Source organism: Fringilla coelebs (assembly GCF_963513975.1).
Source record: "Fringilla coelebs genome assembly, chromosome: 15".
Lineage (NCBI taxonomy): Eukaryota > Metazoa > Chordata > Aves > Passeriformes > Fringillidae > Fringilla > Fringilla coelebs.
The window spans coordinates 14,699,099-14,771,187 of NC_140041.1; the positions used below are offsets into that span (position 1 = coordinate 14,699,099).

At 40.8% G+C, this 72,089-nt stretch overlaps 1 protein-coding gene across 1 annotated transcript; it reads right to left on the bottom strand.

Moving 5' to 3' along the window:
- Window positions 1–1,554: 1,554 nt before the first annotated feature.
- On the bottom strand, window positions 1,555–48,256 carry CLINT1 (clathrin interactor 1). Its single transcript, XM_084215523.1, has 12 exons — window positions 48,110–48,256; window positions 22,760–22,864; window positions 21,997–22,093; window positions 20,424–20,532; window positions 19,403–19,567; window positions 16,705–16,879; window positions 11,573–11,816; window positions 10,999–11,080; window positions 7,619–7,696; window positions 4,715–5,010; window positions 3,919–4,123; window positions 1,555–3,240 (listed from the first exon to the last, which is right to left on the bottom strand). Exons 1-12 carry the CDS (start codon window positions 48,148–48,150, stop codon window positions 2,900–2,902), a joined length of 1,938 nt encoding a protein of 645 aa, XP_084071649.1. The 5' UTR covers window positions 48,151–48,256; the 3' UTR covers window positions 1,555–2,899.
- Between the last annotated feature and the right edge of the window lie 23,833 nt (window positions 48,257–72,089).

The window sequence follows — 72,089 nt, forward strand, 5'->3', positions numbered from 1 at the left end:
CAGCCACCCAAACTCTTCTGGAGAGATCACAGGTACAGCTGGACCTGGCTTCAAAAATGAAAAAAGCAGTTGTACTAACACAGCAGCATGATTTCAAATTCTATAATGCAGCAGTTGATAACTGGTAGATCTGTCCCCATTCACACATTCGTATTTTCACCCAGAAACGTAATTTCTAGCTTAAAGATATTATTTTGTTCATACCTGAAATATCAGAGATGGAAACATTTTATAGTATTTATCTTAAACAAGTTCAATATTGTTTTAAGCAAAAAACCCATTTTATATTCAGTCTTTAAATAAAGATGTAAACCACATTCTGCTAAGCACTGCTACCTGTGATCCATGTGCTTGAGCTGGGGGGAAAACTTGCAGGCTCTCATTACTGCAGAAAAGATGCACAGGGATGCACCTGGCCCACGTTCTCAAGGAATCTTTCCAGGGTTTCTTTTCTGATGTTTGTTTTGCTTTGAAGGACTTTTTTCCCACCCACCTGCAGAGGACCTGGCTGGCTGACAAAGCTGCTTCTCACACTCCACACACTCCCTGCTTCTTAAGGAGAACATTGACCCATGGGATGAACAGAGATCAGGTCACCCCTATGGCTGTTCCCTGAGCCAGGGCACCCTTGACTGAGGTGGAATTGGCATAACCACCAAGACCCACCCAAAGGGACCATGTTTTCCACTGGAGTTACTCCAACCCCTGACAAATCTGCTTCATTATCACCAATGTTAATTAGAAGCAAAACCAAGGGTCTGAAGAGATGTGACCCACCTGAACAGGGACATGGTCCTTCAACTCAGAGCTGACTATTTCACTGGCCAAACCCACCTCAGAAGGACAGCACGAGGAGCAGACTCATCCTATTCTTGCCAAAACCTTCCAAGGAGGATTGAGAAGCACTACACCCTCCAGCACGACAGGATAACAGCACTGACTCCAGGTTAGCTTTCCCCAGTCCCATCTCCCAGCCCTGGAAGGAGCTTCCTTCCCACCACAATTCTGCATACATTGAACCAGTCTGAGCCTTCCCATCTGTTCCAACGAGAGGGTTTGAAGATGATTATTCCAAATAAGTGTAAAGGTTTCAGAACAGGAACTAGAGCCATCTCTCCTACTCAGCTGCTGAAGGCTGCCTTGATTACTTTGATGTAACAACACTTGAAAGCTCCTATTCTTTGAAACTAATTTAAACACATTGAATTGTTGAAAGATTAAAAACCGCAGTCAGCTAATTACACTCACTCTCATCTCTTATTCAGCAAATGAATCACTTTTCATTACCACTTAGCTGAAGTACATGAATTTCTGCCTAATTAGAAATGTTGTAGATGGAGCATTAGCAAGGCTGGAGCGGGTCAGGATATCTTGCCTGCTTCATTTTTAATTCCTAACGGTAGAGCCAGATAGGAAAGGCTTCAGATAAGAAGTCATTAAACAATTTTAAATTATTTATAAAAATTACTTTGCCCAAATTATAATTATTTTTTTTTCCCAAATGCTCTCATAAACGTCAAATGGAATGAAAGGAAAAGCAGCCCAACATTGATTTTAATGAACATTTTAATGTTATGTATAACAGAACATTATGAATACAATGGAAACAAAGTTTTATCAATTTAATAATAAAAAAGAAATCCAACATAAGAAAAGGGAGGCAATAAATTTCATACCTATAGTATAGTGCTTATTCTTAACAATATTCCCAGCTTGTGAATATAACAATGTCTTTGTGTTCCAGATTCTAAAATCTTGATTCATGTGAACTTAAATGCAGAATTACAGAAGGAAAAACAAAACCCCCCAAAACCTTAATTCACTCTTTTGCTTTCAGTATATCAGTAAAATCTTTGACTGCTACAGGTCTCCTTTATTAATATATATATTTTTTTACTCCTCTATTGGATTCCACAGCTGCTAATGCCATATTTACACAAAAGAATCACCAAGTGTTGTATAAAAGTCAGGATACAATGCCATCGGATTAAGTTAGGTTCTAGATTTACATCACTGAAGTGTGATTCACCTGCTGCTGATGCCCTAAACCAGTGGCTCCTTAGGGACGTTGGTGCTACAAAGGATGCCAAGTGCCACTGCAAAAGAACTCCAAGAAAGTGCATTTTCTGGAGTTTTCTGAAAGGAAACCTTCCAGCAGTCTTGGATAAAGCTTCTCCCAGACTTGCATGGGATATCAGTTGTAACATTAGAAGCACGTTAAGACCCCAAAAATCTGTTGATCACCAAATTACTGAGAGAGGATTTTTACAATAAAAATTTGGGTAATACAGCAGTGTGGCTGGAACATTAGCAAAAGTATATATACATTCCAGGTCCCTTTGAATTAGCCATAGTCACATATGTAAGCCATTTTTGGACAAAAATATATATTCTTATAAAAAACTGATCATAGTACTTGAGTGACTTCACAATTGTGGACTCAGTGGTAGTAAAAGGAATGATCCAATTATGACAAAGCGATCAGGGAGAGGGGGAAAAGAAAGTCAAAGCTCTTCAAGAAAAAGAAAAGTATAAAATTAGATTCAAACATTTTTACCCAGTCCCCAATCCAGTCTTCCATCAAGTCTCAAAGTTAAAATTGGTTCTTCTACGTAGGAAAGGTTTTTTGATGGTCTTAATACAAATTATTTTGCAAAATCATTCAACACATTCCTTAGAAGAATCTCTCACCTCTCCAGAATTTGAACACTAGTTATTTCAACACTTAGAAAATAGCTTTTGGTTCTTTATGTAGACACTTTAACTGATAAAGAAAAAAAAAATTGATCAGTGTTTCCCATCCCTTCCCCAGCTATATTTGTGCAGCTAAAAATCCTTCATTCAGTCTGCCCATTTATTTTATTTTAATCTCATTTTATATTTATTTATTTTACAATCTTTATTTGCTAAAATTGGCAAAATTTGCAAAGGCATCTTGCTTGGGTTGTACAGTCCCAGGAGTCAGAGAGGTCATAGCCATGTTGGGTACCCCCATTCCTATTGTGCCCATTCCCGTGGCCGGCACTCCCATGTTCATGCCCATCATTCCCTGGTTGATCATGGGCGCGGGGCCCATGGAGGCCATGCCCATGGTACCCGACATCACCCCGGGCACTGCCAGCCCCACGGGCCCTCCCAGCAGCGCGCCGCTCTGCGCCCGCACCGGCATCATGCTGGGCTGGGGGCTGAGGTTCACGGCCGCAAAGTTCTGCGTTATCACATTCATCGGTTGTTGCATATCTGCAGCGAAGAGAAAGAGCACAAAAATCACTGAGTGCAACCTGCTCATACTGAAGGAGCTCTTGTGTTTTAAGGAACTCGTGTGATCACTGCTGTGAACATGGATACGATGGCCAGGCATGCAGATATCGCCTGATTTGGACATCAGGGGAATTTCTTTACTGAAATGGCCGTCAGGCATGGGAAAGGGCTGCCCAGGGATGTCTGGAGTCCCCATCCCTGGAGGTGTCCAAGGAAGGACTGGATGTGGCACTCAGGGCTTTGGGCTGGGTCACAGGTTGGACTCAGCAATCCCTGAGGTCTTTTCCATCCTTAATGATTCTATGATTCTGTTGCACTTGTTTTCCTATTTTCCTCCATGAAGACTCAAAAAACTTCTACAGAAGGTATGAATATCATTGTATACCAATAAATATTCTAGAGAAGTTCTAAAGATTAGGAAGCCCTAAGTCAAGATACAGCCACAGCGCAAGATTTACAGCAGAACCTGCACAGACACAGCCTCCTGACACACCAATCTCCATTTAAAGAACACTTGTGTCACAATGTCACTGTGGTTTATGAAACAAGTGTGACTAAAGGAAGGAAAACAGTAATGGACAGAAGACTTGGATCTCAGGGACAGCCTATGGAACACAGACAGGGCTCAGTGCGCATAACAGCGCAATGATCACTTACTCTGTTGCTGCATCATGGTATTAAGCGATGGCTGTTGGGGTTTGGAAGGCTGCATCCCAGGTACTAAATTGTCCAAACTGATATTTACACTGGGATCTGACCAAGTTGAGGGTAGAGTTTTGCTTGCATTTTTCTGGACCATCTCTGTCCTTGCATTATAAAGTGAGTTAGGCTTCGGCATCATCGGGTTCACGCTTTGCAGGGGCTAAAAAAGAAAAGTTTGTTGGGATTCACTTGAAACAATTTATTGGTAGGAAATAGGACTGAACAACAAGTATTTAGTTTTCCACAGAAGATAATAAAACCCCCGAAGCCATGAACTTTAACTCTTCCAAAGCAGGGCTGCTAGGTGCTGTTCCACAGTTAGATTAGAAGAGTATTTGTAAGGAGACGTCAAGTCCCACATCAATGTGGAGTGACAGTGCCCAGCAGCAGCCAAGTTTTGAACTCAAACATGCTGATTCTTTCTTCCTAATACCAAGTTGATCCATTACAGTTTCCAAACCACTCTCCACTGCAGCAGGCACTTCTGTATTTCGGAGAACAGACCAGTCCTCATCTGCACCTACCTGAGGCTGGAAACCTATAACATTCTATGGAGAATGGCCGTACACTACCAAACTCAACTTCAAGAAGAGAATTCTCTGTTTAGGATGCAACTGAAACATTTTTGACAAAATGCTGATCCCATCTGAGTGACCAGGTCTAATGCATGCCAGGAGAGGAATGCATTCCTTTTCAAAGCTGTGATTAAGGAGGAGAAGGTCATTAGCAAACTGTAGCAATAGCAGCATACCTGTGACCTGGACATGGGTAAACTGACACCCATGGAACTGGAACTCATCATGGAGAAATTCATGCTTTGTGAGGAGGTCATGGTTGTCTGAGAGGGTCCCATCAAATCAAACAGATCCATAGAATTGGAAGCAGCTGAAGGCTGGCCTGGAGCTGGCTGTGAGCCACTGAAGAGCTCTAGAGCTGGCTGCTGTGCTGTGCTGCTGAAGAGCTCTCCAGATGAAGCACTGGCACAAGGAGAAGCTTGGTTGAAGGCACTCCAGTCACCAAAGTCTCCATTTCCACTTGTTGCTGTACCTGAAAAAAAGGCAACAGTGTGGGAGGAAGGAAGACAGAGAAGAAAGACAAGACTTAGAGAAAGGCACTGAGCAAATGCCATATTCCATGAACTGAAACAAATGAGAGCTGATCTGTGTCCGTCCAGATTAACATCTGCAGGTAGAACCTCCATCTGGACATCACTCCCTCTCATGAATATTCCAACAATTTTAACAAGGTACCAAAGGAAACATGAAACACCCGTACACAGAGTAGAAGATGTTTGATAAGATGTCACCTGTGGATGCCACAAAAGCAGGGACAGGTTTGCTTCAGTTGAAGTACAACTGGAAGATAACTTGGGGTAGACTGGAAACTACAGCCAGAACAACACTGAAAACTTGGATAATACTGCTCAACCTTTTATCTTGGCATTCTGCTATTTGCAGAGAGAGCAGTTGTCAGGAACAAGCTACTGGATAAAGCAAATTCCATCATAATAAAGACAACTACGTCCAAATTTGGTTGTATACAACTGTAGCTTTTTGTATAAAACCACATTGAGGGGAATAAAACCCAGAACTTTGAGACCAGGTTGCCAGGAAAAGCTTATTTGAGGTGATAAGGAATAAGCACTTCCCATCCATGGAGTGTTCATATAAAACACATTAGATTTTAAAAATTTGATTCCTGAACTAAATGCCTTGATTTGAAGCAGAAATTCAATTTGGATCAATAATTTCTCTCAGCAGCAGCTTTGCTGAACTGTTGTTGTTCATCACTTGAACACTTCTATTTCAATAGTTGGGATTTTGGAGACAAGTGTTTAAATCAGAACACAGAACTCAGAGCTCTCTCTCTGTATTTCTCTGTGAAGGCAGAGCCAACAGCACGAGCTGTTTGTAGACACCTGCAAGGGCACCTCTTCAGCATCACAGATGTTGTGACACAAGCCAGTGAACTGAGAGCGTGTCAAACTTTGGAGTCAAACAGGAGGAGATGTTCCCTCCTCAAAACACGTGTTTCCCCATTAACAGGGAAACTGTTGATTCACAGCACTGATGGGGGAAGAAAAGCTTAAAACAGCATTTGCAGAAGATGCTGAATATAAAGCAACACCATTTAAACAGCTCACAGGCTACACAGTGAATCACACTCTGAGCATGGGCCACTGGCCAGCTCAGCTTTTCGGTTCTCCCACTGATTCACTTTTGGTACTTCAGCTACATCACAACCAACAGCGCTACCACAGGAAATGAACTTTGAGTGCTGGTGAACATTTAAATAATCTCTTGGATTTCTTTAGCTGACTGAACAAAGACTCAAACACATAGAGCTGGGGCAAATGAATCCAGTGCCAGTTTCTATTTCTTGCCCTATGCAACGGCTGCCTCCATAATGTATTCCACCCACTCGTGGGTAACTGCAGCAGTCTTTACACTTTGTGTAAATATTTATCAACATACACCTTCAACCTTTAGTCATGTTTCTTTACCAACACATTACAATTTAAAGAAAAGTAGAGGAGTAAATTTGTTCACAAAATCCAAGTATTGCCAACAACTTCAGTGCAAGAAGTGGGCTAATATTCATTAGCTCAGGGCCTTACTAGAACATTTGCTTTGATCTTCCTCACAAAGAGGCACTATATTAGAATGTTTCAATTAGTATTACATATTAAAAATTAAAAACTACTTTAAATATTCCTGATAGATAAGTAAATGCTGAGTGTGCTCCTTCTGTGTTCAGACCTGTGCATTGAGCACCAATAATGGAAGAGGGGGTAAAAGGGAAGAGGTTTTGCCCCTTCAGTAGGACTTCAAAGATGATTAATCAAGAAGGAAAAGATTTCTAGAGGGGCTTACACTGTTCAGGAATGATTAATAATTTCACAGGACTCCTTGTCCCTTGCATAATGGTGATTGGAATAGATTAATCATGTTAATGCAGATAAAGGATTATATCAATTTAGACTGTATTAACACAGGAGTTATTTGCATAGTGGGCAGCTTTATGTTTGCAAAACAACTTGAGTTTGACTGTGAAAGCTCGTAAAAAACCAGAGCAGTTCTTTCCTACCAAGTACACTGAAGGTCTATTAACTAACCCAGGCCCAGCAGAGCCTTCCCAACACAACAAAATAAGGGAGATGGAAACATGCTGACTAAAAGCTCTCTCCAGGTAGATTTGCTGCTCAGCCTCTTTGCTCTTCTTTTCTCATTTTGTACCTGATCCTGCACCCTGGCTGAGAAACCCCTGATCACAAACATCACTCCAGCTCAAACTAACTTCCCAAAGGACAGCCAGCCAGCTCTCCCCATTCCAGGGTTCTCTGCATCTCTGTAGATCCCACCAAAGGAAAATGGATCACTTTAGGAGGTTTCCAAGCATATTTTATTGATTTCCAGTCCAATTTTAAGGGAAACCTTTTCAGATGGTGGCCATGTCTCCTGATAAGCTTGTCTGTCTGCAGGTAAAATGTCTGCACATGAACTGAGCCAGGCTGCATCTTCCTTCCAGAGCACTTGTGGTCCAGTTACACACACACTTTACCCTGGAAAGGGAAGGGACTTTCAATAATGCCACATGGCATCTCTTGCCCTCCTTCCACCCTTCAGCAGCACTGCAATCCCTAAATCAATCCTACCTTGTGATGATGGGAAACTCGCTGAAGCAGCAGGTGAACTAAAATCAGCAAATCCTCCAAATGGGTCACTTGATCCACCTAGGAACAGAGAGAAGCCAAAAGCTGTTACAGGACTGTGCAGAGATCCATTGCAACAACTGCATGTGGGATTTATGAAGAAAAGCTGTTCTGCACTTGACACGATGCATTTATTGATTCTGCTCCCTAACTCAGCTCTGTTTTCCTGTTCATCCCCATACTATATTTATACAAGCCTGAGCAACAATAAACTGGATTATTTCCAACTGCCTTGCAGATCTTGCAGTTTTGTTTTCCATGGGAAGAACTAAAACATGCAAGTTTTTGTCACCTCTAAAAATAAATTCAGAGATATTAAAAAGATTAACAAGTTTTTAACTGGAGAGTGATTGCACCAGCTTGGCACTTTGTAAAATTAAAAATCTGGAAGCATAATATAAAAAGGCCAACCATTTCTATTGTATAAAAGTTCATTTATTATGCTTCCTTATGAAAAATTACATGTCACCTTATATTTAGTTTTTGTGTTACTTAAAGCATGAATGATTCTGCAATGATCTTGAATTAGGATTTCAGGGACATGTGTGTTCATTTTTTTATAAGTTTGCTTCCTTTCTGCAGCAAGAACATTAAGTTTTCCAACTAGACATTTGTATACAGCATATAAATTATTGACTTCTGAATGCAGCATACTAACAAATTTTCACTAAAAAGATACGGCCAAGGTATAAAAGCCAAAGAACCATATTGTAAAGCTGATTTTTAAAATAAACTCAGAAAAGTTATAAAAATCACTAGTTTTGGTTGGTACTGTTTTCAAGCAGGTATTCCATGACCAGAGGAAGCCAAGAAGTTGACCTTATTTGCTTGTCCTTAAAGATTTCACCTCCAAGCAGTCCCACCCTCAGAAGAAGCTGCAGCAGTTCAATTATTTTGCTTTTAATGTTCTGCGTACATTATATAGGTTACATCACAGCTGCTTAGCCTGCAGTGCTTAGGAGGCAGCCAGGTGGGACTGGAACATCTGTGCTGCACTCAAACACCACCAGGGACAGCTTCCAACATCTGGTGCCATTTCGGAATTGTCTTATCGCTGCAAGACATTCTGCCCCATCTGCTACTCTCAACTGGGTTAATTAAACCAGAACCATCTCCTTTTTAATAAATGGCCAGCAGTAATAAAAGGAACCATTCACTTCCTAATACATGTGTACTTGTATTTCTTTTTAATGTTATTTCACTGTAGACATTGCCAGGAAGGCGACTGTTCTTCCAAGGGGAAATGTCTTCTTGCTGATCGCGTAGTGCAGGATATAAAACATGAGCAGAGAATGCAAGGATGGTCTCTGAATTTTCAGACACAGCATTACAGAAATGCTTTCAACACCTTTTCAAGAAGGAAACAACTTCACAGAAAGTTAAGGAATTTCTTCAACACAAATTCTGAAGTGACCTAATAAACATCTCCTGTGTGTTTATACATGCTTTATTCTGACACCCGAGAATGAAAAAGGAACAGTGAAATATTAAATAAAAACCTGATCTGATCCTATTTATCCTGTCTACTGCAATGAACATTTTCAAGTGTTTTTTTCCCCATATATGTGCCTACAGAGTTCAGAACAGGTTAATGGTTTGAGAGTTTATATGCTGAATGAGAAACACAGATGACACACTCCTGACCACTTGCTTGAAGGAAAAAATAAAAACCAATGCTCCCTGCTACACCCATTATCCTTGGGCTGCCTGACAGTGCCTAGGGATTAATTTAATTTTAAAAACAGAATTAGGTTCAAACTCAAAATAACCCCTTAACATCTTCGGTCAAGTTTAACTATTCCTCCCCATCTCTTGCCTGTTTTCAAGTGAAACTGAGTTTCAGAGGGAGGTGACAGAGATTAAGCTGCATGCCGTAATTCTCTAAAGAAAGGTTAAAGAACCTCAGCTCAGTAACACCAAAAAAATCCTCCCAGCAGGTCTAACCAGGGATTTTACATCTTCTCTTTTATGGCAAACAAGCACCCCCTCACACACAAACTGTGTTGCTCCAGTAAAGAGTAACACTGAGCCCAATCAACCCTTTCACATCTCTGCACCTGAAAATACACAGATAAGCAAACCCTAAGTTCCCTGAACTGACATCACTTCCCTGCCAGTTCCTTCACAGGACACATCAAAGGCTGCATTTGACCCTTTCCCTCTGCCTTGCCTGACACTGGGAATGTTCCCACAGCCTGTGCTGCAAGGAGCAGTGGTCAGAACAAGCGACCTGCATGTGAAGGACAGTGCTAATCCTCTCAACATGAGCAAGCCTCAAAGATTCCCATACGAGATCTGTCACTACAAATGAACCCTTTCCATCTGCCTGCTCAGGTCAGCAGAGGTTATTTAGCAGGACAGCTGGTAATGTGTCTCTTCTCAGCACTATTTCTAAATGCTGCTTTGGAAAAAGGAGAAAAAAGATTAAAAAAAAAGAAAAAAGGCGACTACAGCAATGAGGCAAACTGATGAAAGATTTAAATGCACTGTAATACAGAAGCTGCCATAGTTCTGTTTGAAATATGGGCAGGTTCATTTTGAAGTGGAAACATCTATTCTCAACGAGATCTTATTTTTATAAAAATAAAAACATACACACTGTATATAAAACAAAAAAGGTTCCAAACCTTTCTGCCCTAAGAATTAGGTAGAAAAAAATTCAGTATTGACTTGGGATAGTGTTTCTGATCCAGGATCTTGACTTTCATGGAACTGTGGTAACTCTGGTGTAAAAAATCCTTTGTACTCTTACCAATCCCATAGGAATGCACTGAAATTTAACACACTCCTAAAAAGAATCTGCATTTTGGGAGCAAAAGGCTAAGTCCATGTGAAGACTAACAGATTTGCTACACATTTAGAGAGTGAATGATGTGTTTTAAATGAGTAATTTCATTTTTAGATAGCAATTTCTTTTTGGTCTAGGGTTTGGATCAACCAAGTGCCAAAAGAAAGTAAGACAAAGAAACAAGTTTGCCATATACGTCAGATGAAAGCTTCCATGAAGATTATCTCTACCTGCCCAGCCTTTGAACTGCACTATGAGAAATGCTTGAATATGTATGGGTTGCACTTGCTTTTAGAGTTAATTATAAAAAACTGCATTACATACACAGTTTCTGACAGACTGATCTAGCACTTAATCTTTGTCTTCTTAACATTTATTAGTCCCATGCAATAGCACACACAGTACCTTGCTACAAAGGGTTCTTTCCAGGCAGTTTTACATTTTTTCAAGTAATTATTTCTCAATTCATGTACTTTAACTTTATTCCAGCAACAAACAAACTTCTCCTCAGAACTGGAACAGACCCCAAACCTACCTGTGGAAGCTGGCTGGCTGGCTCCATCAAACAACAGGTCCACCAGGTCGTTAGAGGACTTGCTGCCAGAGGGCACAGCAGCCTGGAAAAGAAACGACACCAGATCTCAACTCATGATGTCATTAATCAATCAAATGACATTAAGAAGTTTTCTGGGGTTTTGAAAGATTTTGTTTGCTTTTGCTTTGAAGATTTGGCTTTAAAGCCAACAACCATGTGGCTAAAATGTGAAATCAAATACTGAAAAACCAAAGCTCATCTTTTTTTATAACTGAAGAATTTGGTAAGTTTTCAGTAATTCTGCAGCTTCATAGAATCTTTAACACTTCGTGCCAAAATTCTCTTTGCTGTCCTAAAGAGAGCAAAACATGCTAATGACTATATTTAAAAAATTCTACACCTTAAGCAATGACAATTAATTACAATTATACTGTTCCACAGACTGATAAACTGAACAGTTTTGATAAAACAGCTCCCTTGAAGGCTGCATCACAAAACCTACCCTAAATCAGAAACTGTCTTAGAAGATAGAAGAAAACAGCTTCCAAAATGATGTGCTGTCCTGCTGTCTCACCTTTGTCGAAGGCTGTGCAGGATGAGCAGCAGAGTTCTGCTCTGGACTTGCTTTGTCTCCTGTGTAATGAGCTGCTGCTCCCAAGTCAATGGTTTTTGAAGGATTTGCTGAGCGTTTCTGTCTGATGGTGGTAATTTCTGTAGCTTGTGCAATATGAATGTGTTTTGTTGTCACCGTCTCCTCTTCATCTTTAAATTCAGCTTTGGGAGATTTGCCTCTTCTAGATTTTTCCTCATCACTGTCACTAGAAAAACAAAAGTGATAGCACAGCATTTGTGATGGACTTCTCAGTTCCTTGAGAGGACGTTTGGCTTAAGCTACAAGAGTTTTGGTTACTGCAGTTTCTTATAGCAACAGTTCATGATAAAAATGCTGCTTTTTCCTACATTTGAGAGAGGAACCGTTCCACCCTTACATAACACATCACACCACACAGCATTGCACCCGTTGTACAGAAGCAGTGGAAAAAAGCAGGTTATTTTGTTAAGCATCAACTGCAAGTCCACAACAGAGGATAATAGGAAATCAGTGTTTAAACCCAGTACATTGAATCACCTTCTGACAGGAACTCCCCCACACATTATGTAACACTTCAGCAACAGAAAGTTAAGTTGGCAGGTGTGCTCAGTACTTACACCAAGAGACAGAAAGCAATGAACCACATTCTGTACTGTCTTTCAGGTTTGCACAACTCCATTTGTATTTTAGCTCATTTCCTTTTCCAGGGAAACAGGCTTTCATAGTCTTAGAGATGTTTGTGGGAAGAGACTGCTTACAGAATTATGCAATGCAATGTCACCATTATCAGAGCATGCACGGTTGTTCTCAAAATGTAAAAGAATAAAAATATCACCCTTTCAGGCAAAAACTTCTTAGATGCTGTTGCACACTATTTGACTCATTTATTATATTTTCTACTTTTGTATTTTAAGTCTTTCACAAAGAAAGTAATTGGCCCCCACCACCAGTCATGTTGCCTGTTACCATCAGAATTTGTACATAAGTGAGAATTGCTGTAGAGAACGCTTAAATACATTGGAATGTATTTTGAAATTGTAATTCCCTTAGCAACAGAGTTGAAAGTGGAAGGGTTTTATATTTTAATAATGCATTAGAATACTAAAACTGAAAAATTTAAGAAAGGCTGTCCCTTTGTCAGAGGGAATGTGACAGTAACTGCAATATACTCTGGGGGGGAGCCTTTGTTCTCTGCTAACAATGGTGGCTTTTTGGGAACACGCTGCATGTACCATTTCCTCTGTGCATGTTACCTGCTCACCATTGGGGATAGCTCAGTTCAGTAACATCACTCAACACAAATGCTCAACTCTCTTTTGCAATTCTTTTACTATTAAAAAGATACATTTCACAGCTGCTGACCAACCAGCAGCTCCTGGCACTGGCTTGAGCCAGCCTTTCACAGATAAGGGAGCTCAAATGGCATCATTTAACTTGATTTTTCCAAAGCACTCCAACCCTTCAGTGTGAGCCCACCTGTGTGCACAGAGGGGACCCCAGAGGTAACCAGAGCCACACCTCCATTTGTGACATCAGGATTTTAACAGGAGCCCCCAGAGCAGAGAGATCTGCACATTCTCATGGCGTACACAGGGCATCCATCCCAAGAGCCCTGGAGGAGGGTGGAGGATGCTGCTGGAAACATCCAAGACCAGACAACACCACTAAGGCTCAGTCTGTTCATGTATTGTATTTAATACCTGCAATTTCTTGTCCACACTACAGAGTCCAACAATGTTCTGTGGGCTGAGGAAACAAGTGACAAGCAAAGTCTGATTGATAAAGAACTGCTACAGATCAATCTCACTAATGCAAGAATGAAAAAAGTCAGTCTTTGGTGATATACAGCAAAATAAATGACTGAAGGCTCTGAGGAAAGAAATTAAACATATATGCTGGAAAGGAGAATAAATATTACAAGATTCAATTTTCTATGACAACCTGTATTTCTTCCAAACCCTCTCAGGAGATCCACTTTTTATTTTTCTTTAATGGTCACATTAACAAAAGAAAAAAAATTACAGATTAATGTTTGCTCTAAGTATGTTTACTGTGCTCAGTAAAATTGCAGTGCTTCATCTGAGAATTGCACAGAGAGCTTAAAATTACAGCAATGTACCAAATAATTAAAAAACTTCTGCAAAGAAAGTATATAATTACAACTTTGAGAAATCAAAGTATGGACACATTCTCTTCCTTTGCCTTAAGTTTTTTATAGTGAGGGTTTCTTTAACAACCTCTAAGAAAACAAAAATAGTTTACTGAGACTTTAAGTTTATCTAAATTACACTCCAATATAAAAGTCATTCTCTAGATACTTTTAGTATCATAAAAATGACTAAAAGTAGACTTTGAGCCATTCTTTAAAGTTGCCTTTAAACATGGCTGTTGCCTCCTTTCAGAGGAGTACTGGAAGCTTTGCTTCCTTTCTATTCTGTTACCTACATCAACCTTTCTGAGTACTGGTGAAACAAGGATTAACAGAGTTTTAAGAATTCTTAGGGAAAAAAAATTGCAGTGTTTCAGAAGCACCTCTGTGTGTCTGCAGATAATTCAGAAACAAGAATTTCAGTGTGCAGTGCTGGAGTCAGGATAGCAGCTGGTTTATTCACCTAAGAACTAACAAGCACTAAGAAAGAAAACCAGAGGCTTTCCCACCCCGTGGGGTATTATTTGAGGTTTTCACTACTTGCACAGGGATATATTACTGGAAAAAAGAATCTATTTCCCCCATAACACTGTCAGAATTTTTCAGCCAAATTAAAATTAAAAAAAAGGCAACAGACTTGGCTTCTCCAAATCTCACTGTGTAAAGCAGTTGCACTGAAATCTACTGTACACTCATTATTTTGTATCATTTAGCTTTCTGGTAAAGTTCTTATTTCCTTCAAGCATTTTTTTCCATCTATGCAAACCACTGGCTTTGCAAGTAAAGTCAGAAATCCACAAGTTTGGCCAAGTTTTTCTGGTGTGTAAAGACCACGGCTTCCAAGTTTTATTGGCCACAGGTAGATGTGTAAGACACATTTATTCTTTGTGCTTCAAGGCTTTTATTGGCTTTACAGTACTCAAGCAATAATGGCTTATAAAGTTATTAAGACTGCAACAATAGAACATACTCACTCAGCTGGCAAACGTGCTGTTATCACCATTTAGTCACTTTTCCAAGTGAAATGGCAACTTAATTGTTATTATATGGCAGCAGGCTACAAATTAGTCAGTACATTTTTGGCACTTTTTTCTACAAAAAAATTGCTGAAGTGTGAAAACACAAATGCAGAGATTTCACGAGGCATTTACAAAAGAATGTTATTTTGAGCCTAAGTTATATGATAATTAAAATTTTATGCCACCTTCAGATTTAATATTTAAATATAGTATTTTGCTAATAGAGCATGCACTAAGCATGTATTTACAGTATCCTTAAGGATAAATACAGACATTCCGTAACCATCTGTTCAATCTCCTTAGGTGCTCTGATGGCTTCTGTAGAAACAAACCTCTTCACTCAAACCCTTGGTTAAAATCCCTTCCATGGTATTTGATCCCCATGCCAAGAGAAGAGAAAAAATTCCAGGCTGAAATGCTGCAGCCTGAATTCCTTCTTACAGCAGAATAACCTGCAAGCACCAAACTGCCTTTGCTCCTGTATGTCCCCAAATTCCTCCTTTTACTCCGAGTCCCAAGTTTATCACTTTTATAAAATTTGAGACAAACAGAACCTGACACAGACCAAAAAAATAGGAGAAAAATCAAACAGAAGAGACATGGATTACAAGAGCAAAGCAAAAATATAAAATGTAATATTAGCCAGAGAAAATAAGTAGCGTTACTTGGGCCAGAGATGTACAGTGGAGAAGCCATCAAAATACACTGCTTTTGCTAAAGATTAGACTCCAGAAAAGACTGTCTAAACCACTGAAAAATACAAGACTTTATCCAGCACATGTAAGAGACAGTTTTTATTCAGAAATAAAACAAAGGAAGTAAGACTAAAAAAAAAATGTGTACTGTACATCCCCTATGTGAAACATGGCTGGTGAAGTCTGCAGACATCATGGGACAAGCTGCTTTTGAAAGATAAGTACAGAAATGCACACAAATGTACCATTGTTACATGAGAAATTGTTTACTTTTCTTCTGATCCCTTCTCTTTGTAGTCCATTGATATTAGGTTCTAAGAGGGAACCCTGATGTGTGCAAAGAATACCAGTTTTATGATTTATTAATGCCCCAGCAAGAAGACCACACAGGCTTTCCCCCACAAATGCTGCCATTATTATTACTTTTTGTTTCCGTGCAAAATTGCTTTAGTTTTGCATCACACAGATGTGTGCAAGTTTATTTTTATGTTCATATACATGTGTGACTATTTAAAGATATTCTTGCAAAAAATATTAACCAAATCTCGGCGCAAATTTGATTTTTCAGTTGTTTCCCAAAAGGGAATTATTTCAATATACCTGAGTACTTTCTCTACAGCAATTTCAGATTTTAAGTACAAACTTGATCTCCAGATAATTAAATTCAATGCACCTGTTGAAGTGTGACAGATGTTAAGCTCTTTCCATAGCCAAAGCAGGGTAGACTTTCTCCCTTGCTGAAGAAATTTAATGACCAGATGTAAAATACAAGAATTTTCCTGAAAAGCCTCAATTGAAATTGACTTTTTTTTTTAAAGAAATCACCTGCAGGCTGTTCTTCCTGAGATCAGCATAGGGAAGCAGCACTGTGTCAAAGCAATTTCAATTTTCTTCCTTGGCACTCCAGCATTCAGAGTGTGTGCAGCATTAAGTGGCAGCCTTCAGTACACTGGCACATGAGTGCTGAATTGCTGAGACAAGGAAAAGCTTTGGCTATTTCAGCCAAATTCCCTGCTTTGCCAGCAGCTGGGGCAGTAATGGAAGGCAGCCAAGAGCAGTTAACTACTGCCAGAGCCACACTGTTCCCCAAGGCCACGGGAGCTGCAGAAGCCCAGGAAACAGGTACTGAACCCAAATATGCTTCTCCTACAGACACAAAGAATGGCAGAGGATTGTAGCTTATATCCTAATGTCAAGCTGCTTCCTAAGAGCAATCTCACAGATCAATTCAGGGTAAAACAACTCCAGTACCTGCACCTTTCTGGAGAGTCTTCTCTATCTTTCCTTCGGAACTTGCTGATGGTGTCATCGATGGTGCTGCCGATCTTGTCACTGAGCTCCCCTAACTTGTCACTGAAAGGAAAAGTTGACTTTTTATCCCATTCTTCATCCCATTTGGACTTGGGCTCAGGATCATATCTTTCACCTGGCAAGACAAAGATAAGAACTATTAAAGGTACCAAAAAAGGCCTGTGGCCTTTCTGGAATCCCTCTCAAGCCCCCCCTGCCCCACATACCTGAGCTGCACAAGTCCACAGAGCAATCAAAGCTCCCCCAGCTGAATCAACTCAGCAAGGCACAGCATGGAATGCCCATCATGAAGTGGCAGGAATGAAGGCTTAAAGACTTTTGTTTATGGCAATGACACAAGCTCAATGCCCAGCAATCAGGACGCTGTTGGGCTCTGCTGGAGAAGCACCAAAGGCACTAGCAGCCCTGGCTGCAGGAGCAGCTGAGCAGGAAGGGCAATGGCACTTCTGGAACAGCCCCTTAGCGCAGGATATTCCACTCCTGGCTGAGCTGAGTGATCACTGGGGGTTTTCTGCACTGACATTAATACATAAAAACAAGGTACCAAAATACTGAAAGAATGTGCATGAAACTTTTCATTTTCCACGCTCAGCAATTAAAAAAAGTTTTAAACATTTTTAAGAGAGATGAAAAAAGAAAAGGCAGTAAACTCACCTCTTCAGGGGCCACTGGATACCCTGAACATCTTTCCTGAAAACTATTATCAGGAAATCAAAAATTTTCTACTAATTTAGTATTCCAGACCTCCATACTGGTATTTTAGGTTACAAACAGCTGCCAGTTTTACTTGAAATTAGCACATTTGTCGTACAATCCCATCAAAGAAGTCTAAAACACTGAAGTCTTCTTTGTAAACACACAGCCAACTTGAGTTTAATTCAAATAAAAAACCCCAATATTTTCACAAAGACTTGACTATCAGAAGCACTGCACACTTCAAGTTGTATTGTGATCTTGTATCAGATCTTCTGCACAAAATATAGGTGTATAAAGCAAACCAAACCAGCTCAGTTTCTAGACAACATTTGTAGGCAAACACTTATATTCTCAACTATAATGCACGTGAAACAAGCCATTTTTTGTGCATCTTTTAAAAATGTGAAACAATAGTGATTTTTATTTTTTTTTTTACTTAGGCTGAGTAAAAGTGAATAGCAGAAAGGAAGGACAGTGAAATAATCCCTACTTCAAGTTACGTACAAATGATATTGCAGCTCTTGTGATGTTCAAGGTGTATTCAATTAAGCCATTTTAAGAAAAAGAAAATGATGATGCCAGCACTACAAGGTGCATAATTTAAATTATACCTGTCTGATAACTTCATATCATATAGGGTGTATTTTCTTAGTAAGGACATAGGTGCAAGTCTCCAATGACATTTGTTTAGATCCATAAAACTTTTCCAGTAGAGAACCTGCTACAAATCCATGAGATACTCAGTGAGATCTTTATCATTGGAAAAGGAGACACTACTCAGAAATGTACTGCTGTTAAATTTTGCAGGAGAATAAAATGGCCTTATTTCAATTTATGTCAGGCTCTCAAGCATTTTAATGCAGATTCCTTTAGAGGGGTTTTCCTGTGCAATACAAATTTTTAAATTAAAATAGACACTAACTAGAAGCTCAGTATTTTCAGGACAAAATAAACTAAAGAAAAATTTTAATACAAGCATCTTGTGTTTAAATAACTAGAACCTTTCTGATTAGAAATCTCACCTGGGTAAGGGTGTGCTTTGTGCTGCTAGAAAGACTTTTTAAAAACCTTTACTCAACAAATGAAGGAACAATTCAAAACCCTTTACCACAAAAATTAAATACAAGACAGAAACTAGTCCCTTAAATTAAAAAACCTGAATGATACCTAAAGAGCACATGGAGAAATGATCCTAGCCAGCCTACAAGGATAGATCACGACTCTGCACAAAGAAGTCAAAAGATAAGCTCTGTGAAAGAACAAAGGGACATGTACAAAAAGTACAAATACAGTGACTCATAAGTATTTCCTAAAAAGAGAATCACCACAATTCCAGGCAAGTAGCAAAAGCCTAAAGGACTGTAATAAAACAAGAAATATCCTGCCTTGGAAATTTTTAACTACTCTGCATATGAGGAAAAGGGAGAATGGAAAAGCAACCTGTCAAAAACAGGAGGGATCAAATCTAAGTGGAAGGCTCACAGAGAAGAAAAGTAAAAAAACCAGAAAGCATCAGGCAAACAGCTGAAGTTTAAGCCCTGCACAGCTACTACTGAGCTCCTACAGCAAACCCTTCTCTCAAAGAAATTCACCCATTCTAGCAAACCAGAGCCTTGTGCCATTAGGACTTTGGTACTCATCCCTTACTAAAAGCAACCAAGGATTTACTCAGGCCAAAGAAAACACAGACTGGCAGCTGGATCATGGATGGCATGCTGGGATACATCAGATGGAAGCCCCAGCAAAAGCTCAGACCCCTGCTACACGCTATTGCAGGGACTGGGAGCAAGGAGCAACGTACTTGGTGCCTGCATTTAAAGTCAGCTCTGACAGACTCCAGGAAACTCACACAAAACGCACAGACGTATTTCAAGGCTCCAAACACTACTATTTGGGAAAGCAAAAGTGGATTGCAATCCTTGCCAAGGCAGCCAATACTCACTGTATCTGAACCCTCCAACACTGTCCGAGGACACCCCAATGTATTTGTCTTTGTTCTTCTTTGCTTTCTTCCTCTCCTCCCGAAGCCGATCGTCGTCCTGAGCAAACTCAACCATTTCTTTCACCTTCTGGCGGATGTTTATCCCTTGGTCCTTGCCATTCTCATCTGTCAGGTAATGCAGGACAGAGATGATGCATTCAAGATGGGAGGGAAAAAGAAAACAGTAAGTAAGAGGCAGCAATACTAAACAGCAAATTGATAAAAAAATTTGAATCACAAACACCGGTCAAAGAGTTTGTGACTACTGCATGAGGTCCACTGCATCTCTTTAAAAGGGACTAATTCACATAAAATTTAGATAAATGAGTTTGCACTGAAGAGTGTACTTAAAACATAGGAGAGATCAACAAAGACTGAGACAAAACTTGTATTCTCCACTTGAACAATTTTAACCCCTCAAAACATCATCCTTTTTCCTCAGTCTTTTTAGCACAGTTTTTGCAAGTTTCATTGCAAGAACTCACTCTCAGGGCAAAACTGATTTTTTGAAAAATTGCTTTCAGTTGGGAAGTACTATAAGCTAAATGTGCTCCTTTCCAGCCTTTTTCACATTCAAAACACACACTGGCCTTGCTGCCTTTGCACTGTAAATATTATTTGGTGGGAGGAAAAAACCCCAGCTTCAAACAGATGTGTGTGTTTTGGAGCTCTAACCTTTTCTTCCCATATGATTAAAGCTATTCCTTTACGGACACCACAGGGGACCAGTCTCTAGTGCATATTTTAATATAAACCCCAACACTCATGTTGTGTTGGTTCTGTTGTTATTAGCCAGTCTTTTCTGCAAGTTCTTGTCTTCACTAATTAATACTCTAGGGCCCCACGTCTTGGATTCTGCACTCTTCACACAACTGGCAACAGTCACATTTTAATTAGACTGGGGAAGCTTCTAAGCTGGTTCAGGTGACTGACAACTCCAACTACTGTTTTAATTTGCTTATAAGATTTTTCTATTGCTCACCTACAAAGTGGTAATTTTCCAGGGATCGCAAATCATAAATGTGTTCTCTGGCACTTGTAACAACACGCTCTGATCCATTCCTTATGAGGTAAGCTAGGAGCAGCAAAGACTATAAAAATACAAAGCACCTTATGATTGCATGAACAAAAACTCTACCTCTTTCTTGTTTTGTAAAAACCCCAAACCTACCCCCCTCCCCAAATTAGTAAATACTAACCTTCCCTTTTTAAATACATGATTATATGAATCCCATGGAAATTTTTTTTTCTGCACATGAATCTTTTGCTCTTTAGACTATCAAAACTGTATTTTTAAAACTTTAGCTTGTTGCTATTAAATCACAAGTAGTTACCTTTATCAGACACTGCTTGTTTTAAGACAAAGCAGCAACAATTAAGGAGAAAAAGTTAACCTGTGATATGAGGCATTTTCTTTTGCATCTTTTGTTCACAATTTTCCAATGGCTTTCACTGAAAGGTAACTCCTACAGGAATTTAAGAAGCCTTTTGCAGGATTCAAGGGATATACAAAACTGCATTTCAGGACGACTTTAGACAAGTGACAAAACAAATGAAGTCTAAATAATTCTTTCATTTCAATTCTCTATGTTGAGGATTTATATCTAGAAAGAAATAAGGCTCTTTGCTCTCAAGTAGTGCCTTTATCAGCTAAAACTATAATTTTATTTCATCCAATCTAAACCTGATAAGCAATTCAAGGAAGTCTTTGTAACATTAAGTAGTTATGTGTGATAGCATTAAATATTAATTTTTATTGTACTTCAGGGAAAACAATTACTATGACTACAAAACATCAAGCACCTGTGAAAAGCACAAACCATGCTTTAGAATTAATTGTGTCTTGCTACAATCCTGGCATCAAGAAAAACAAAATATAACCTAGTCTAATACATCAATTCTAAAAAAGGAGGTTATATTTGCATAATTCAGTGAACACTGAACACCACTTTAAGTGCAGCACAACACAATCTCAACCAAAAAGTTTCTGCACGAAAGACAAGAAAAATGCAAATGACTCTGATCTTCTCCAAAATACAATTAGGACATAAAACTGTCATGTAAGATCTGCAAAGAAATTTGGCCCACTCAAAGGTAAGCTACAACTCCTAAAGCATTATAAATTGACAGAAAATTAAGATTAGTTTGCATTTTATTTCAGATATTCCTGAATTCTGTCAAAAAATGTTTTCCTGATAGCACAGTAACTTAACATCTCCTCCTCATGGAGCTCATAGCAATTCCTGTGGGTAAACTGAAATTGTGAGCACTAGTCTAATACCTGAATAGCAGCAAAATGGAATTGCTCTGTTGTGTTCATTAAGTAACATGTAACGTGCCTCTAAAACCAGAAATTGGGATTTTAGAGAAATCTCTTTTTTAGAAAAATCTCTTTTTTCATATACAGCATTTGAAAGACACCTTTGACTTCAACAGAATTATAAAATATTTAGGGAAGAAATTATATGCTTCTAGAGGAGAAAGTGCTGTAGGATTATCTAAACAAGAACTCCACCAGGACACTGTATGAGCACCAAGCCCTGATCCTTACACACCTTATAAACTCTCCTCCAGTTCTTTTTGTTGTCTTTCAGCATCCGAGTCCACAGCATGTTCATGAGCTCTGGAAACTGCTCGTACATAAATGTAGCCCTAAGGAACGGAACAAAAGCAGCACAGAAATGTCGTTTGCCCGGGTTGGCCACAAGAGCCTGTTCACTCTCGGGGCTGGCAGTAGATGGCAGGAGTGATCTAAGCCCAGCCACATCGGATGACATTAAAGGGAAAAAGCTGTCCCTGTTTTAACTCCTAGATCAGTCATTTACATGCCAGGACTACAAAAGAAAAGAATAATACTAAGTCTCTGAGGTAGTAAAAACCTTCACTAATTTGTAATGAAAATAATGCTGAATATGAATACCTTAATAATCACTGCAGCTGATCAAACATGCAACTTCCACACTGATTTTAAAACCAAAGAAAAAGCTCAAGGAAGAATTCAACATGTTTTGCTGTTTTTGTAGAAGTTACAAGAAAGTGCTTTGAAAATAAATACTCCAAAAAAATCAGCTTTATTGAAAGAATTCTGAGGATACATAAATGAAAAATCAAGAATTTAAAAAATACCAGACATTCATTTTTGTTTCACAGTTTTCAATACATTCTATGATTATGCATTAAAAAAACTTGAGATTTATTTACAGCAACTTTTGGCCATTATCAGTCTGAATACCACAGAGTTGATTTAGCATCAAATTTCACATTCTTATATAAAATGTACCTTTCTTTTCTTCATCACTGAGTCAAATTATCACTTACTTGGCAATCTCTCCCATGAGTTGCCCTGAAGGTCCCCACGGATCATCATTGGTTGCTTCTCGAACCTTAGACTCTATTTCTGAATAATTCATAACCACATTGGTGCTGCAAAGGAAAAAAAAAATTCACACACATGAAGATTAGCATCAAAACTGAGAAACACATGAAAACTTAATAATGACACTAGTGCAGATCTCACTTAATGAGATACCTCTACAGAGTGGGAAAGAAAACAGCTTTAGTGCACAAGTTACCCTGAGGACACCATACACCACATTTAAGTTATCTTTAAGAAGGTTTTACTATTCTATTAGTCTTCAAGAATACAGATGAGAAACTGGGGATTACATTACAGCTGGATTCAGTCCAGTAAAAATGGCTTTGGGTCAAATTAAAATGCAAACCAAACCACCAGAGTCACAGCTGATGGCTTCTGCAGCTAGGTATGGTTTGCTTACAGGTTTGTAATGGTACAGAGTTATTTGCAAGAGGCTTTATAACTCAACCAGAAGCAATTTTTTTGGAATGATGTTACAAGAGAAAATCAAGAACATCAGTACCAAACAGGTGTTAGTGAAAAACTAACAAATAAAACAATCACATGGAAGACTACAGTAAGGGAGATGAGATTCACTAGAAAGTCTGTTTCCTAGCTTGAATTTAATTAATTAAGGGAAAACAGCAAAAGAGAAGCTGCAGAGCAGTCAGTTACAATTACAGCAATGCAAAGGAGCTTGGGCTGTCTCTTCAAAAGGTCACAGAAAAACCTTACTTAGAAAATATTTTTTCTGTAATGTTAATATTAAAATAGTAAATATGTGATTTCTTCTTAATTAATCCTTGAAACAGGTAAGATATGAGCCCAGCAACCTCCTTTGTTCCCTAAAAGCATCCAGATGTGTTTGATAACACAATCATTTCCCTCACCTTTTTAAGGTGAGAGAGCAGCTCTAAAACCTCACCCACAGTGAGAACATTTGAAAACTGCTCTCTGCTTCTGGAGCATCAGGAGTAACCCCAGCAATGAGATCAGCAGTGAAAGGAGACCTGCTGGTCTCTGCTCTCCCTTCATACCTGGAGTCTACTCAAACAACACACTTACACCTAGCATATAAGAAGTTTGAAAGTTTACTTAAAAGTACATCATAACTGATTCAGAAGCTAAGAAAAACCCCTGTGAGTACTTTCAAGACAAACCAACCAACCACAATGACAAATTAAACTGTAGGAAAGATCTAATGATTTATAATGCAATGTGGAGAAAGCATTTGCTGCTTAAGAACCTCTTCTGAACCTGAATGACCTAAAAGGAGAAAAAAAAAATCAAGATGCTCAATAGTCATCCCAAAAGTTATCCCTCTGTCCACGTAGGAGTTTGCACAATGCAGCATTCAAGCAACGCCTGCTCAATTTTATTTGGCATAAGGACAGCAAAGATCTTGGAACTGGGAGATATAAACAGCAGAAACAAGAATGAAATCCCCTTAAGTCTGAAACGGGACACAGAAGGTAATTGTTAAAACAGAATAAAATTTCTGGACTTAATCTTGGATTCTCAGCATGAGAATTCCTGCTGTCAGATCCTGATGTATGATTTTATTCAACTTTGTGTCTAAAGAGAGCATAAGCTACATGACTGAATAAATAATCAGCAAGCTCCCAGAACCTATCTATATTACAACAAGCATGTAAGAACACAGCAGCAGTTTGGAACAACAGCAATTAAGGTTTTACAAATTCATTTATGCTGAATACGCCTCAAGCTTCTGTTTCTGGTATTTTCTTTACTGTACATACAAATATAAACCAAGCCCACCTTTACTTCCCCCCACGTATGGCAAAAACACAACCCCAAAGCTCCAGGATTTGCAGCTTCCAGCACACTGGGTCCCTTGTCCAAAGCAAGGAAAGGCAGGGAACTGAATGGAAAGGTTCTGCTTGTTTTTATAACCCCTCCTTCAGCATTTGTTTGAGAGACTTGATGGAGACTTGGGAGGGGGAAGCATAAAATGAAGTATTTCCTTAATTTCTTAGAGCAAGGAATTTAAGAATAGAAAATGCTTGAAGAGATGCACACGTAGTGTACAAAAACAAATGGCAGCATTGGCTATGCAAGAGCTCAGGGCACGTGTCTAAAACAGCAGCAGGGCTTGAAGGGGGAAACGGAAGGAAAACAAGGGAAATTAAGTAATGCCAAGAGAAAAAAGGTGCAGTTAAGCCTCTCTAAGTACAGAAACATGCTCAACTTCTAAACCCCTCTGCAGAAAAGTTATTGTTCTCAGCAAGTAGGAGAAAGCTCTTTTATAAATGCCAAGCTGAGATCTAATGGAATGAACCATTCCAAACCAAAGCATCTTAGAGCCACATTTAATTCAGGAACAAATGTACACTTCAAGGAGGAAAAAAAAAACCTCTCACTGTTGTATAGTTTGGCATCATTCCAGGTCACTTAAAAATAACCATTTCTAAAAAGGTGGAAATACAGTTTTATTCTTCCTTTCCCATGTTTTCTATGGCCCTCATTCCCTGCCCTACCCATGATTCCTGTGACCTTTGCAGCAAAAAAATAATTTATGTCCAGATGTGAAGGGAAAAAGTGACTAGCTTGATTGCCAAGACTTCCTGTGATTGATATAAATTTAATATCCGAGGACACTTTCCGACACCAGGGGGGGCTCTCTGATTAGTTTACCCTGGGCAGCTTCCAGGGAATCGTGCTGGATCGCATGGACAGGCTGCTCTGCAAACAAACGGCCGTGCAACGCTCGGGGCTGACAGAAAGGAACTTCTCAGGCAGGGCTGACAACCCCCCTTATCTGCCAGACTACATCTGATCACCCCAAATCCTTCAGTGAGACCCTGCACCACTGGAATCTTGTGACAAGAACATTTACAGAAACTTCTGACATGGACAAAGATACTAAGCAGGAAAGTATATTTTGAAAGTTACATCCAAAATAAAGGTACAGCAATAGAGGGGTTAGCATGAACATCACAAACTGTTACATTCTTCTGTGTCTTACATTTAAGTCTATTAAAACAGACTAATTACAACGATTATTTTTACTCTTTATTGTACCCCTCCCAAGTGATTTCAGTATAATTTTCTTTTTTAAAAAATAAAATTGTTTTCAAAAGCCAAGAGAGGGCACTGTCACATCTCTATGGAACAAGCAACGCTGCGACAGAGAGCAAAATGCTTTTCATTTTCTTGCAACTTTTAATGTTTGCATCTGCAATTTATAGCAACACTGAACAGGTAGCTCAAGTCTGAGACTAAATTCCTCTTAAGTGAATAAATGGACATTGCTAATAAAGTCAGTGGGTAATAGCTGTAAATACCTGACCATCTCCAACTGCAGCAGAAAAAAATCCATTTCCCCTTAAATGTTTTACATGCATTTTATTAACTATCATATGACATATTGAAAATTAATTGTTGTACCTGAAATCCTATTTGTCCACAATTTTGTCTGCATTTTTCAAATAATTCAATCAATTGTAGATAGCTTCACATTTTGTTCTAAGTTACATTTTCAGATTTGTACATTTGAGGTAAAGATAACATCTGGGTCCTGGTGGATTACCCTACAGTGTGCTAAAAAACCAAAAAATAAGCAAGAGGGGGAGAGCAGTATTGAACACATCTCAATTGTGTAATTTGAGGTAAGAATGATGCTTAGCTGGTATTAGGGAGAACAGGCAGCAAGAGGGGACAAGAAGTTCTGTACCTCCTCATATAAAACTCAGACAATCTGTGAAGGTACAAAACATCCACCAGTATCTGCCACTTCAACCTTTACAGTTGCAAGAGCACTTGAACTTTCAGGCATGAAGAACATAAAAATCCTACAGGTCTGAGATTGTCCTCAGCACTTCTCTTTGAAACAGGGAAATGAAAGGCAGTTTGTGGATGGCCTGCATGAAAAGAAAACCTTACAGACTGCAGGAACCCTTCATAGACGACACACAAACCAGGCAGAGTAAGAGCAGCTTTGTCTTCCTCCTCCCTATCAGCAGATACTAATGTAACCCACAAGGTGGACATAAATACACATGACCACTAGTAAGTGATAAATGTATCTGCAGAAAACTTCTATTTGTGTTTCATTTCAACAGACTCCAACAGATATATCTGCCTACTCTGCTCAGGCTTCTGATTTTACACATGAATCAAGCTGTAATGCTCAGGACAATATTGATGGGCATGAGGTATATTCTACTCTCAGTAACATATTAGTTCTTCATCACCATTAGCTTTTCTCTTTCCCCCTATAAAATAGCCACAAAATAATTACTGAAAAAGATTTTTTTTCTACTCCAGTCTAAGAAATTCTTCTTAAAATTACTTTTGTGCTGGCAAAATAAAATCATTGTACTTCCACCCAAGATGCTAATAAAAAATTAAATAAACACTACATCCTGAATAGAAATGTTTGTTTCAGAGTGGAGATTTCTCATTGCTCAAGACTACAAGGTGTTCTCTGCTGATTCATATGCTCTAACTGAAGTCAATTATCTGTTAGGAGATTACAATCACTTATACACAACTATAACTGTACTGCTTCCAGTAATAGCTTCCAATTGGTAACATTACAATTAGTTTTGTTGTGCCTGAACTAATTATCCAAATCAATCATTGCTGGTTCCAAATTGAAAAAGAATCCCACCCTAATTTTCTCTACACCATACACCTTGAATCAGAAACTCTCTGGAAACATGGATGTGCGGATACAAGGCTTTGTATACAGTCAGCAACATAAATGGAAGAGTATTTTCTCAGCTAATGTCTACTCTAAAATTAACCCTCAAACAACATTTCATAGCAATGATTTAAATACACTGCCAGAAAACCTGCTAAAGGGCAAGATGCAACAACTTTTGTTTATGTGATTGAACATTTTGGTGAGAACTCAGGATTCAGCATAAAGCACTAGAAGGAGTAAATATTTCACTGCCCATAGTTTTTCCTAAAGAACATCACACAGATTTCCACTTCATGCTCCCTCCCAGCATCTCTTCTTTCTTCCACATTTCTTCCATGGTCAGTGGTGTTCTGTTCCCTCACCACACTGGCAATACATTCAAGTGCATGAAATCACAACTCACGAAAGAAGTTTGCAGTTCATGGCCAGATTTTGGGAACAGGAATTTTCTTCCTAAGAAAATCATTCATTAGGAAAGAAATAGCGTTATACACCAAATTTTAAGATCTTCAAATATCAAATAAACTCAGCATTTTGTATGAATGCTCAAATACCAGCAGTTTCATAAACAAGCAGAAACCTTTCAACAGCATGTGCACAGCTAACGTGCACTCGAAAAAATAGGCACCATGAGAAAAGGAGGTATTTATACACCAAAGGTAATGAAAGAATAATAAATATCTATCCATCCATTCAGAATGGAATTTACTTGAAAACATATTAAGGAATCAGAAAGCCTAACAGATCTTTGCCAATGTTTCTGAACAAATGTAAGAAAAGCCTTGAATATGCCCTAGGCTGAGAGTCAGAGCACTCCATAAAGGCACGGTCAGGATTAGAGCTGCCATTGATGTGGGTGGCGTCACCCAGGGCACAAGCACAATTCTGGGCATCACATCCACAGAAGATTTGTGAAATGCCAGGTCTAATCTTATGACAACTAAAATAACCAGAAGCCACAGAGAAGGGACATTACAACAGTTTCTTTATAGTGATGATAAAGGTATTGGATTGGACAGGGTGAACCTAATTAGAAACACTTCTCAAGCCTCTGGGAAGCTGCCCACTGTGCTGAGGGACTCAGCTGCAGGAACAAGAAACCTGGCTACATGTTTGCATTTTTTTCAATGTATATTTCAAACCAATTACAATATCATGTATACATGGGACTCCTATGTGCATAATATTCTGCCTTTAACTATTACTCCAAGGACACCTCTGGATTATGCACCTTCTGTTTTCCTTTTTTTTAATTTTACAACTGGGAACACTAAAATACTAAAAGCTGAGATGAGAAACTTTGTACATTTTACCACCATTAACAGTTTCCAATGAGACACCATTCTGCAAATATCTGCTTAAGGACTAAGCACAGAAGAATAAAAATTCAAGCTTTACTCATGTGTATGTACCATACATCCACTATGGACATTAATGCTATTCGCAACACTACAGACTGTTTTTTTTTAAGAAACTAGTCTATTAGAGCAGGTAGGATCTGGATAAACAGAGGACAAGAGAAGCTCTGTTACTGTACACCACATGAAGTACAGTGCCCAAGTCTTACAAGAAGCAAACATTTTAACCTTTTGTTATTTAATGCGCCAAAACAGGCATAACATGATTTTATCTTTTGAATAACATGTTTAACATTATCCCTTCTATAGTGAGTCTCACATACTAATAGTTTAACTTCATTCTTTTAGTAATTTTGTTAGCAGTTTCCTTATTTTTAGAAAGACTTCTCTGTGTTTCCTGTGACTTTCAAAGTGAATAAAGGCAAAGCACACTTTAAATTTGGTCATGACAGAACAGATGTTACTGACTCTGAATCAAATCTCATCACCTCAGTTGGTGACATCGCAAAGGAGACCATCTCAGTAACATTCCACATGGACAAACCCCAGAAAGGAAACTATTCCACAACACTGTGCTGGTGCTTTTTAGTTCTAAAACTGAGCAGACTGCATTATTCAACCAGAAAGGTTCATAAAAGGCATAAAATAGTTGAGAAAACTAAGTTACAGCACAAGGAAGTTTGCTTGAACTGAATAGAGAAGAGCACATGCAGATGGTTCATTTATTCACCTTTCCTATCTCCACCTAAACATCCCACTATTTCTATGGGAAGGCACCCAGGAGACAACTGCAGTGCTTTCTCTCAGGGATGGGGTGATACCAGCACGGAGGTAGCTCCAGGTAAAGCTTTGAATGAAGGCAGCAGTAACTCCTGGAGGCTGGGCCAGCTCCCTGCCCCTGCAGTTCAAGTGCCACCTTTGTCTCCCAGCAGCTGATTTTCCCAACAGCTCCCACTTGGCTGAGAAGCCACAGTCACCCACTAAGACAAGAAAGGGACCACGAGTGACTGCTCACATGATCCATGCTGCATGTTTTAGGAGTATTATCCAAATGCAACAGCAGCAATTTCTACTCAGATTTCCCAAAAACCATCAGAGGGGTGACAACTTAAGGCAAATTGACACTAACAACACAGACCTGCTTCTAGACATTTGAGATTATAGCTGTATTTGTTGTTTAAAAGAGTACAGGATTGAACGCACTATATAATGAGCCAAGTGAACATTCACCATCTGGAGAAGAGACAAGGCAGGCCCTGGCAATATTTTCACAATACAGTTATCTAGAAGACCCCCCACCCACAGACACACACGCAATTAAGATGAAGCCCTCAGAGAGGACTGAACACCACCTCATCTCACCATTTAACTCCTGTGAGTCATGCATCTAAACTATTTTTAGTATCTAGATTAAAAGGTTTCTGTAAAGGAGGGGTAGAAATAGAGGGAAAGCTTTCTGAGAATGCATAGCAGCTGCTTCAATGTTAAATGACCTTTTTTTAAATTGTGTTCACAAGTTAGTTTCAACTACTGAGAACACACAGTAAATAAAAAAAGCTACGCAACTTGCCTAAGTACAGGATACATCTCCCCCACTCCCAGGTGTAGGAATCTTGGCATCTATTAAACTGTTAATTAGTTTCCAGAAACACTTGTGCCAATTAAAAAAATCATTTAATACTTATCCATCTGGGCATGTAATACTTTTAACAGAGCATCTGAATTGGTGAGCTAAAAAAGAACCGCTCCTGACCTGCACAGCGCCGCCTCCGAAACCACCAGAGGTCAGGACATGGAGCAAGCAGCACCCCATAACCAGGGGCAGCATCTATCAACTCCACTTGTTTCTGTGAGCATCCCTTCCTTCAGGCTCTCATGACTGCTGGTCCAAACCTGTGTTCCAACAAACTGAAAGGATTTAATACAAAGTCAAACGGAAAAATGCATTTCAGGATCAGATTTTAAAATGCATTTCAGGATAAGATTTCACTACCCTATGACACTGTCGCTTGTTATCTTAGCTCAATGCGTAGACTGGTTCACAGACAGAACATAATTTATCCACCTGTTATCCCAACCAATACAGTGGATGTTCAGGAATCTGTGCACCTAATGCCATTAAGAATTATTCAGAGAAGGCATTCCAAATAAAGATGGGGCTGCTCTTCCCTTCAATGAACTCATGTATTCCATCTCAGCCAGCCTCTCTCCCCTTGCTGGGTGAAGACAAACTAACTAAAAAACATGTAACAAACTTAATGCATTTTCATTTTGCTCCTGTCAGTAATGTCACTTTTGTTATAAAACGTGCAGCTTAGATTTAGAGCCTTACAGATAAAACATATGGATACCAAATAGGAAGCCAGCAGTCCACATTCAACAAAGAAACAGATGGGGACCCATCTGCCAAAATGTCTGGTGAAATACCTCAGGTTACAGAGAGGTAACAGCACAACATTAGTGCTGTTGACCGTTTGAAGTTCTTTATTTTTCAGCCACTCCTCAGAACCTCTACAAATATGACACCAGACAGTTTAGTCCATGAATGCCGGGTATTATTCCAGACCTTCTATGCGAGGAGCAGTCATACTCCTTCTGGCCAATGATACCATCTTCATTATATACAGTAGGATTTGAAATACATTTTCAGCTTTTCAAGTTCAGTTTCATAATTTATGTGGCAGATGTGCAAGGCAAACTGCACAGAAAGAGATAAGCCAAGAAAAACATCCTGATGGCCACGAATGAATTACAACTTGTGGGAGGAAGGAACTATAAAGCTATTTCCTGTGCCTTACAACTTCTAATCACAAAAGACTACCAAGTAAACAAAACAGCCCCAAATACACCACACACACTGTCAAAAAGAACAGTGACTTAAAAAATTAAATTGTAGCCTGTTAGAGAACTCAGACCTCTCACTTACAGAAACCAACACTGCACCTTACTGAAGTCTTCCCTTTCAAATGTTCCCCCTCTTAGAAGTTCCCAATTGCAGAATGCTATACCCTAAAAGGTTTTGTAATCTCTTGCTACAGCTGAATTATTTTGTGCAGATGTTGGGAACATGAAGCATGGGAACATGGCAGTTTTAAAGTGTATTTGTGCAAGGAACAAACACTTCCTCCCCCACTTGATTTAAGACTGATTTCACCTCTCCTACTGCAGATTCCCTGCAGTATGTCACTGTTAATACTTTCATACTCTTACATAAAACAATCCCTTGTGGTTCACCAACAGATACATGGCTGCTTTATGTATCTTATTATGTGGTAGTAAATAACTTCTGAAACTCATCAAGAATTTTGCCATGTTGATAATCCTGATTGTGGGTTTGTAACACCATACAAAGTGTACTTTCATTTAAAGTTCAGACCCATTTCTTTATTTCCCCATTTTTAATGGGAAATTTTCATTCCAAACATCCACCCTCACGTTCTTCAGTTACCAAGCCCTAAACTTCACCCATTATAGACTATCTTCCCTTCAAATGCATATTTCTGCAGCTCCATTTTTGAAGGCTTAATAGTGTTGTCATTTTATTATACCTAATTCAAAAACATTCTTTGAAAGGTAACTTACAAAAATAAACACTACGCTCCAGCAAGAAGAATGAATCAAAATATTTCCTTTTCATTTACATAGTAACAGCACCATAATAGTATTTCCACTGGTTTACAGTATTAGTTCTTAGGTCACATTTTTACTTGAAATTGAAGGACAATTACACACAAAGCATTCTTGTGACAAATCCGATTAAACTTAAGCATGAAAACCAATTTCACAAACAAGTGCAGAAAAAGCTGCCACTGAGGCCACACTTGACAATTTGGTGGGACAGTGACACACTGAACAGTAACTCTGGTTTTGATCCAGACATAAAAACGATGCTGCTACTGCCCTATGCAGGTTTTCAATCTCCTTGCCTCCTGTGAGCTTCCATCTGGCACATCAGATTAGAGTCACTGCTCTCCAGCTCCTATTCCTGTGGATTTAATCTCTTTCAAAGTTCCACACACTATGGCCACACAACAGCAGCTGCATAGTCCAAAAAGAAGTGGACATATGAAATTTGTGTAACCTTTTGTAACTGCAGAACTAAAGAGACTTCCAGATACACATTGTGACTCAATTTGCTATTGCTCAATCCTCACACTTATTTTGCCACTCTGCTCCTTACGCTTCTGTTTTTTTCTTCTGTAACAAACAAGCTGCAACAATTAAACCTTTTTTTTTTTTAGACTTAAGTACCTCTCATACTTCAGATTGCAGTTCAACCTTCAAGAGTCAGGGAATACCATCATAAGTTTTCCACCACATGATTTATCTTTAATTTTTCCCTATTTGTGATCCAGTCAGGTAACATCACTCCTATTGAAAACAAAGGTTTAATCAGGTAGGACAGAGTGTAAGTGAAATCTAAAAAAAATAACACTTCTGTAGAATACTTTTAAATGAATAAAATACCAGCACAAAAATGTCAATCCCAATAAACCCTGGTAGACCATTACAACATAAAACTAGAATTTAAATACATTATATTGGGGGAAGAGAGACTGAGGAACTTCTACCCATAGCTTACACCCTCCCATCAACTGTGTTTCTTAGGGCTTAGTAGCATTCATGTAACTTTGCGTGTAACTTTCCCTGAAGATAAAAAACTGGTTTCACATATAAAGCTGGCTCATAAGGTGTGGCCTAAGTCCTCCTCCAAATTAGTATCAAGTGCTACTTCCTTCCTTGTATGCACATAGAACTGAGAGACCACATTCAAGCCCACAGCGCAAGTATTTTAAGAAATCTGCAACAGATAGAGACTCACAAGTACTCCCAGTCACTGAGTTTTCAGGGTTAGGGCACAGCATTTTGATGCTGAGAAGAAAAATATTTACAAGAAGGATAAGGTCCTCTCCTTCTTTCAAAACAACAAACAAAAGGGGTAGAAGTTTTCAGAAGACAAAGAAATTGTAGCTATGCTCAGCATGAGGCACCAGGGAGCTTTGAAGCTGTGCAACTTCAACTCACTTGTGTACCTCAGATTTCCTATTTCTAACCACAAAAAATTTTGAGAGTGACCTTAAATGGAGGCAAAAGATGGGGAAGAGAAAGAAAGAAACCAAACCACCAACTTCACAGTAAAAATAATATACAGTATTATGTAGGTATGACACTCCACACCCTCCCAAATGTTCTGTAGGGACCTCTGAAAACTTGAGGAAGCTCCTCAATTTTTCAGAATTTCAGAAGATGTGGCATAAGTGATTTAAGATGATCCCCAAAAGGTACGTCTGCTTTGATAAGCCCCACCTACCCTCTGAAGCTCCTGCAGTTCTGTGCTCTTTATAACCATTCACTCACCACTCATGTGAAATGTGTTCACCAAAAACTTCATACCCGAGTTTTCTGACACCATGAAGAACTTGTACAAGTTCTAAGCTCACAGTAATGCATCAACTGGCCAAGGAAACCTCATGATGCCATACATGCTTGAAGTCTATTAGCTGAATAGTTACAGGTAAGATTTTATCTGGAAAAGCAGAAACATTGCATGGGAGTCAGTGCACCTGTGAACAGCACAGATCCATTCAGTGACACTAATCACAATGAATTCTAAAAAATCCAAACTTTCCCTACTCAAAGAACTGTTTCAATTATTTGTCAGCTGACAGTCTTTGGTGAGGACAGAAGAATGAACATGCAGTTATAGCGAGTTTAATATTGCCAAAAACCAACACGCCAACAATAATGGGCCATGCTTAATGACCCTTGTAGTTTCAGCTATCATTCATTGCAAGCTGAGTACCATTAAACATTGCCCTAATTCCAGACTTATTACAAATTAAGCATTACTCTAAACACATGCTTGCTGTTCCACCAGGGAGGGCTGAAAAAGTTTAAACAATGCAGGCACTGAAGCTTTTAACACATAAACTGATCACTCTCTGCTGCCACATCACCACTTTGGCACTGTGACATTCCAGGCACCCCTGTACTTTGCAGTATCAATTTCCTTCTGTAATCATTTTCTGAGGAATAAACCTGAGTACAGGTAACTCCTCTAAGCCAACAGTAAGCACCTGCTATAAGCTCTTCCCTGATCAGATTCAGGGGCAAAGTACAGTAACATCAACAGGTCAGTCCGGAGTCCCATTCTGGAAGTGCTACCCTTGTTATCCCCAGAGCTCCAATTCCTACCTGCTCCTCTCCCTGGTCCTTCAGGCTCCAGGCAGCCAGGGTCAGACAACAGCACCCCAACTGCACATAAACCACACACACTGAACATACCAAACCTTCTACAACACAAGCTGCTCTCTATCCCCAATACCCAGACTGCCTGTGAGGGGCTTGCAGCTTCCTCCTGCCTTTAACTACACAGCCATGACTCTGTACAGCCCCCCATTGCACCTGTGTGGTAGCAAAGTATTGCAACACATTTCCTAGGAAAGCCTGGGACATGTATCCCATCAACACAAGCATGATCCAAGTAGCAGGTGAAGCAACTAAACCAGAAAACCTTCAACTGCACTTTTAATATGGCCTTGTGCCCTGAAAAATGTCCTAAGGCTCTGGCAGAAGCTGAACTGCACTTCTGAGCAGGAGAAAGGAAGAGGAAACAACAGTTTATACAAAATAATCAAATTGGAGGTTCATAAGCAGTTGTTTTCCTTCATTTATGCAAATGTCCTGCAGTGGAATTGCTAAGCAGGAGGTATTCAGGAGGAGTGAGATCACTACCTTTATCATGGCTATTATAAAGTGAAGTGCATTATCATTTACTAAGCTTATTTCAAAGCTTACAGGAATTAATTCTACAGTTGCTATTGTTTGCAAAAAGACCCAAAATGCACCATCTCAACATCAGATTTCAGAACTTTTATTTCTGGAATTTAATAAAAAAAAAAAACCTGAATACCAATGTCACTAGAAAGAAGCAGCTTAGCTTCTCTTCTCAAAATTGGTTCCTTTCAGTCTGCTTGTTTGCTATTTGAAGCTGAAAGCAAGAATTATTCCATTATTCCATGAAGAATTACAAGAGCTGCTACACTCAATAGCTCTAATGCACCTGCAGAATCTCCTTTCATATCCAATACTGAAATCCAATCCAGAAGACCATTACATGTCAGACAATATAAGGAAGATGCTGTCTTTATGTAAGACTACATGGACTATGTCTGGATGCCAGAAACTTATTTCTTGACTCCACTGCACACAGACAGAGGAAAACATACAATCAAGATCCTTCAAACTTCTGTTTCAGTGTCTCCAAAACTATCCTCTCCCTCGTCCCAAAAAGAAGCTATTTGAACTAAACCTTTCCCTGCATCCCACCTTACTAACAAGAAAGAACAAGAAAGTCAACATTTTGTAATTAAATTGCAATTAAGACTCTGCAGTCTCACAGCAGGTACTTTGTACACCTTTAGCATAAGCAGGGCTGTGCAAGGGAAAACCTTCTCAGCATCATAATCTGACAATTTCAGAAGATGCCCATTATATTGTGGAAAGACTAAAGGCAAGTATGCAGTGATAATTCTACAGAATAAGCTGGGAGCATTCAAGATTTTACAGGTAGAGGCAAAATACAGTCTTCTTCCTGAACATGCTTCGCCCTCAGGCCTTTACTACTGAACTGCCAGCTCCAAGGAATACCACAATTATTTAGGTTTCCAACAGTAAGTTTAAAAAACCCAAACAAACAAACAAAAAAAAACCCAAATACCTTCCTAAGTCACATCCTTTATCTGCTAATAAACCTGAATTACTTCATTTCTTCTTTGCTACAAGTTTACCCAAAAATAAATAGTCACCACAATCCTAAATAGACTAAACTGGCTTAATACCAATTGTCTTTAGTCACTATATTTTCCATGAAGGTAGGTTACAACCTTGCAGTCTTTCTGTTGCTGTATTAAGCAGCTGGACAAAGAAATTTTGGTTAATAGTTAATGACAGTGTCCTTCCAGAGCTATTTCACAGCTGAGTATCTAAAAATGGGCACAAGCAGTAAGAACACAGCATTTGGAATGAGTATTGCAACAGCTACGTCATATTAATGTTATTTCATTAAAATTTTTAGGTTGTATCTCACATTAACTAAAAAGCTTGGCAAACAAAACCCCACAAGTTCACAAACATGCACTTTGGCTGAAAGCAAGTGTTCTTTTGTGAAATGAATCTGGTCAATTACAGACATGATTACTTTCACATTTCCAAGCCATGTTTATTTGTGGAGGATAACGATGTTTCCTTTCCTTTCATAGGTATCCCTTTGTTAAACTGGCTCCTCCAGGAGATCAAGTAACTCATGTCCTAAAAAGGTAACAGGAGCTGTTCCATTTGCCTCAGAGACCCAGTTTCTGGTTCCTGACCACACAGAGATGGTAATTTTAAATGACACTGTGTATTTGCAACAAGCAAATTTCACAATGGCTCAATATGGACGTTATTTATTTATTTATTAATTTACCCACGAATGGTAAGGCCACTGGATTTTTCTGAGCTAATGTCTGCAGCTACAGGAGTTACAGTTACTGTGTAATAACAAAAAAACAACACTGGCAGTCTGAAGGCTGAGACTGCACTTGCCAATTAGGAGTCTATTAGCACTACGTTTTCAAGCTGTCTGAAGAAATGCAATCAACTGTTTGGTAGCAAGGAGAGCTAGAACACTGTGACAGAAGTTAACTCATAGAAAATAAATACCCCTGAACAGTTTCCCCCCCACATTTCACATGATCATATAGAGAAACAGTTTAAATAATTCAGTAATTGTCAAAACAAGGAATAATTAAAAGTGACAGCAATCTTTAAGATATCAGCTCTATTAGTAGATGTAAGTTACCAAGACTAATTTATTTTTCAGAAGACGCAGTCACCTACTGCAACTCCTATAAAATTATCTAAGGTTATCAAAACCTGCCTTCTTTTCACATCCTAAATGGTCTTAGAGAACCTTTCAACTGAGTAGCCTTGGAGAATGCAAAACAAAACACACACCTCCAAAAATCACACAGGGAGGTATTTGTTTACTAAGTATAAAGTAATGTCTTGAGAGGAAACACTGAGCACAGTCTGCAGCCTACATTAGGGTGATTCTAAACAGCTTGACAGGATGAGGAGAGTAACCACCAAGAAACATATTTATTGCTCTGACTCAGAATGGAGTAGAGAAAAAAACCCCTCCCTAACTCCCAACAGATCTCATTATTATTAACCTGCATTTTTTTTAATCTGTTGTAGTCTCATTAGGTAAGTTGAATATACACTAATATTTCTAATTGTATCCCTAATGAACCAGTTAATATCTATTTAGCATGCAGTCAATATTTAACTGGTCAGGATAAGACACACCCTTTGGATGAGGGGAGGAAAAAGTTCAACAACATTGAGGTGGTTTCCTTATAACTCAAACAGACCCTGACAACATTGGTGTCATGGTAGTTTCATTCTTAGTGGCAAACCAAACACCTCCAGAAAGTTTTAATCTATTTAAAGTAACAGTCTACACAGAATACTCACTTCTCCACTCTGACAGAACCCAAATACATACCACCAGTACTTTTATTGCAATAAGCTGCAGAAACTGAATTGAAAGCTTCTCATATGAAGATCTGTGGGATCCGGAGATCAATTTGAGCCTGAATGATTCAAAGTAGCCCCACACAAGTCACATAACTGTATTTCAGTTTATATCCTTTCTCAGAAGTTTGTGATCCAAGAGTGGAACCAGAACACTAGTGCTTACCCTCCCCGTCACAACAGTGATACAAATAGAAAGGCTGGCTTGGGGCCTTCAAGTTGTGATATATGATAGGAGAACAACCTAAATAAATCTAAACTTGCAGCTAACAAACCACTAACAGTACAGTTTTGAATAGCAAAAATATGTAGAAATGTCTTATCATGGAAAATGGCTCCCACAGCTGACCTTCCTGTCCTTTCCCCATCACCACAAGCATTTGTGGTGCTATGAGCAGCTGTTTGTAAAACATGTGGCCAAATCAATTATGAACCCTAAAACCATTATGGGGGCTCTTTTAGCTGTTACCAGCAAGAGAGCACAAGCAAATACTGAACCACACACCAACAGCACAAGAAAGGCAAAGACAGGGAATGGCCAGGTAAAAATATTAGTTAGTTCTCTATTAGTAGAAAAATAATCTTAGAGCTCTTCAACCTGCTTGTGAAATCACATGCTAAGGGTGTATTGCTCTCAACTTGTACTTTGCCCCCAGCCACTTATTCTTGCCCAAACACCATTCCTTCCTTTATGCCAGTACAAATATTCACGTGACGATGGAGTTAACTATACCAGGGAACTAATCCAGTGGAGAACTAAATTGGCAAAAACAACTGGTTAGTCAGAGATTCTCTCATCAAGCAGAAAGTCTGCAAGTGCCAGCAAAAGGGAGAGAAATGTGCAGGCTGTGGCAGACAGGAGGCTGTGAAACCTCTTTCACCATCAGCCTACGCTTACACCGACTGTGAAACTACAAACTTTGATTTCATGGCTTGGGTTATGTTTTCTTATTGGTGAAAGTGCTGACTGTGTTTGAGATTTCAGGGCAACTACAAGGGGAGATTTAACTCTGTGTCCAATGTCCTCCACTTACACGAGAACTTTAAGGGTCCTTCTCCTCTCCCATCTCAGCACCACTTCCTCAAATGCGCAACATAATTGTATGGCAAATAAATTTAGGGAACTACTCTAACTCAAACCCAGATAATCTACAAAGTCCTTTTGGGAGAGAAAGAGCTTCCAGTTGGGTCTGTTCCTCTTTCCAATTCCTCACACTGCAACCCAAACACCATCATTACACAGCACACAATGCAAGAATAAGTAATGAATACTCTTTCTAGCTGGTACTGAAAAAATACTCAAGAGTACTCAGAGCACAAGATTATAAGAGTACTCTTATACAGCTTTCTGGAAAGAAGTAAGGTACCAACTTGTACCAATTTCATGCGACCTTACCTTAGCATATCTTAAAAAAAAAAGTACATCTCAGTTAGAATCAGATCTTGTTTTGCAGAGAGGCAGAACAGGAGGACCACTTTGTTCTGGACAGTTCTGCTCTTCTACACAACTGCTCTTTCTAAAGAGGCTACCAAGCATCATTCAAGTTTTAGCTGCGTAACAGCTATTCATTCCAAATGGAACAGGTAAATAAAGCTCCTGCTCCAAACCAAAACATGACAGCAGCTGTCAATCCTTGTGTCTAACTGGCTCCATATTTGACCTAGGTCAATAGGATCCAGATCACTACAAGGAGCTAGAAAAAGACCAACTGCAAATCTGACTATTCACCTGGTATATGTGCTACTAATTCTGCTTTTCATTCTCTTGCCCTTCATTAGTTCTGCCTTATAAATACAAAAAATTGAAATAAGCATTTAAACAAAGTCTATGAAACAGCCAATTTTAAACAAAATGTTATGCCATTGTACAGCTTTGTATCAGTAAAAAAAACTATTAAAGGGAACAGCTCTTCTCAAGGAGTTTAAATTTCCTGCCCCTCTTCTCTAAATACCATCTCAGTTTAAGTTCAGAGCACGCAGTGGTAATTTGGAAGCTGAAGTTCCTCATCAAGCACATGCCAGCAAAGTATTTGAAACATACTTGAAGCAACAGGTCAACAGGCCAGTCACACTCTGTATGTTGGATATGAGTTCAAATTGGAATTCCTATATTACGACTTTGGACAAGCTGTACTCACACTTCAGAATAAATCAATGAAAGATATTCCAAAAGTTCCAGAATGAAGCACACAACTCTCAATCATTACATTTTTGTGTTCTTCATCCTGTGAAGCAATGCTTCACTCATTCTTCAATGGCTCATCTTTGTTTTTAGAAATAATCATCATTTTCATATAAATACAGAAATTCATTTAAACACTTGAAATGAATGGAGATAAATATAAAAGAATCAGATCAGCAAGACTGCACTTTAGGACAACCGCAACACTAACAGTTGCACACTGAAATAGCAAAGCCTGAGGAGAGAAAGCAGTAGTGTGTCCAATGCTTTGGAAGTAATTATACCTTGTATACAAAATAATTATGCAAATCAGCTAATATTCTGTAATACACTAACTGGCAACACAACCAAGAGAATTAGCATAGAACTGAGTTAAGCACCTTGATCCTTTTGACCACAGCTGCACACTGTGATGTAGGTAAGGCTCTTATCCTTGACCAATTTTATGCAGGAGCCCAGTCCTGCTTGGCAAGGACACACAAAACTCTTGCTTTAGAGACCATTTCAAAAACACAGTTGTCACACCTACATCACTTAGATTTCTTGAAAATACATAAAGCCAACACCTGAGCTAGCCTTACACAACACAATATAGATTATTGTCAGCTACTACAGGGTGTAAAATGGCAATAACACATTTGAAAGAGCACTAACAAAAGCACCACTTGGAGTGTGCTGATGAAACTGTGTGCTTGGCCACAACTACCTTATGCCAACTCTTAATAAATCCAGCAGCTTGTCATATTTGCCTGTTTGATGGATTACTCCACCAGCTGAATATTCAAACAAGAGAACACTGTACCTATGTATGTGAGATAACAGAGCATAATACTTTCACAGATGCTTATCTCCCATACTCAATTACATGGCCCAAAGACTAGAACCCTTTTTCTTCCTTATTAATACCAGCAACTTTCTGGAAGTTTTTTAAGGGAAGGAGGAAAGCCTGAAGAAGTAACTTGCTGTTACAAGTACTTGGCAGACACAGCCATGCCTGGCTGCAGAGCCAAACGCTACATTCAAATCCAGTCCTCCTCTGTACTGCCAAGACTTTCTTCTCTCTCTCAGCTCTCTGGTAACCAGGCAGAGGACAAACCCTTCCAGGGCTGAAGATAATCACCATCATCTGGCTTGTAACAGTAATACACAATGCTGTTCTTGAAGCAGTTATCAGCAGGGCTCCTATTAGCCACAATAGGAGAATAACTCACACAGTGAGGGTTAACTAACTGTCCCTTACTTAAAACTGTGGAAGTGTTCACTGCCCTGAAGATCTTGCTTTTGCAAACCAAAATAAATTTTAAATATAGAGAAAACGAAATGATCCTCGGACTGAAGCAAAGGAGTTTACAGGAAATTCAGATAGCAATGGACAAATGTTAGACAGTCATTTACCCTTCTGCTGGATATACTTTATGATGGATCATTTACAATAATACATGCTATTACTGAATGCAAACAGCATTTCATTAAAGAGCTCAGTAGTCTGGGTGGACAAATTCATGAACCACAAGAAAATCGCCTGTAAATAAGAACAATTGCAGGCACATTAAAAGGAGAAAGCAGTTTGGCTGGAGGATTGAAAACCCCCAGCTAAGGGTACATGGGATCCTGCCTATTTCTGGGCAAACATGAGCATTCCAAAGGCAGAGAGCAATCAAAAGTCAATGTAAGGTCTGTAATTGTAGGGTAAATGACTGGGGTGCATTTATCACATTAGTATCCTGCAGACATAGCATGAGGTAGCAGACAGCAACAGGAGACTGGAAGTCAACAAATGCAGATTTTTAACTGTTACCAGCACAATGCAACTTGGTTTACTTGACAGAATTATCTTACTAGCTTCCCTCATCTGTGACCTGGGAGTGAAATGCAGGGTCTCATTACATGCTTTAGGTTACAACAGCAAGAAATTGCAATGACAATAGAAGCAGTAATTCACGCTATTTTACCAATAATTTACCCTCCTCTTTACAGATTGTACAATTAGAAGCACTAAAGAAAACATGCTGTTTATCAACCAGAACTTCTCCCCTGCCTAGTTCTATTGGAACTCATGACAACAGCTCCTTTAATCCTTCCTTTTCCCCAAACATTAAAAATACTTTCTCTTTGCATAGATGTAGCATCAGAATAAATAATAGAGGACCCAAGTGCCTACATCTAAAATACACTTTAAGGTGTTATAATGCCTCCTTATTACAATCAATTCTAAACAAGACTATTTGCTCTCCATTTAAAAAGAAATTAAACTATTATATACTGGGCAATTCATCAAGTTTGTGAAGCGCATGGAAACAGCTCTGCAACACTTCACCTCCCACTCTGCAACACAAGGGAGTGCAAACACATTCCTGCTGGGCCACTAGAAAGGTGTGGCTAAGAGCTGTAGTAGCAAAGCAGGGCTCAGGTGGACAAAACTGAGCTGGAAGGAGCACAGAACAAAACAGGAATATGCAAACTGTCAAATTCCTATTAATACTAAGAAATTCACAGGCTCTCTCCATTAATTTTTAAGTAAAAGTGACAACTACCTCACTCACCTGAATTAAAGAACATCTGGATAATACTGTCCTAACTACATTCATGTCTGTCACTTTCATCCCCTTTTTATGAGACTGTTCTTATCCTGTGATGCATGGAAAGGGGCTTAAAAGGACCTCTCTCACATTAAGGTCATGCATGCAGAAGATCCCAAAAGCTAAGAACGGCAATGGAATTTTAAAGAAAGCGGCTGTAAGGTCTCACCACACTGCTACATAGGTAGCAATCTGACCTCAATGGGTCCAAAGGTTTTCCAGCCTGCCTGCTGCATGTCCTACATGTCTGTGACATAAATCAGGCAGCAAAAATGTTAACATGACATATTAAGAGAGAAGTTATTGCAGTGAGGAGTCCAGCTGGCCTTGCTACCTATATACACATAAAGACTGTGTTCTGCTTTGAGCTGAACCCCTCGTGCAGGTTAACAACATAAGGGAACCTTTCAGTAAAATAAGAATCAGCAGTTTCTGCTTCAAGAAGAGGAAATTCAACAAAACTAAAAAGAGATGATGGCCTGTCTTTTGAACGTGGCCACTAGGCCAAGCTGATATCTCCAAGCTTCTGACAAGTTAAAGCCTGTTTTAACAGGAATTCTTAACATTCCTCGGTTTTTTTGTTTGGTTTTTTTTTAAAGCCATGGGGTTTTCTTTGTAGACCTCTCCTAGAAATCTCACAGGGAACACAAAGCACAACATGTACTTGTCCAGTAAGACTTAAAAGTGAAGTTACCAAATTGCATAACACTGTATTTCCACAGCCAGGACTCCTGAACTCACTCTCGGTGACCACAACAGCTTTTGCCGGCTTTGTTATCATACAGTGAGGAGAAACTTGGTTAAGGCCCTTGGTGACTGGATTATCAAAGTACTGATACACCTACACCAATAAAAATTTGACTTTCCTTGTGTAAGCTGCCTCTACACAGTACCAGGCAGGCTGCAGATCCTTAGTCTCCTGCAGCTCACAAGCAGTAAATGCAACTTGGCCTCAAGTTTCATCACAAGCGCAGGATTGTTTCAGAGCAGGCATGGGGTAACCTGAACTCTGCCATGGGTGCCACAATACCTGAGACTGCTCTCACCAGAGCATCCAGAGACAAAGCTGCAGATCCCCTGCTGCAGCAGAGCAGTGGGAGGGAGGGAGACCAGACTCCTTCCCACCTGCCAAATGTTCCTGCAGCTCACACTCCTACCAGCAGCTCCAGTGTGTGACATGTGCCTCTGTGTTCTGTCACAGCAACTGGCCACCTCCTGCCTGGAATGCTGAGGCAACACAGCCACACTGCAGCCCTCAGCTGAGCCGGTGACAGAAGAGAATCTAACCAGCAATCTCTGCCATTGCCTCAGGAGTGACTCAGAACTGCCACCTGACTCACCAACTTTGCACCAAGCACCACCCTGGCCCTGAGCCATCAGAAACCTCTGCCATTTAAACAGTGTTCACTGTCCTGGAGCCAACGAGCTGAGCACAGAGGGCTGCATTTATTTTCCAACTGTTTAGTTTACTTTACAAATTCAGTTTTGAATTACTGGGGAAAAAGAGCCCATACAAGTGAACACAAAAGTGAAAAGCTGCCTTCTTAAGTTAATTTATTCACATAATAATATGAAATAGAATTTACTCCAGAAGAAATAAGAGTATGTAGACCTGTACCTTCTAAACTATAAACTAACCAGAAATTCAACTGAAATTCAATATAATTTCACACACTTTGCGAACTCTTGAACACACTGCAGTAACCATTAAGAAATTGGAGGGTGGAAAAATTTTGACAGTTATTTTGAAATTGCAAGAATAAGCCTCATGACAAGCAGATTTTACTAGGTACATATAGGTTTTACTATAATTTTTTGATTTAAACTGAAACCTTATTTACAATGCCCAGCTAGAAACAAGGTATTACTGTTCAAACCTAATCAAGGTACTTAATATTTAAAGGAGGGAGTTGCATTGGCATTGAAAAGCAGTGAAGTTAACAAAGGACAGAACAAGACACAGAACAAAAGGATTCCACCACATCCTAGAACAGTAAATCTAATACTCTACCACAGTGTCTTCCTCCTAAACTTCAAATACAACAGGACCACCACTCAATATCTAAATAACTGTCTCATGCACAACGAGATACAGATCCATACTTTGGAGTTACTAGAAAATGCTACCATAAAAATAAGAGGTGATTGTGATTGAGAATCACAAAGCAGAATTTACCTCATGAACTTCATTGCCCAATTCCAACCACACCAAATAAATAGAGACCAAATACTTCAAAAATACTAAATACAAATTTGAATTTCTGACATGTATTTTGCAGTTGCTAACTTATTTTTTGGTTCTAAGACTGATGAATGTTAACAGGTTACCATTTTTACCCGGGTTTTAGCATTTAAAGTAACCCACAGCTGTTTATCATCACTTACAGAACCTTCACACACCAAAGTATCTGAGAATTGTGTAATAAAAGTCCTTCATGTTGAAATAACTGACCTAACCAAGCTCTCAGCCCCTGAAGCACAATAAGGATAAAAAAATAAACCCCAGATGAGTAAATTGAAACTCTAAGATAAGTATCAGCTGAATATGGAACTAAGATGCAGAGCTCTAAACCACTATCAAAGCTATCAAGGAAAATTTCAAGCTATTTGCACATTTTCAAAAACCTCATAGAGTCATATTCCCTTCTTAAGGAAAGAAGAGCAGTTTCATGCTTAAGTTCAGTATGCTGCCACAGCATCAGCTGTTATTTATGAGGCAGATTATATCATTTAGCTTCCTCTGCAGAGAATTTTGTAAGTCATGGCCTTAAGACAGAAGACATTATGACAAATCTGTACCACACACAATGGGACTATTGATCCTGATGTCTCTAAATACTATTTACTCTGCAGGCTCCACCTTCCTCCTGCCCCTCCTCCCCCTTATTTTTTTAATAAACAATCTGCTTTATTTGGATAATGCTATCCCCTAAAAACAGAGGTTTATTCAGAAAATGTTTTTTATTATTGGAAGTGTTTGCTTCTTGCACCTGTTCTGGAAATAGAATGCCTTTTCCAATTCTGGAAATAGAATGTCTTCTGCAATTCAGATTTTGATGTAGTGTTGGACTTAGTTATATCCTTGGAAGCAAACATTTTAAAACAGTGACATATAATAACGCTACAGTGATCATTAATGCTACAGACAAAAAAGTACACAAATAAAACTCAGGAAAAAAGTTTATTTCCCTGAAAGATCCTGGAACTCAAGTCAGGGTTCCAGTCATAAATACCTAATCTGTCACATTATTAAAACTACTTTACCCAGGGCTGACTTTGTATACAAGAAGCTGTAAAAAGTAAATAACTTCCTCAGGACAAGACTTAATCTCAGTGGTTTTTGAATGTCATCCAAATCTTGGCCTAGAAAAGTCTCAGTCTAGTACAAAGCACCTTGAGCAAAACAGTTGATTATCATGAATAAGCTGACACTTCAGTTTGCCATCTTTGAGCCTACACATCACACAGGTCCTTTTAAAAGCTGTTTGGAGAAACAAAAATTTTAAAAAAAGTTTAAAACAGAACCTCAGTTTTGAAAGACTTTTGACTTGTAAAGGCAGGTGAAACTGTTTATCATTAATATCATCTGGTATATACCAATCTACAGACCTTCAGCCAGTTATTCCTCTTAGCATTCCATAATTCATAGAACACAAAGTTGTTTGGACTGGAAAGTAACTTCAGGGAGCATCTAGGACAACCCCCTGCCATGAGCAGGGACATCTTAAATCCACAGAATTACTGGGGTTGGAAGGGAGCTCTGGAGACCATCCAGTTCCACCCCCTGCTAAAGCAGGTACACCTGGAGCAGGTTGCACAGGATCACATCCAGCCAGGTTTGGAATATCTCCAGAGAAGGAGACTGCACAACCTCTCTGGACAGGCTGTTCCAGTGCTCTGTCACCCTGAAAGTAAAGAAGCTTTTCCTCATATTCACACAGAACTTCTGTTTCAGCTTGTGCCCACTGCCCCTTGTCCCATCACTGGGCACCACTGAAGAGAGTGATGGAGAAGGGCTTCAAGCTTTCCCCTACAGACTTCTTGCTTGAAGAGGCAAAACAACCTTTGCTAAGTTCTTCACCATACCAAATTTTTCTCATACCAAAAATGAAGGACTGGCTGACACACAGCAGAAATGACATCACGCTCTCCATCTGCAACACAATGATCACGCTAACCAAGTCCATAGACAAATATTCAGCGGGAGGAGGCTCTATTCAAGGAAACAAACTTGTAAATATCTGAGCTATTTAAATGTGTAAGGGCTGCGATAGGGCAGCTCAGCCCAATACTACTCTGAACCTCCCCAGGTTGTGAGTCAATGGCAATGGCAGGCCAACCTGTCCTTAGGAAGGAGGGAAACACTTTAAAGACCATATGGTGACTTGGGAAGCTCTCTCAAAATGTGCAGGTGATTCCTTACCCCCCCCTCCTGCTTTGAGAGACTTTTCTGTTCCCCCTCAGGGCCTAATGGCCACGCTGGGAGCCAGTCCAGCAGAGACAGACTCCAAGGGCTCACACAGCAAACCGGGCACACACAGACGGGGACCCTGGCACAGGAGGGGGCAGCCGAAGCTGAAGCGCTGATCGCCAAGAGCTGGAAGGGCCCAGATGCGCCCGAAAGGGGCGGGAAAGTAGCCAGCCATGATGGAAAGGCCACATACTACCTGAACAGCAACCCCTGGCTGCCTGCAGCCCCGGAGGGACCACAAAGCCACGCCGGGAGGACGCTCAGGGGCGGCCCCGGGCAGTCACAGGGGGACAGGGACGGGAGCAGGGAGAGACAACGGGGCCGGGGTCAGCCGGGCACAGAGGGGGTGTGAGGGCGCCACCTCAGCAGGGGAGGGGCCGCGGCCATGTTGGGGGGGGCGGGGGGAACGCGGGCCCGGCTGAGGGGCCACGGCCGAGACGCCCCCGGCCCCCCGCGCGCGTCCCGCCGTACTCACGCCTTGTCCACCAGCTCCCGCACTTTCCACATGTTCAACATGGAGCCGACCTCCCGGAGACCCGCCCGGTCTCGCTCCCTCCGCCGCCGGCCCCAGGAGGCCCCGCTCGCCGCGCTCCGGCCGCCGCCGCCTCCGCCAAGCAGGGGACGCGGCACCGCTCCCGGAAATGAAGGGTCGGCAGCCCCGCGGGGTGCTGGGAAATGGAGTCTCGGGGAGGGAGGGGCCGGGCGCGGAGCCTGCTGGGCGCCGCGAGGGCTGCCGGGAGTGGTAGTTCGCGGCTGTGCGCGCGGTGCCTGCCGGGAACGAGCGTGAGGGGCGTGAGGGGGGCCGGGCCCGGGTGAAACTGACCCGGGTGAAACTGACCGGGGTGGGGCGGGGCGGGGCACCGCCGACCGTGCCCTGGGTGTGAACCGGCGCTCCCACATGGCGGGGACACCAAGCGGTTGTCCCCGTCTGGGGGCCACGGACAGCCCGGTTCAAACCCGGTCTCAAAGCTCCCTCACACCCTGCAGCCTGCGTCCGCAGCCCGGCGAGGCACAGGATGGAAAAAGGCTGTGAAATAGTTGGTTAAAAGTCAAAACACTGGCGTACAGCCCATGTCGGACCAGAATGTGGTTTTATACTCGGCTTTCAGCGTGAGGAACTCGTTTCAGAGCAGCATTCTGCCCTTACGGCCGTCCATCGGCTGATCGTGGTGTACGGCCTGGAGCGAATTGCTGCTGGAATTTCCAGATCCCCAAGACCCAGATTTCGAAAGAAACTGCTGGAAAAGCAGCGGGGAGGGTGCAGCATGAGGGCTGCCCCACCGAGGCACTGCAGAGGCAGGAACCTTGTCTGCACTTCTGGAGAAGGACCAAGCTGATTGACAAAACCCAGGGAACAGCCCCCCCCTAAAATCTGCCTCAGTGGCTGTTTTAACACAATTGCCAACAGACAAGACCATCTTCAAATATTGTCCATGCAGGTAGTGAGCAGGAATCAGTTACAATGAAAACAGCGAAGTCATCAAAGTGAGTTTGCAATCAGGATTGTCAGTTTCACGACATACATTTATTTTCTTACAAATTGTATTTAATATGGGTTTTAAATGACCCAGTTTCGTTCTTGATGTATGTTTTTTGTTTGTGTGTTTGTGTCATATATTTTGCCAAAAGACAGTCTACATCTGCACACTTTAACCAAATACAAATGCAAAATATTTTCATTTTAGTTATTCTGTCAGACCTGGCAAAACAAAGTATGAGAAAGACCAGTTGCAATGGCACTTGCTGCTCTAATAAGTCACTTCTTTTAAAAGTTAGTGGTTCTCAAAACTTGTCAGGAAAGCTAAACAGCTCAACTCCTGCCCATTTACTGACATCCCACTGTATCTTTTCACACAGACACTTTCATGGCTTCTGTCTCCTGGACATGTCCATGAAGTCTATTTGAATATAAGAACTTCCTGAACAGATCATCAAATCCAGCACCCTCTTCCTAACAGCAGTATTAGAGGTTCATTAAGGTAAAGGATGTGGATGAATCAGTCCTCAGGTGCATCTTTCAAATGTTCATTTTTCTTTGGCTTGGGGGCTCAGTTCTGAAAAATTCATGCTAAAACTTTCCCTTTAGGAGCACTGGATGAACTTTTTTTGTTTTGTGGATTTAACTGATTGCTTTTTGAGCCTTTTTACATGAACCTACACTACACCTGGTGGCAATGAATTCAGTGTTCTGTCCCGCGACAAAATGGTTCCTTTTGTGTGTTTTAAATTGCCTGCTTCATAGCATTACCAGTTCAAGTAGTGTGAGTTAGTACATAACAATTCCCTAGCACTCTTTTCCTTGTCAGTTGCAAATTTAGAAATCTGCAGGTTTCTTACTGCACTGTTTATTACTGCCAAAGACTTGCAATGTACCTAATTTCTGCAGAAGGCTATGACCAATCTAGAGATGTTTTATGACTTTTTTTTCTCAGTTTTCCTTTCATAAGAGTTCTTAACAGTGTTTTCATTTTTGCATGCTACTGAACCCTAAGGTGATATTTTAACCTGCAGCACAACACCTGTGGTGGCTGTGGCTGGTGTGTAACTGAACTCAGCACCACTTTTGCTGCCCCACAAATGTGAGGCACGTGGCCATCGAGGACTGGGAGGAGGGAGTTGCTAAATTTCCTGCTGTAACATCTGTCAAAGCAAGCTGGGTGAGGACTCTTGCTGTTTAATATCAGCCTTTTGTTTTTTTCTGTAAGTACACTGACATTTATCTTCAGGAGCAGACAATGTTTATAACCTCTGTTAAATGAAGAAATAGCAGAAAGTATAATAATTGGAGCTTGCAGAATCCCACCTTTTCTCATTGGCTGGAAATGTTGTTATTTTTAAGCGTGGCTTCAGTCCATATTGGATCCAGATCAGATTTCTAAATACAGTTCTGATGAACTGCAAATTCCCCAGATTCTGCTGTGGTGCAATGAAATTGATGTTCTTGTTAGAGCTGGTTTCCTTGAGCAGCTGCAGAGTTCTGAGTGCAGGGGCAGAGCTGCCAACTTATGGGGGGCTGCCAGAGGCAGATTCCAGGGTCCAGACTCAGCCACATGTCAAAGTGCACATATCCCCAAATCACCCACTCCTCACTATTTTCCCATCAGGGATAACATTTGAATTGAAACAGTTAAGGTTCAATGAGCCATCAGGATTTGGCTGATTTGTTTGTTTTATAGAAATTGTTGTTTCCACATGAAAAAAAATTACAATCCACTGTAATCTCATACTTCAGAAAAAAAAGAGAATGGTAAAGAGTATTTTAGGTGCAGACATTGGAGAATAACAATATATGCAGAAGAAAGAAAGGCTGAAGCAGGGATTTAAAAGATGAAGGTGAGTTTCTTCTAAGCATTGCTTGCTAGGTCTGGATGCAGTAATGGGGCAAGGAGAGATGACTGGCATTTATTGTCAATTTTAAGGTATAGTAAAAAGCAGGTCTTTATGTGACATTGAATGCAACATGAGTGACAGTAATTTTGCCATCCCCATTCTGTCAGCTGCTGATAAAGTGCATGAGCATATGTATAATTTCTGAATGATGTGAAGACACTTTCTGGTTCATAAGTAATTCCTTTAAAAAAAAAAAAAGACCTGATCGGTGAAGGGAGAGGGTAATGCAGTTTCAAAGCAATGCAATATTCAGCATAACAGGTAGTACTTGTAACATATATCATGTAGAGGAACTCTACTTTATTATAATTTGAGCCATCAATTACAGGAGAAGCAGTTAGAGAAATTGAACTAATTTGAGCACTGCAATAGAGTTTGCACCTGGCTATTCCAGAAGTTAATATGGGCCATTTGGTGCACAAAAAGTCTTGCACATTCCAAATGCCTGGAGAGCAATATTGTTGTTAATATCAACCATATTAATGCACAGTAGAGACATGTCCAAGTCAGTGATTAATTTACAATTAAAATTCAAGGGGGGGAAAGAGGAATGTCAAGGAAAATCATATTGTGGGAGGCTATGGCACAGACTGAGAAAAACTTTTCATTTAAAGCAGTACTTGTTTCCATGATTTCATAAAGCTCCACTTTTTACCCACTTAAACAGCTGAAATCTGAATTCCATAAAGTATGTTTGTTCTAAGAATTAGTCAGTAGGGCAGAAGCAACACTGGGATAATGTTTCCCGTTTGTAGGCTGGTTACCATCCAGGCTTTTCTGAAAAATTGCAGCTTCTCTGAGTCCAAATGTGTCTTTCTGTAACATATCCCAGCCACAGAAACATATTCCAAGCACAGAGTCCCTAGGTGGACTGTTTTAGAACCTGTCTTCCTGCTCTGCTGCAGAATGGTTTTGCCTCTGGTAAAATCCTCCAGTCCCTTCCATGGGTGTAGAACTGCTTGTGAAGTTTTCACTACCTGAGCCCACATCACACTCATTTCAGGAGAGAATCTTGAAGAGCAGGCAGTAACAGGGAATATTGGCAGGGAATGGTGGAAAATGTGGGGGGAGTGAAAAAAATACTGTGAATGATGTTCCAATGTTATCCCTCCTCACACTGCCCTGCTGAGAAGATCCACCCATTTACAAACAGCCTTTGCATGGCCAGGACCTGTCTCACTGTAAAGGAACGTAGGTAGCAATCTTCAAAGTTTTTTAAGAAGTGAAGATGATTCTATTTTAAGCTTTAGAACCAAGACTACGACTGCCTGTGTTGTGCTTGTGGAAGACTGGGAGTGCCAGGCAGAGGTGATGATTTATCTCAGGAACTGGGAGGAAAACCGTGCCCTTCAGACGGCTTCTCCTGCCAGCAGAACATGGGCAGAAGTCCCTGCAGGGAAGCTGTGCTGAATGTTAACATCAGGCTGCATCCTACCCAGTGCTGCTATTTTTTCTAGCCTGAAGAAAAGAAGGTTGATTCCATAGTGTGGATTTTCACTCTGTCTCCTCACAGTTTTTTGAAATGTTTGAACCAGTTCACTTAGATGAGGCAGAGGTGATTTGCTCTCAAAGTGAATTACAAATTTATGCAGAATTCTTACAAGTTGTCTCAAAATAAATGACTGAACAGGAGAGACTTTATTGTTACTGCTCCTGAAAAGATGTGCTCAGCCTTTAATAAAAAGCATTTAAGGTCAGAGTTCTCAGGGTTCTCCATTGTCCAGTAAGCAGTAAATTCTGGGTTTTCCTGTGCCTGGGGCATTCACAACATTGCTTTTTTGTTGTGGATTCCCTGATGTCTAGAAAGGGGTGAATTCCCACTGCCAAAATATTACCATTTAATTATCAAACCAATCAACTGTGAGACAAATGTCCCCAGGGAAGCAATCTTCATTAGTTCCAATTTTTACAGAGCTACTTGGGGTTTTTTTGGTTTCACATTTTCTCCCACATTAGTAACTGGCTGTGTGTGCATGTCTCCAAATTAGGATGGAAACGTGGGGTTTGGGGATTGCCAGTTAGTGGATAATATGAGATGTTCTGAGCTTTCCTTCAGGCTGATAATGTGATCTGATCTGACACTGTTTTTGGGGAGGCTTTGGAGAGACAGGTTTTAAAATGTTACCAATGTAAGAAGTTTAAAATACAGGGAAACCCCATGTGAATTATGTCCTGATGTCACCACAGCTGTCTGTGTCACACCCTTAGACACCTCCTTTAAGTGGATATGGTACTTTTCATGGAAAATTTAAGAGTTTGTATTTGAGAACTGATCCTCAGTAGAATTCTGTCCTGTAAACCACACATGATCTTTAGTCTTCTCCCAGAAACTCATGTCCAGATTCCTCAGTCTTTTGTTCCAGTTCCGGCATATTCTAAGACTCTAGAGCCTGAATTGTTGCTGATTGCTGTTGCTGTTCCAGTAAGTTCTTTTCTCAACTGACAACAATTCACCTCTCTGGCATTGAAACTATACAGCAGGAGGAGAAAAGGACAGGTCACTGTCTGCTTTTTGTAACAGTCAGCTGCTGACAGATTTGTCTTGGTTAGCAGGCTGGGTTTCAAGTTCCAAAATGCCTGTGACAGTGGCCAGAGTTAGAAAACTGGTAGCAGAACAGGGCTGAACCAGAAGCACATGCCAGACTAGTGAGGTCAGAATTCTTGGGGATGGTTGCAGCCTGTAAGTGTTCCCATTTATTACATTGTCAGTTTGATTGTAGTCCAAGTCACTCAGCTTTGTGCCAGATCCCCAAGCCAGAAAGGTCTTGTTTGCCTGATTTCCTAAGGATACAAATCTTATGAGATCTCCCTGTCTCTGTATTTGTGTCTTTCAGTCCCCTTGCAATTACAGTTGGGCCAATTTCAATCAGATGAGATACAGGGGTGGCTGGTTTAAGGATTTGAAGTTGTGTTTTGTTAAAAATGCACAGCTGTGTGGAGAGAGATACCACAGGAAAGCTCTGTAAGGATGTAGTAGGAGTGGAAGGGCTGTAGTAGCAGTTCAGTCGGATACTGAGGATCCCCTTGGAGAGCATTCTTACCCATGTTCCTCAGGGAGTTTGTCTTACACACAGGAGAATCCAACCACAAGACACAAAAAAGAAGACAGGTCTCCTTTACTGCTCTCTGAAGACCTCATTTCATTTTGCCTATCTGATTAACTGATGCCATAAATGTCTTACATAACCCATCGGATAAAGCTACTATGGCTTTCTGTCAGCTGTGAACACGAGAGAAGAGAGTTGTAGTCTTCCTTCATGGTGCATCTAATAGGCCCAAAACAGCCAAAAGAAATGGCAATTCAAAGTAATCCTCAAGCTGTGGTCCAGGGCAGCTGCTCTTTGGTAAGGCAGAGAAACATGGTCAAAAAAATCACTGCAGCTTTTTCTCTTAAAGGTCATGGTACGTATTTTCAAGGATGCAAGCTAACAAAAAACCCAGGAAGAACTGAAAGCAGTGCTTGAACAGACAAAAATTAGTCTCATTTTCATTTTGGCTGAAAATTAAAACTGGCACGGTGACACTACACAGGATGGTCTTCAAAATCCCCTTTTCAGAATATTTAGCTGGACTTGGATCAAAACACAGTAGATGGAGACATTTTCACAGACTGGCAGACTGGGACTCTCCAGGCTGGAATTACCCAGCCAGTTTTAGTCAGAGGAACTGGCTTTCTATCTCAAAGTGGGAGACAATGCCTTAAGTGCTGCCTTTTTTTTTTCTTTCACTCACCACAGTTTTTAATTAGGTCATGTTTCAAAGAAAAGAATGGGAAAAAGTGCTGCTGATTTTTCTACCTTCAAATAATGATCAAGAAAGTGCTGTTTAATGAGTTTCTTTTCTCTGTATTAGTTCACATAATAATTTATATGCATCAACAGGAAAACAGTGCAAATTCAAGTCTTGTCATGAAGAGTTCCCACCTGAGTAACTTCTGTTAAGGGGAAGAAATGGTGTTTTAACAATTCTGACTTCCATGCTTCCCTTATTCCTTCTTCCCTATTTCCATTGCTTGCATGGAATGTAGTTGTTTTGGTTCATATTTTTATTAACAAAAATAAGGCTTTAAAAGCTGCTGTTGGCTATTAGTATTTTACAAAAGCAAAGTGCAAACACCATCACAAGCATCAAAGCTACTGAGGTTTTATTGAAATAAAAGGAAAGTTGAAAGAGCAAACTCAGTTTCAAAGGTGAAATTGATAAGGTTTATTGTTAAGTTGGGAGAAATGTCAGAGGGAAGAATATATCATAAATAAACAGCATGTAGTTCTTGTCTTAAAGAACCAGATCCGTTCCACTGGGATTCAAGTGGACATTTTTTGTACTACTGAGTAACCTTATCCACAGTTATTTACTACGGCTTCTTTCTCAGGATTATTTGGCCACGATCAGGTGAAAGACAGTGAATTGAACATGTCAATCGCCTCCAGTTCCAAAGTTCTTCTGTGAGGTTCTTGGCAATTCATTCAGCTTCATTCAGGATTGAATTTACTTCTTAAATTCTTAGAGCCCATCAAAGCAAGAGAGAGCCACCACCTACTCTTTCTCTGATGTTGAGGATCACTTTGGGAACAAAGTGATGCTCATTTCCAGCTGTCTGTCTCCTCCTTCTGGAATAATTGCCAGACAAATCTAAAATTGTGCCTTGCATGCAGTACCAGCCAGTTAAACAAACATGTTGCACAAGTCCAGAATGCAATGCAGTGGCTGGGTTAATTTTGTGCTTCTTTCTTGATTTCCAATATGTTCAATTATTCTGGTTCCCATTGGAGAGACCTTTATTTACTGTCTCCCACTGTGTCATGAACTAAATGTTTACCTTTGGATGGAGACTGAGTACTGAGTTAAGAGAGGAGATACTGGCAGCCCTTAAGCTTTGAAGTGCTTGTTCATTAGAGTTCATCAATTTGGGGACTCCTTGCTGTTTTGGAAGAGAGGAACAGAAAAAAGACCGTAAATGTTGCTGGACTGAATAAAAGGTTCTGTTATTGGGAAAAGAAAAAAAAACCCAACCAACCTACCACAGAAACAAAGAGGTAAGAGCTCTAGAGAGGCAGGAGTTGTCAAAAAGCCTTCCCCATCAAACAGACTTCAGAGAACCATAGCAGACGGATTTTCAGTACCAGTCAAATGTAAGAGTGTAGGAAGTTGACATGCTGTCCCTTGGAGAACCGAGGTATTGACAAAAGACATGCAAACTTGAAAAATGTACATTTGTGGAAAAATCCATCCTGACAAGTGACTGCACTTAAGTCGCCAAATGGACTTCACCCCTGGGATGAAACTCAATTATTGTTGCACATCCAATGAATCCATCCATGGAGAAAGCACATGGCCAATAAAAGGGAACCGTTCAGTAATCAGATCTTTCAAAAACTATTTAGCTCTTTGCCACTGAGTCCCTGCTCTAAGTGACATGTGCTTCCCTGCAAACCTGCTTGGCTCCTCCACTGGCTGGTGAGGAGTGCTGAGCCACTGGGAGCTCTTCTGCAGCACAAACACATCCTGCACAAGCCGCTCAAAATCATTTCTCTAACCCTTCTGAGTTGTCTGACATCAATGCTTTTTAAATTGCAGCTTGTATTTAGTGCACATGAAGGATGCTTTTGGTTTGGAGATATTTTTACAATCCTGTGAGTAGAAGCTATTTATTGCCTAAAGGATTGTGTTAAATGGTTTAGCCCAGTCAAGGCTCCATTAAGTAAGGAGCTTGCAAGCTGCAGTCATTAAGACAGTCTTCCATTTTGAGGAGGAAGTGTCTTGAGTGCATCTGCTGTTCAGAGTTCATCTTTCCATACCAATATTTAATAGGTACCATCTCTCTTTTGAGATTACATTATACTTTGCTCAATCTGTGCACTTTTTATTTGCCATCTTCTTGATTTCGGTGGATCCACAGTTTTTAACACAAGTAAATCCTTCTTAGCAAGAAGTCTATTTTGGGTAATTTTTATTTTCTGATTCACAAATGAAAGCCAGTCCCACTATTGGCCTGGAAGCCATTTGTTTTAGGATGCACCTGCACACATATTGTTTCATAACAAAAACATCTTTGTGAAACTGAAACACTGCAACTGTTGTTTGGGGAAAACAGGCAACAGTGGCTGACAACAGATGCTTTTAAGACATGTATATTATGTGCAAGTGTTTCATAAGTTTACTGAGTTGCCATGGCCAGATTTGAAACCTTTGCCTCTCTTACCAGCCATCTAGTTCACTGCTGTGTCTGTCATGGCATTTTTTAGAAGATATTGTTGTCTAGAATAAATTGAATATCGAGTTTTTCTGACAATTTAGAATGCAATTTCCCTCAGATATGTGAAATTCCTGTACCAACACTGTGTGCCCACATGTATGTGACATGAACACAGACATCTGCCCTTCCACCCATCAATAAGAGGAAAAATGTTCTGATGACAAAGCTACACAGTTTTTTGTCTTCATTTATTTTTTACTCCCATTGTTTCAACCATTTCATAATCTGTCTGCCTTTCTCTTTACGAGCTGGCAGTTTGGTCTTGGAACATTCTCTGGGCTGCCAAGCAACAAGCTTCTCCTTATTCAGATTTTTCAGGGAAAAATGTAGCACATCTGTTTACATTGTCACCCTGACATAAGTTTGAGCCCACTCTCCAGAGTTATCAGGCATTATTATGTCAAGCACCAGTGTTGAAGGAGTATCAGCCATCAAGTCTTGCATCATCCCAGCCTCAGAGAAAACTGTCTAGCACAATTTTATTCATATGCTGTTAGTGGATATGAACAGGGTACTGGATTTAACTCTTGTTTCAGCCAAAGACTGTTTAACATTTCTAGCAATGACATTAGCAAGCAAAAAATCCCCATTCTTCGAAGAATCTCCTTGGGGAACTAAAAAAACCCAAAAAACCTGCCTTCAAACCCAGTAGCAGGTTTTTATGAAAACACCCCATGTTTGCTTTATATTTATGACAAATCTTCATCACATTCACAAAGTCTATCCAGCAGTGCTTTCTCTATCTAACATTCTTTTCAGCATTTGTCTTCGATGATACAGTGACTCAGCACAACATGAGCATGGTATGCAAGTCTACCATTAGGCAAATATTTCTCATTGTTTGCAGAATCCCTAGAATTCAGCAGAGGAATAGACTGGTATTTGAGCCAAGAAACATCTGAATGTCATGTAAAGTTCAGTTAATTATTTTCTAAATAGTCACCAGCACTGCTCTAGCTTAGGATAGAGTTCAACTGGTATTGTTGTGATCATCCTGGAACCTTTCAGAGGGGGGGAATGCTTGCTTTCATTTTGGCCTGCCTGGTTCCACATTGTGACAGAGCCATTTCACTAAAGGATGCATTCACAAAAACTTAGGAAAACCATGGCTGTGGTCTTTTAAAAATTGCACCATTGTTCTCCCAGGGAATCAGCTTAGTCTGATTAGCACTCTGCACATATTTCACGTGCCCCTCAGCCAGGAGCACACAACCCAGCTGTGGCCACAGCAAAATTCAAGTGAATGGGAATTCAAGTCATTGTTATCTGTATCTGTGTTTATGGCACCATGGAATAAAGAGGAAGCATTTTTGAGTGTTTAGGTTCAGCTCTACATGGCTTGAACTTTCTGGCTCTGCTCTGGGCTCCCTGACCTGTTCTGGCAGTGCTGAAGGGATTGGGAGCTGATAATAAAAGGGTTGCTCTAGCAGCAATGACTCAACACTAGTGAGCAACCTCTGAACACATCTCAGCAGGAGTCCTCTAATGTCAGAAGTTCCAAAGGTAGCAAAAAATCACCTGATTTGCAGTTCATACTCCAAATCTTGACTTCTACAAAATAAGTTAGGAGATCTGACTTTGTTCTGTTCCAAAACCCTGGAAAACAACATGAGGAGCATGGGAACACAACCTTGCTCAGGTTTACAGAGGTATTTAAACATACAAAGATGCAGACAGACACCTAATAGGATTTATAAAAGTGCCTAAGGGAGTTTGGGACCTAATTCCCATTGGCTGTCAATGGGAATTAGATGTGTAATCTACTTAGGCAATTTGAAAATCCCACTGGCTGCATCTTTTCATGGCTAAGTACCATTACAAGCCTTAGCCTTAATGAATAGAATTATTATTATACTTGGTTTCATTTCCTTAAACTCTGATCTTGCTATGAAGGCTCAGAGTAAAACTGCTTGAATCCAAGTGTAGATGTGTGCTGTGGATATGAAGTGTCAGGAAGGAATAACTGAGCAGCTGAAACCATCTTCATATCACCACTGCATCTGCAACCACCCCAGAGAGCTCCCAAGGGGTTGTGTATTGGTCAGCTTGGCTTTAATGTGTGTCATGTAAAAAACACAAGTGACTTGGTGACGGAAAATTCTGCTCACTCACAGCAAAGTAATAAAGAAAGCAAAATCAGAAGTACCCAGAGGCTGTGACTAGCCAGTTGAAAGGGTTTCATTTTTCCTGCAAGGAATGGCATTGGAATCTTCTCACCACTCCATGTGGTCCCATCTGGTGCTGGAGAGAATTTACAGCTATGGGTAGTACAAGGACTCTTTGGTTACCCTCTTTTGCTCAGGCAACCCAGACACAGGCTGCAGTGCAGAGTTTAACCAAACAACACTCTATTCCTTTCCCTTTTTCTTGTCAGACTTGAACTCAAACAATAACCAGAATTTCCCTATCCATAGAGCTTTACAAAATCTGTGAAAAACTTGATTTCCCTGGATTCCTACATGGTGTACTTTTCATTGAACCCAACTTGAACTTCTTGTAATTGTTTATCCACTTAACTTTACATGCTTAGAGTTGTGTTGTGCAAATCAGCCAGCATACAAAAGAGCCAGAACTGACATGTTGGGATAGGAAAACGTTGGGATGGGTTTCTACACAGTCTGAAGCTGCAAAAAGTTACTAATTATTTACAGGGCTTCCATAAAGCCCTGTATGTGTATGTGTATGAGCACAACAAGGTGTTTTGTGTATGAACAAAACAAGGTGATGCAGTGACCAAAACTGGTGATACAAGCTCTTTGAGCTTGGCGAATTTGAAAATACTGTTTGTGTTCAATAAGAATAATTTGACATTGAAAACTTTAACAACCAAAACTCTTTTAAAAATGTTGCACGTATTGCTGGTTGAGACTTTGCTGGGAGTCAGGTAACACTGAGCTGGGGAGGAGTGTTGATGTGCTGGAGGGCAGGAAGGCTCTGCAGAGGGACCTGGACTGGCTGCATTGATGAGTCAAAGGTGTACCTGGGTAGGGGTTGGCCTCTTCTTCTAGAAAACTAGTTACAGGAAAAGGAGAAATCACCTCAAGCTGTACCAAGGGAGGTTCAGGTTGGACGCTAAGAGGAATTTCTTCATGGGAAAGGTTGTCAAGCATTGGAACAGACTGTCCAGAAAAGCAGTGGAGCCGCCGTCCCTTGAAGTGTTGAAGGAATGCCTGGAGTCGGGGCCCTGGTCTGGTTGACAAGGTGGAGATTGGTCATAGATTGGACTCAATGATCTTGGAGGTCTTTTCCAACCTTAAGGATTCTGTGATTCTTAGCAGAATTTCTTTATCTTGATTTCTTGATTTTCTCCTCGCAAGAGTTCTTACTGTTCTGGAAAATCTGCACATGCAGAGAGCTGAGTAGTCAATTTGATGCAGGATGGTCTCACTTGAGGTTCAGTTTGGTTTTATGAATCAGACAGAAAAGGTCACACATTGAATGTGTCTGTAATGCCCACTGACAGAGCTCAAGACAAGGGAAGAATGTCCTGTGAAAATGGGTCAGTGCCCAGGTGCAGTCAGCACTGGGATCTGGGAGTGGATTGGCACCAGGAACCCACACAAGCCTTGGCTGTAGCCAGCTGAATTCAGTTTAACTGCAGACAGCAACAGCCTGCTGAAATCTTGCCACAGCTAGAATTTCTTCCCAGCACACCCATTGCTGAGCAACAATGTGTGTCCTTTTCCAGAGAATGGGATCAGCCCAGACTGGCTCTTGAGAAACACACCAGCTGCACTTGAGAGAGCACTGGGATGAATGTTCAAGGAGCTGTTCAGCCCAGCAGAACACTGGGATTCCATAGCTCAGGGCATTTAGGCCGTGTAATCCCTCATGTGAAAGAGACACTCTCTACCCGAGGCACTGGCATTGGGGTGCAAGGGGGATACACCATTACAGGGAGGAGAAGGGATTTCTGTGTTGAGAAGCCAATTGATCAGGAATGAGGACAGTCAGCTTAATTTCTTTTCCTTTTTCTTTTTTCTTTTTTTTTTTTTTTTCTGGTAAGTTGATTTGATGCTAATGAACTGGAGGCACATTAGGACTAACTGCTTCCTGGCACAGACTACCCAGACATTGTGCAAGATTCCTTTCAGTTCAGCTTTGCTGACATGTTTGGTTCTGACCTCAAATATCTCAAGTTTTTCCAGTTCTGACCCTCTGCAAGTGAAAAGGCCTCTGTCAGTGAACTTGTGCCAAAATACCTGGGGAGCTGGGGCAGACTGGAAAGACTGGGTTGTTCTGCCTGTGATCTCAGGCAGGGGGTTGAGCTGCTCTGCAGCTCTGGGAGGCCAATCTGCACAAAAGGGAAGAGGCATCAGGTGGGATGTGGAGAGTTGGTTCCAGTGGGATGACTGAGCACACTGACAGCCAGCAGGCAAATGGCTCAGTTCCTTATTTCCACTGGAAAATATTTCAATCACAGTTTTTTGTTTCATTAACATTTTTCTTAGATCCTTTTTCATTTTCTGTATAAAAGGAAATCATCCTTGGCATAATAATGGGTGAATATTGTCATGAAAAAGCCAGTTCTCACTAAATGCCCCCTGCTCCTCCAGCAGACATTTTCCAACAAAAGGCTCTGAAATTTCAGCTGTCCCTGTATGTGCTCCAGATGAGTTTTACTTGGAGTAGTTCATGCTCATTCCAGTCTCTGCATGTTCTGTTTTCAGTGTTAGTCTGATTCAGCATCCCTTGACAAGAACAGACATCATCCTGTGGCTCCATCAAGACCATCAAGACTGAGGCGCAGGCACATCACAGAGGAAATATAGGTTCTTGTTCCATCTCATCTCTTCACCTCCTGATAATGATCACAGCAATGATTTTCACTCTATCTGACTTTTGCCTGTATTGAGTGGCAAGCTAGAGAACCCATTCTCCTGCCTCACAAGAGGTTTATAAGCCTCCCTCTGAATATATCTCTTAAATGCTACCTTTGAGATATTTCCTAAATTATTTTATTATTTTTAAATCTACTTCCTCCTTTAATTGGTGAGAGAAAATTAGCTAACAGTTGGGGAAACCTGTGTGTACAGTTTTATTTCCCTGTGTTTTCTCAGTTCTGAATTTTTCTTCATCTTTTTTTTGGAAAATATCCTTGGAAAATGCATATTTGCTGACCCAGTCCCAGGGAAGGATCTGTGTCTTTGTGAGAATGTTGGCATGCATGTGAAGAGAGTAGGATGGCCATGAAACATCTCTCTTCTTGGCTCTGCAGTTTGAACCAACAACTGAAACATTTGTTATTATATTTGAGTACAAATAAGGAGTTCCATTGACACAAAAATTCTTTTAAAAACTTGCTTACCTTGTCCACAGGTCTTAAATCCACTGCTGGAGAGGTTGAGGGGGAGTTTGATAACACTGAGAGTTCTGCTTTGTCTTTGATCTCTGTGTGGCCTTCGGTAATTATTAATTTTACTCACTATTTCTTGATCATGTTTGCTGTCTTAAAGTACTGCAATGATTTTAATGCTTTTTACTCAGATTGATTTGAGAAAAAATTTAGTTCTGTTTGAAGAAGAGAGCACCGAGAAGCTTTACAAGGCCTGATGTTCAGTAGTTTTAAACTGCTGGAGCTCTTCCCAGCAGCTGTGTAACATAGAGGGGACTTCACTCAAGTCAAGCTCAAGGGGCCTGGGATTCATCTGGAAGTCTATTTTTGACTAGCTGGATTTAGCTGGTCAAAATTTACACAGCTGTGAACAAATGCAGCTGTGCTGGTAGAAGATGTTGCTGTTCCCAGGAGATCATCATCCTCTGCCTTGGCAGGGGTTACTGCCCCAGCCCTTCTGCTAGTGAAATACCCCATGGGTGATCCTGAATTCAGGCAGTACCAGGTGGATGGATGGATGGGTGGATGGATGGATGGATGGATGGATGGATGGATGGATGGATGGATGGATGGATGGGTGGATGGATGGATGGATGGATGGATGGATGGATGGATGGATGGATGGATGGATGGATGCATGGATGCATGGATGGATGGATGGATGGTGCTGTAGCCTGGTAGGCAGGTCATTGTCACATAGCTGGACTCACAGTGGCACAACTACAGAGAGAAGAGGAAATCTCTCCCTGGCTTAAGTCATAACAAACCTTCCTCACTCCTCTGGCTATGTCACAGAACAGAACTGGTGGAAGTGTCTCTCAGTCTTTGCACACAAAATGTTTAGTGCTCATTCCACCCAGCAGAGTACAATGGAAGCACAAACCCTAGAGATAGAAAAAATCTGTATTTTTTGATAAAAGTGGAAGAGTCTGATCAAAGGTCAGAGAATGACATGGAAATCAGCCAGAATGAGAACTGATTATTTTTAGTAGGCAGCTCTATTTTCAACTGTTGTTCAATCTGGGTTGTTGTAGCCTTGGAGTCATTCCTCCTAAACACACAGTGAAGGTTGCTCTTAAAGAATGAGGGTGGAAAGTGATTAATCAGTCCTCCCAGCAAACATAGCATGGTACAGAAGAGAGGAAGGATTTGTCAGGCTTAAAAGTACCCCAAAATTGGCAGCAGTAACAAAAACCAGCTTTAAACTGATGGGCAAATATGGAAAGCAAACATATTTGCTCTGCTGAGCAGGGACAAATAGTATCTAGATAATCTAAGAGAAAGATTTCTCTTTTGCCTAATCCTCATGGCATTTCCAGCCCAAAGATTTCTGGGAATCTGGTGGAGCCCAAACCGCATGACATTTCTAGCCAGCTTTGCTGACCAAGGACTTTGGGATCAGCACTGAACTTTGGACGATTAGTCAAAATGAAATCCTTTGGGCTTAGCTATTAACAGTGTCTGTCTGGAGCTCTGTGCTGTGAGTGGAGCACCAATCATCTCCATGAAATCCCAGGAAGTCTGACTAATGCCCTTGTCTGTAGCAGACTCAACCTAGACCATCAGACCTGGTGCCAAGATGTTTATTTTGAGCTTTACCCATTTTTAGGGTCAATGTGGTTAGTGAAAGGAGCTACCAACCTAAATGGTACCCTGAAACAGTGCTGCTACAGAAATACCTGCTGTCATCTGCTCTCACGCTGGAATTTACCAACTCCTGCCTCCTCTTTTCTTACTCCACAGCTTCAGCATTGCTCCATCCTCCCTTCTTCCCTCATTCCCAGCCCTGCAGAGTGAAGGCTGTGACTTCATTTTGTCTTCTTCCAGATTTGAAATTGCAGCTCCTGTCCTGCCTCCAGTTCCAGGGCCACCACTGAGGCTGGGTATGGTATGGGCTGTTGCTGTCCAGAGCTGCTCCACTGTTCCTGTGTTAGGCTTTCCATCACCATGGGCTCTCTCACACAGCACAGAGCTCGTGCTCTGACCTGCAGGAGCTGGCTCATGCCTGGCAGGACTTGGGCTCTGTGGTGGGCAAAAGCAGCTGCAGCACTGGAGCCTGAATGTCCTTGGAAGTGCTGTAGCCAAGAGCTGCATTTTAGGGACTGCCTATGGCTCAGGTAATGTGCAGTAACCTTCCTCTGGGCATCCTGGAGTGTGCTGTGCTTGTCTGGGAACCTGCCACAGATCCACAGAAGGGATCTTGGTGGGAGTTGCCAGAGTGAGTTGAATTCAGGCTCTCAGCCTTCAGCAGGCTCCAGAGTACTTGGCACAGGGGCAAGGCTCTCACAACAGCTGTGCCCCTTTGCTAATGGCTTGACAAATATGAGCATTTTTGTATTTGTCACAAAATCCCCAGGCCTGTCGCTTTCAAGTTTCTCAAGGCTTTAATTCCATGCCAGTATATTGGGCTGGGGGGAGAGAGGGAGAAGCAATGCTCCACAGATGTCCAAGGCTGGAATATCCTGGGAAGCATTAATCCTCTGAAGACAAATATTCTGTGAAGAGAGAGATTTTGAGTATGTGCTGCGTTTCTACAAACACTTTAAGCTGGCATAAGCCAGCTCTGCAGCAACTTCTTTCAGAGGGCAGTCCACTATTCCCATTCCTCTGCCTTCTCCTTCCTGGCCCAGTACTGCTCCTTTCCCCATGCTGACACCAGCACACACATGATTGTGAAGTGAACCAGGCCAGGGAACTCTGCCAGCTAGAAACTAAACAATTTCCTTTTCCCCAGGTTAGTTCTGACCTGGATGAGTTCCCTGATCTGGTTCATTGCGGGGCCACAAGAACACTTGTGCTGGCACAAGGTAGGGAGCAGCAGAGGGAGTGAGGAGGAATGTGGGCTGCGGGTGTGGGGAAGGAAGGGCCATTTCCTTCAGCAGCAGTGTTGGTTTATGCTGGCTTAGAGACTTGGTGTATCTGTGGTGTTAATTGCTGAAAATTATGTGCTCCAAACTGTGTGTCACAGCTGAGAGATTTTCAGGGAAAAAAAGCCTCTCTCTCTTATAAAATGGGACCTGATTTCTTAGATTCTTCTTAGGTTAAAGTTTGGTAGGTCAGAGTCAAAACCAAGATCGTAATGTTATTATGCCAAATAATTGTCAGTCTACCTTGGCATGATAAAAAGGGAGATGGGGGCATGGGGCAGGGAAAAACTGCTTCTAAAATTATACAACAGATTAGGAGCAGAGGCACAATGACCTGGCATGTCTCCTTGCAGCCTGGTTCCCACCAGTGGCTTCCTTGTCTCTCTGTATGGCAAGGAAGAAACCAAGTCAGTTGGCTGCCACATGGTACTCAGTTCCCATGTGCATTGATGGTGCACATTTATTATGTGTTTATTTAAATATCAAGGAGAATAAATAATCTGAGTGGCAGCTTGGTGAATGATTTGTCAGAAGTTGTCTCATTTATCCTAATAAAATGTGAACTAATTAATTTATCCCAGTGAAGCTTTCTCTGGATTTACGGTGAGGTAGCTGAAAGCAGGATTGGCCCCATGACTGTAGCAGCATTAGTGAATATTCTGCTTCCAAATATCTCTTGTGTTCTACTGGGTTCATCTGAGGCATCCATTAAATTTTGGGGCACAAATCTGTCTTTCATTTATAGCTGTAACCAACAAGAAGATACCAAAATCTGACCCATTAATGGAATAATGGACATCAGCAGAAGTTCTCTGTATTTGCTCCCCTGCAGTTCCACTGGGTGAGGGACTCATTTCAGCCCTGCTGGACAGTGCTGAGATCACTGTGGCTGCTCTGGCTTTACAAGGGGTTTTCTAACAGGGAGATGTGAAATGTTCATTATGCTGCTCATGTATATAATTCACACTGAATCAGCCCATCAGTTGGATTTTGAAGGTGAGGTTCTTGTGCATAAGAAATTCTCCTTTTAAAGAAAAAGCCCTTTAATTTTAGTTCTTTTCTTTGGTTCCTTAGAATGTTATTGTTTTCAACTGAGAGGATAATTTAAAGTGAATCTTGACCATATTCCAATACCTTTTCCCACCTGAGGAGAGATGTACATGAATTGATTTGCATATTTATTGAATATCTGCTCCTAGGATGGCCACACTGCGATGTCGTGTCTCATTTACAGCTTGTTCCTGCTGACTCTCCAGCTTGTTAAAGGAAAGACACTGTAAAATAAAACAAGTGTTATATGGGGACTACAAACATAAAAGTGACTGAAGTATGGAGGGAAAGGGATAGATTGGCAGCCTGAAAATATAATAAACCATTAAAGCTTTATAGGGAGGCCTGCAGAGTTTGTTGTTTAATTACTTCTAGTGATGAAGAATGTCAATAATTATAATTTTCAAGTCTCTATGACATTTACATTAGTAAAAGCTTCAAAAGTAGGCTTTAGTAAAACCTGCTGAGGCTACTCTTAAGGAGCTCAGATGAGGCTGGCAATGCTAGTTTTTACAGAAAGAATGGATTTTATGCATCTATGCTCAGCCTATTAGAAGCCCACAACCTGTAGCCAACATATCCAGTCAAAGCAGTGGCATGATCTGGTCACACATTTATGACAGAGCCTGGGATGAGTGGTAGAAATAGCAATTCAAAGAGTGGGTTTGTTGGAGTGCCTTTGGCATCTCTCATTTCACAGGTATATCACTAATAAGAATTGAAGTGGCCCCAGATGTTGGCAGTGGTAGTATTTCTGTGATAAGACAAGGTTAAAGGATTAGTAAACTCTCAGTTTCTAGAGGCTGTCTGTGATAAGTTTGACTAATTTCACAACCCAACATTTTGACAGCCCTTTTAACTCAATGGAGATGATAAAAAAATTAAGATTATAAAAATAAGAGAGAAATTAGGGTCATTGTAAAATGCCATGTAGTAACTTATCTGAAGGATCTCATAATTCCAGATTAATTTCATATGCACTGTAATAATATTGTCCTTACACTAGTCTTTGGTAGTCAGATGGATTAAATTTTAGCATAAGTTATTAGAAACTATAAATAAGATCTCAGTCTGATTAAAATCCTTCAGAGAAATGTAAAATAATAATCTGGAGAAAAAAAAATCACATCTTAATTACAATATCAAATAAGATTAATTTGCAACAACAGTGATACTTACACTGTTTTGTTTTATTGTCAGACAAATGTGTATATTTAATGAAAAGATGATTCCCAGCTGTTTTTTATACATAGCTATTATTCCTTATTTATGCTGATACAGGTGAGAGTAGAACCTAATTCCAAATTCTGAAAGGCTTTCGTATATCTCATATCACCTCACAAAAGTATTCTTGTGAAAAAATCTAGCATTTGAAAACCTTCACTGCAAGGAGTTGGAAAAGATTATTTTTGTTTCTTTTACACCTCCACAAACATTCTTCAATTTTTTTAACCAGAATGCTTATGAAGACATTATCCTTATTTTGGTTCCCCAACACCCAGAGAATTAGTATTGTTGCAGAGACAGGAAGAGATACTTTTTGTTTTACCAAAAAACGCTTAAAAATATTTTTAAAGGGCATGAGATGTTTTGTGTTAAATATTGCCAATGCTGAAAGATGCTGAAGGTTTCATTTGAACAGCTTGGTGCAAGGTTCCCTCTTTCAACAAGTCTGTGTCTCAAACTCTGTTGTGTAATAAAACCAGATGCCAACTATTTTGAAAAATAAACTGCTTAAGTTGGATTCCTGTTAAGCAATCAGCTTTAATCCTCTGGAGAAAGGGTGAGCAGCTTTGTTCCTCTTTGTTGAAGGCTGGGTTAACCTCCTTCATTTCTTGTGCTGTAATAACTTGGTTTTATAGAGAAAGCCTTCCATATGCTTAAAACTCTGCTTGGACACAGGGCACCTCCCAGCTCCCATGTCAGCTGGTTTGTGTGTTTGGATAGCTCTTCAGGCACCCAACTCTGGCCTTTTTGAGATTCTCAATACCACAGAAGAGCAGCTGCACTCAGAGGGCAGTTCCACAGTTACTCTGAGCTGACCTAAATCAGCACAATGCCCCGACCACTGGTCTTGCCCTCCTATCTCTGTTTGGAGACAGGTCTTTTGGAAAGTAAGGATCGCTTGCAGCATGGTTTCACAACAGCCTAAGCCAGTCTGTGCTGGGACTGGCACAGCTTCTGGCTGTGCATTCCCTCCACGCTCACCGTTGGATCAGAGTTCACAAGTTAATGACTTTTTTCTTTTTGTAATGTTAATTTTTCTGCCACCTTCTCGACCTGAACTGGGTCATGCAGGAGGGAGTCAAAAGAGTGCCTTTTCCTGTGCCAAGAACAAAATGAAATGTGCACAGGAGTTCAGTATCTATTATGATAGACCTTGACAAAGAGGCTATGAGACTGTCAGCAAGAGGAGCACGTCTGATGCAGTCACTTGGGCTAGAACTTTCCTGTTGTGGTTTCCCAGTATATTTGCAAACACACTCGTAGTTGTTTTTTTGTGTTGTTGTTGTTTAAACACCTCTCTTTCTTGTCTGGGACAGGTCTGCTCCCTGCTCTGGCAGCTGACAATGCATTTCCTTCTGCTGAGAGTCCTCACAGACTCCCCAGGGTTGCCAGTACACAGAGAAGAGGGTTGCTAGAGGCACTTTCACACCTACTAATGGAAGAGTCATCAAAACTGGGCTCTGAGGGAAATGATTTCTCCTTGAAAGTGAAAAGAGTTAAATCATGGTGGGTGCTTCCTGACATGAAACAGCCCGTGAGAGGAGACTGCTGGAGGGGAGGGAGTTGTCCCTTTTTAGGACTATACCCACCTTCTGAACACTCTCTCTCTGCTTGCTTCCTATCTTACAAGAATATGCAAAAGATGACAAGTATCTTTTGCAAGACCTGCAGCTATTTACTACAGGATTTTAAGAGAAAAACAGTACAGCCTCCCTGTTTCCCCTCCAAACCCAGGACTGTGAGATTATTGCAGCAAAAGAATTAAGGCTCTTGCTGGAAGAGAAAAACTCACTCGTTTGCATGGGAGTTACAGGCAGGACTTGGGTGATGGGCTAATACCCATCAACACATTTTTGATGTCACTGTGCTGTTCCCCTCTACTTGAGCTGACAGCTGATGGCAGGACTTGGCTGCCTCTCCCCTGCATTGAGAGGAGTTTGGATGTCAGATGCAGGGAGATGGAGCAAGCTTGAGCAGCCAGCCGTGAGCAGAGTGAAGCAGTGAGGAATGACTGCTCGGGGGCGTGAGGTGCCATTGCGAGCCTGACCTTTTGAATACAAAGCATTTGTCAGAAATCCAGAGAAAAACGAGCTGAACCAGTCAGGGTGGCTCTGCCTTTCTTTTAAGGGAAGCTCATGTATTTAAGCAGACACACCTACCCCCAGGCATGACCCAGACATTGTGTGCAGGGATCTCTGATGATACTGGGGGCCCTGTTTAACTCCAGTTAGCCGGAGAAATAAACTTCACACCCTTGTGTGGGCTCTTGGCTCATTCCAGATGGGAGTCCAGTAACTCCCATTCTAGCCAGGGCAAGTTGTAAAAGGGTAACAAGATGTTAAAGGCACCATGACATGGGTGCAGGCAGCTCTGCTAAAAGGTGTGTGAATCCTAAATATCCTGTCCTGCACCTTGGAGTTTCAGTGCTCAGTGTCTGCCATGCAGCCAGCCTCTCTCAGAGGCTGTCTCCCAATATCTCTGTGAGTCCCTGAGCCACCACTCTCCAATGTAGATCCCCCAAAATCTCATGCCTGGAGCTCTGGACTCCCATGACTGAACCCCCCATGATGTTCTCTCTGTGCAGCAGTGCCTCGCAGCTGTGTAGGTTCTCAGCCTCACACTTTGGTGGTCATGGTAGGAGGATGAGGAGGATGTGAGTGGCAGCTTAGGGTCAGGAGGGAGCAGTGAAGTTTATGCACTCTGGAATCCCTGTCAGAGGCACTTTTGTGCACCACAGCTGAGAGTTCTGTCCATCCAGATCTGGAGAGCTGATACACACCATGCATCTTCCCATGTGTGAGAGGTCACAGACTGCTCTGTGTGGCAGAATGAGTAGGATGAACCCTCCTTACACTCCACCATTCCAAGTATGCTTTTCCCAGGAGCATTTCTTCCTTCCTTTATTAGATCTGCTTTAAGCTGCTGCAGAGCTGCACCCCCAGCAACCTCCTAGCGACTCTTGGAAACGTCCACAGGTTGCACACCATGGAATAACACATCAGCACATTCCAGAGCCACTTTTAACTCTGATCTCCTCCCTAAGCCATTCACGCACGCAGATCTCCTCTGTGGATTAAGGAAGGCAGAACTCCAGCTGGGAAGGACCCCCTCCTGTTCCCTGCTCCTTTCTGCGGCAGCAGACAGAACAATTGGCCGTCCGAGCGAACCTCGACTCTCGCAGCGTTGCGTGAGCCGTGCGGGGCAAAGATCCAGCGGGGTGAGGAACCGGCGGAGCGGGGAGCCGAGCCCTGGTGTCGCTCCGTGCTCGGCCCTGACATCTAGTGGAACAATTCCTCTAAAGCACCTCAAGCCGAGCAGGAAAGATCAGGGTTCGCTTCCCTTCGAGGCTCGATGGAGCAACCATTCGTCTGAAGGATCGTTTCTTTTATTGCACGTAACACTGCCTAAGGATTTGTTGCGGGAAAAAGGAGGAGGTCGCTGCATGAACAAGGAGAACGCACTTTGGGTAGTAGTTTTTACCTTTTCCTTCAAATCTGAACTACTTTTTGCTGTCAGGTGGAAGGTCTTTTCGCTGCAGCAGTGACAAACATCAGTTTAACAGTTACTTCTTGATTAATACCATTAAATGAAAACCAACTGTGACACAATCCCAAGAGACCATAGGGTAAAACTGTCAGAGAGCTCATAATAAACCCTGTGAAAGATGCAAAATTGCTATGGGCTAAATTTTCCACCTGGCTTCTCAGAACACAGCTGTGCCACTTGTAAGTACCACTGTTTGCACACACGAGCCTTGCTCTGTTTTCACAGGTGAGAAAGGAGCTCTCAGTGCACGGAAACATTTTGTCTATATAAACCAGATTTTTCAACTGCTCAGCTGGAAGTGATGCACATAATTGTCTTTCATAAGGAAATGCATAAAAACCTCACTGCAGCCAAGAGGCCAAATGTGGTTTTTTGCTCTTGGAAAGTTGTGGAATGTTTGTGATGCACTTTGTGTAGGAGCAGGAAGTATTACAGTGACAGTGACAGTGACAGTGACGACAAAGATGGCCAGCTGCTGCTGAGGTACAACAGGAATCTTTATTTATAAGATTTAGAGACTCTGCCTTTGTGGTACTTGATCACCAGCACAGACGAATTGAGTTTCCCATGGCCAGACAGCCCTGCAAGGGGCTGGGTCTAAGGTTCATGCCTTCCCACGTGCAAGTCAGATCTTTACAAAGGCCAAACCTCATTCTTTTGCATTCTTCAAACAGGGGCATAGAGAAAGGGGCAGAAATGCCTCAAATGGCCCCAGGAATTTCCACCCCAAGGTTGGAGTACTCCTCAGAGATGTGCTTCAGGGTGCCAGGCCAAGTGACTGACT

Bases quoted from the DNA above. Each gene is read 5' to 3' on its own strand.
- CLINT1 (XM_084215523.1), bottom strand. From the start codon at position 48,150: ATGTTGAACATGTGGAAAGTGCGGGAGCTGGTGGACAAGGC. The intron at 22,865-48,109 runs GTGAGTACGGCG...TTTCCTTTGCAG, and splicing joins CGGGAGCTGGTGGACAAGGC to CACCAATGTGGTTATGAATT. The intron at 11,817-16,704 runs GTACTGGAGTTG...TTGTTTTTCTAG, and splicing joins GACTCTCCAGAAAGGTGCAG to TGACAGTGATGAGGAAAAAT.